Source organism: Malurus melanocephalus, unplaced genomic scaffold (assembly GCF_030028575.1).
Source record: "Malurus melanocephalus ecotype Western Australia unplaced genomic scaffold, MMel_1.1 scaffold_80, whole genome shotgun sequence".
In the NCBI taxonomy this organism is placed as follows: domain Eukaryota; kingdom Metazoa; phylum Chordata; class Aves; order Passeriformes; family Maluridae; genus Malurus; species Malurus melanocephalus.
Window position 1 is genome coordinate 1,532,225 of NW_026623312.1, and position 64,430 is coordinate 1,596,654.

The 64,430-nt window shown below is 39.3% G+C and overlaps 1 protein-coding gene across 7 annotated transcripts; it reads left to right on the top strand.

The window, feature by feature from the left end:
- Window positions 1–27,501: 27,501 nt before the first annotated feature.
- On the top strand, window positions 27,502–58,497 carry PJA2 (praja ring finger ubiquitin ligase 2). Of its 7 annotated transcripts, XM_057367520.1 has the most exons (10): window positions 35,113–36,024; window positions 36,749–36,902; window positions 38,880–39,080; window positions 42,057–43,095; window positions 48,144–48,329; window positions 49,780–49,965; window positions 52,081–52,189; window positions 56,169–56,283; window positions 56,571–56,686; window positions 57,920–58,441. In XM_057367520.1, exons 2-10 carry the CDS (start codon window positions 36,875–36,877, stop codon window positions 57,998–58,000), a joined length of 2,061 nt encoding a protein of 686 aa, XP_057223503.1. In that variant the 5' UTR covers window positions 35,113–36,024; window positions 36,749–36,874; the 3' UTR covers window positions 58,001–58,441. The 7 variants fall into 7 exon arrangements, with proteins under 7 accessions (XP_057223508.1, XP_057223507.1, XP_057223504.1 ...); XM_057367525.1 differs by lacking the exons at window positions 35,113–36,024; window positions 36,749–36,902 and adding an exon at window positions 27,502–27,543; XM_057367524.1 differs by lacking the exons at window positions 35,113–36,024; window positions 36,749–36,902 and adding an exon at window positions 27,575–27,730.
- Window positions 58,498–64,430: the final 5,933 nt, after the last annotated feature.

Here is a 64,430-nt window from a genome sequence, read left to right on the forward strand (position 1 = left end):
AATGTAATTGAAAATTCTGGGTATGCATACATTCAGGGCTTAATTTGGAAAACAGTATAGTTATTTTAAGTGACAATTCCTATTTCAAAGGTGGTTAGAGTAATAATTGCTCAATCCTGATTATTGAAAAATTCATTGTATATTTCAGAAGTTGTAAGAAGTAATGAGTGTTGGTTTAGGAGAAACAGCAAGTAACAGACAGAGCTGTGGAAATCCTTGCTGAAGGTTAGTGTGTGAACTGCTTGGAAAGCTTGCCAGTACACATCGATTACGTATAATCTGATTTTTCTGTTGTTATTTAATACACCTACTCCTACAATGTTTACTCCTTCTACTCCACAGATACCACTGATGATAATAATACAATCTGGAGAAGCACAGTTTCACTTAAGCAAATAATTTTCTGCTTTCTATCATCATGCTTCTATCATTCTGGCAATTTACCCAAAGGAATATTGTAGCTAATTGATGTCATCACAATCTGAAGGCCTATTATCTTCAAAGCTTAATTGTATGTATCATTACAGCAAAGGGCAGAAATCCTTTTTTTGAAGGGTTGACCTTCTGAGAATCTAAAGGCAGAGTGAGAGCTGACAAATAATGATAATTCCTCAAAAGTCATTCAGTGTTATTACAAATGGAAATCTATTCCATTTACTGCAATGGACTAGTAGTATACAGCCTTATTTTAAATAAGATAATTTTCATACAAACAGTGAATAATGCTGTAAATGTCTGTAAAACCTGCTCTTTGGGCTATTCCTACTGTCAATAGAATTTAACTATTGGGAACTCGAGAAAGGAGGTAATGAAAGCATTATTTTAAATTATGTTACTAGAAAAAAAAAAAAAAAAAAGGAAAGAGACTTTTCCTGCATGTATGAGGAAAGTGCAGGAGGACATAAAAAAAAAANAAAAAAAAAAGCCCAAGAGGATCAACCTTTCCATCCAGCAGTTCTCATGGGGGTTACAAGAAGGCAAGAGGGATGTAAGGACAAAGCCATGCAGGGCTATTTCAGCAGCAGCACCCCTGTGCTCAGAGACCTCTGGGGAGCTTTGTGCAGACAGAAAGTGCTGCAGAAAATGCCTTAGAGGGAGAAGGAAACTGCAAAATTAAATTGTTTCCAGTGTATTTGATTTGTGTCAGAAAAACATCAGGGCTGGGATTTTGTCAGTCTACTGTCTGGACAACACACAGAGCCTTATTCCCAACTGTGAGCAGGTTCACACAAATTTTGCCAAATGCTTTTTCTCTTTCACACTTTTGAGGAACAAACTGCTGGCCAGTTTTGGTGAGGCTGCTGAATATGACACCTTGCTTGAGGTGCTCAGAGTCCTTGACAGATTCATGGGGTGTCAGCAGACCAAGGGTTCCTTCACAGATTCTCGCAGGTCCTGCTATTACCCCTTGCAGAATGATACCCACATGAAGTTCCCAATCCTAAGCAAGAGGATGTACTTGCTGAGATCACTAATGCAGCATTTCAATGGTAATTCAATTTAAAGGAAAGCTTTTGCAGGATGTCCGCAGTATACAATTTCATTATATTACAATTAGCTTACTGTCGGCCTCTCTAATATTACTGGTATTCTGGCCATGTCAGCCTTATGTTTCAGTATCTATTTCAATTAATGTGTAGGCTTGGGCTAAAATTATCAGGAACTTTCTAGATAAATTACATGTTCCCAACAGAAGAATAGTCAATAAATCTGCTTGATAGCATAGTTCAGGGAAATGCCAGGTAGTGGAGTTTGTCTGACTTAAATTGGGAAAATACAAAAATTACCCAATTTTCACCTATACCAAGTCTATGATTTACTACTGCACTACTGCTTTTAGACACATTATAACCAGGCTATTATGCCGGTGGTTCCACACTCTCTTCATTTGTTTTGGACATTCATTCTGCTCTAAAGACACATGTCTCTCACTGGGGAGATGGAAATTCTGGGAGGGAAGAAATCCCTTTACTGCTAACACAGAGAGGTAAAAGCTGCATTCACTGCTTGACGCGGGGAAGGAGGACAGAATGCAGCTAACATGCACGAGCATCTTGGCACGTGTGGACAGCATGGGTCAGCCAGACCGCACACCCACTGGGGACCCTCCTGGAGCTGGCATGCAGGCTGTGCTAGGAAACCAAAGCAAATGCAACCTTGTCCCCTGCAGACAGTGCCTTCTGCCAGAAGCAGCTCCCAAGGAGGCCAAAAATGCCTCTTTGGAAGCCCTTGGTAAGGCTCTCTTTATTTCAGAGCATGGCCTCGGTAAGAGAAGATCTGTGTCACGGAGAGTTTACCCTGTGTGTTCACCTGTGACAGCATGTGGAGCATGATTAAAAACCAGGTTAGGAGAAAACACCTCAGGCCATGCTGCCATCCAAGTCCTCCAACTAAATATTTCACATGATGGCACGTGTCCTCTCTTGTTTACCGCTGCACAATGACACAAGCTTTCCCACCCGCCTACTCTTCTAAACACAGCAGTTTATACACAGCAATTTTTATTTTTTTTAGAAGGTATGAAATGTGTGTCTGTATTCTTTGAGGGGGAAAAGAGAACAGGATATGAAAACAGAAGAAAACAATGCAGCTCATTTCAAAACAACATGAGCACTCTGAAATGGGTTCTGAGCATTTGCCCTGGACTGGTTTGTAAAGGGCAGCAGCTGGTCTTCTCCTTAGTTCATCCAGGATCAGGAAGCAAGTTAGGATCCACTGTTTAACATCCAAACTTTTGAGCACTTTGTAGCTCATAATGCTTAAGCCCCTCCACACATACTTTTCCCACTTTAGGTGTATAAATCCTCTCCCACAGGGTTCTGCTGTCTTGGTTCACCAACCAGAGCTCCAGTGGTGTTTAATGGATCGGTGACTTTCCTCGGTCACATTGCTCACAGTGTTTTCTCTGAAATTTGTTAAGAAAGAGTGATTAATCTCTGACTTTGATCACGTGGAGCCTTGATGGCCTGGGGTAGCTAAACACATTGTCAGGGCTAGGAGGGTTTTCCTTAATGGCCCAGCAGCACAAGGCCATTAGATCAAATAAGTTCAGCTGGAAAAGCTTATGAAAAGAACAGTAATTTCTAGGCTCACACAAATAATTTGAAGAAATTTACAGCTTAGAAAGATGGAGACTTTGCTGCAGATGCAGACATTGTAATTTGAGATTAATATATTTCCCAGTGTTTCCAGGCTGTTACCATAATTAAATATTTATAAAATGCATTTAAAATGTTTGAAAATGGATGTTGAGAAACCTTGATAATTTAATATATTTGATAATGATAGTGCAGTAATTACAAATTATTTTGTTTCCACTGAAAATTATGAAGATCAAGACCAAGAATGACAAGCAATGTTGCAATATTGAAAAGGGAAAAGTACCTATGTTTTACCTATATTATTTTTCCTTCAGATCCGTTAAGACTAAACTCTAGTGCTTTGTGGGCATTAGAATGTAATTACTGAAATTTTGTACTTCTCAAGATATATTTTCTCAATGTTTCAGAAGCAAATTATAAAAGAAATACGGAAACTTATCTAAAGCAATAAAGTGAAGCTTTAATGCACTGAGTTCAAAACTACTGCTTTGTGAAAAACAAGGTCTGAAAAGCTAATCCTGGTTAAGGCTTCATTAAAGTATYCACTGTCAAAGACAGAGAAAATAACCACTTCATTGAAAAAGCACTTGAAAGAGGAGAACAAAATTATCTCTGTTATTGCACACGCACAATTATGTCATCCATGTACACAAATAAAATAATAAAGGTAAAGCAAAATATGGCTTTGGAGCAATCACTGGGATTTTGCAAAAATTCAGAGAAACAGATTAAATGTGTGTTACCAGCGGAGGTTCAGGTGCTTTTGTAAAATTAACGTTGTATATAAACACAAATCAGTGCTTAAGTGCCAGATGGTTAATGAAGACCAGCCAGGAAATGTCCATAATTCACAATAATGAGTATGGCAATGAGCCTGTATTATAAACTGAACAGCCGAGTGATACATAGTGCCTACTTGAAGTAACAAAGCATTTGGAGTGTTTGATATTACCAGAAAACGCTGAATTTCAACAAAAGAACCCCAAAAACCAGGAAAAAAACAAACTAAAAAAAAGAGAAAGAATAAGAAAGAAAATGGTGAGATACCCAAAGTTTTCCACAAATTTTATTTAAAAAAATCTACATCAGTAGCAAGCAACTACAATTGAAGTGATGGAAATTTAAGCATTRAAATTATTTCCAGCATTTTCTGTCTTCATTGGCTTTGTTGGTGGCAACACAGACTAGTACTGCTTTTTTAGGGGTTTCATTCTTGTGAAAGTGTAGTACAACCAATATCACATCTAGTACTTCTCTGTGATAATGGCTTGATATAAAAATCTGATTGCATGTGCAGTTACATACCTGCAGATCAGTTCTTAAACTGGAATAAACCATTCCCACTGYGGCCTCACTCTTAAAAAGAAAACGAGGTTGAATTATTGACCAGTTTGGGTCACAGATCATATTTCAAAGCCTTAGGAGATGGGCAGGGTGGGAGGTGATGGTAAGGTGCAGATGTGGGGTAAGAAAAGTCCTGTGGTTCTGGGGCAAAGCTGATGAGTTGTAAAGTGGTTCCACATCTTCCATTTTTGGTGGTCTCTGGTGGGAACTCTGCACTCTGCAGCTGTCAGAATCCCACAGGTCCCCATCCATAGGCATGGCTTTTGTTCTGGGACCATGCCTGAACAGCTGCTTTAATCTTTWCAGCAAATGCCTGCACCTTGACCTTTTTTTTTTTTTTTCCTTCAAGTGCTTTGTAGCCTTCTGAAACACTCATGTGATCTGACACATCTGTTTGGCTTTTCCCTCTAAGTAACCTTCAGGTAAGCAAAACTACTGAAAACTCAAAGGCTTCATCTTTCTTTCATCATTGTCTTCCAGATTTTAACAGCTGTTTTACCAGTGCTCATCTCCTCATTTTCTGGCTAGCTGTTCATGGGAGGTTACCTCTTCAAGAAGAGATTAATCACAAGGTGCTAGCATTTTTATCATTTTACATCAATATGTTAATAAACATAGGCTCAGCATAACTATATTGTTTCTAGTTCTAATGTTATTCATTTTAAAGCATTTATTCATGGAATAGCTAAAATCAGTTATGTCATTAAAAATTCTGGACAGTCTTCTATTTGAGCCACAGAAATGGGACTTAAGTATAAATTTTCAGTTGATTCATTAACTCTTTTATCAGTGATTGAAATTCTCATTTTTTCACTAGAATCCTTGCCCTACATCATCTTTATCTCTTACAGCAGTTACATTTTTTGAATTAATCAGATCACCATTTTCATACAGGTAACTTGTAAACTTTCAGGATCTATTTGGTTACCTCCTTGCCCTTGCACAGCCTCCATTCATGTGGAGCCTGCCGATTTCGCTGGTGTCTGGGCTGGTGAGAAATATGCTTGACACCATTTCACTAGGAGTCAGTTTGAAAATGAAAATGAAAGCAGACTAGTGGCACTCTGCTTCTTCCAACAGCTCTGCAATCTGCCTCCTTTTTCTCTCCTGCCTCCTCCTTCCTACCCTTCTGTCTTCTCAAACACATGCCAAAACAGTGCATTGCTAGTAGAAAGAAGCTTATGAGGTTCCTACATAACAATTCTACCCTTCCTCAAGGTGGGTGTTTCCAGAATGAGAGTTCAATATTCCCCTTGGATTCCCTTCACAGAGGCGTAACTGGCAGGGTGCAAAGACATCGTTTTCTTAGCATTATGCCTTGGATTAGATCCCTAGACAAAACCCCAACTGTCAAAGGAAAACCAGTGGATTGATGGGCTTTGTGTAACACTTTTCCTATAGCCAAACTGCACTTAGATTTCCTTCTTCCCTTTCATCATTACTATTATTATTATGTACTTAAGGAGCCCATTTTTCTGTCTGCCTCATTAATCCTTTTGTTGTACTTCATATCCTATTTCAGTCATTTCTGTACATTATTGTATGCTGTTTGTATTTGCTTGTTCTGCACAGCATGTCTTCCATTACCCAGCTTGTTTTTCTTTTGTTTCAAGCCATGTGGTTTCCCTGGACTCCTTTCTGGATGCTAGTTGCTTTGTTGTTTCTCAGCATTTTTACATGTGTCATTTTATTTTGGCATTTGACACTATTGTTCAGGTTTGGTGTATATTTTGTAAGTATTCTATCACAGTGTGTTAATAATTCTAATGCCATTATGATATTATTTACTTTTAATCTCAATGTACCAAGGTAATTTTTAATATTAGTAATAAGAATCCAAGCACAAGTTGATGAGAAGATGACATTATTGTGCAAGTGTTAGCAGATTTTGAAGATGCTTTTTCAATATCTTATATACACAAATAATTTAAGTAAGATAAATCAAATTTGATGACTATTAGATTTTTGTGTAAATGAAAGAAAAATACTAATCTTCTGTGGGAGTAATAATGACTGATTACTAGCACGATACAAACCTTGGGAGAAACCTGAGAAATGTTTAAAAATCCTGCAAGATATCGACAGCTGCCTTAAAAGGGGGTCAAATAAGAAGGATAACACATTACTGACTTAAATAACCTGAAAATAACTTCAGATAGAAATCTTTATCATAAATACCATTGGGTTGGCTTTGTTTTCTGCATTTACTGAACATCTGTCATTCTAACTTTCTCTTCTGCTTTTTCTTGTTCCACTTTTTCTTCCCCTCCCCCCTTCTTTTCCTCCTGAACAATTCTCTTTATCTCATTTAACTTCTTTTTATTGATTGCGATCAGACTTATAATAATCCATGTCTTTTGCCCCATTCTGGTTTTACTACAAGGAGAAATCTKAAACTGATAGAGTCTACAAGCAGAGGCTTCTTAGACAATGCTGGTTTAAAATTGCTGTCTTACACCTGTGGTTTTTTTCTGTGTTTATGTATGCATTTGTCCATTTACATGGAATGATAACCTGTTGCATTCTGATTCAAACATAGGAAAATATATAATTAATGGTGCTGCTAATCTTGTTACTGTGTTTGTATAATGAGCTTGGGGGTCCTTGTAGTACCTAGCACCATACAGATGTAGAACAAAGGAATTTCCTATGTTTTGAAGAATTCGTAGTGTATTAATTTGATTCAGGTAGAATATTCCATTATAAAGTTACATATGCTCAAAAGCTTATAAAGTTTATATGCTCAAGCTAATTTATAAATAAATAATGTCCATACTAATCCACTCYAGAAATATAATTTTAAAAGGGAAAATGAATGGAATTTATTATCTCTGAATGGGATTTTAGTCTCTCAATGGGATTTAGGCTTTCTTGAAATTCAAGCTTTGTGATTATAAAATTGTACTTTATTAAATGTCTCGCAGTTATGAATCTAGAATGAGTTGTCAGTATTGCTTTTCAGTGGTATTTGTATAGCCAGCTTTCTTCATTTGAGACAGCCAGGATTAGCTATTTCTTCTTTAATATTTTCCTGAATATTTTGACATACTTTGATTGAATACATATGGTTTTTCTTTACCTTCCAGCGATTTTATCTCAGACCTGTGTCTGTGAGAATAGACCAGAAAAACTACCTCATACAGACACTGTTACTTTTTGAAGAGCATTAGCTACTCTATATATAATTTAAAACATTTAAAATTAATTGTGAAGGACAGGGAAAAATTAAAAATGATTCAGAATACAGATGCTTTTTTATATGTAATATGTGAAGGAGGAAACCAGGGAAAATAGATTGTTTTCTGCCTTATCATGATTGGATAAAAAGCAAGAATAATTACCGGCTCAGTGGGTATGCTGGTACAAAGGAAGAAACACTCATCAAGCAGTTGCTTTTTCAGCCTCAGCAGATTGTGCACATAAACACGCACACACCCCTCAGTGAGTTGTGCTATCCTGTAAAATCTAATGAATTACCTTAGTCACACATTTTGTTGTATGTTGTTTTATATGACCAGCTGATGTTATTTCAGTTTTTATATTGTCTGAGACATTATAATGGCTGCAATTCAAATTAAGGATAACAAGGTAGATGTGGAAATGATGACGGCATTTTCCCAAATCTTTCCAGATTAAGCTTGTTCCCAGTATGAAATGCAATGATGACTCTATGAATCATATTTAAAAATCTATAGTCTAAAATGCAGACCAATCTGGATAAAACCTAGTGAATCAAAGCTTCGTTTCCCCCATTTGTTATTCTATTCTCTGAAATAAGAGATTATTCTTTTTTCAATTGGTCATTCCATTCAGAATAAACTTCAGAATAGACCTGGGAGTTCTGTAAACCTGGTACAGAGTAAATAAATTAATATTAAAGAGTATGTTATTTTTTTTTAAATTGCTTGATATACTTAATATTCTTTGTCAACATGCCTTGAAGTGTGTCATATACATTGCTCAAAGGATCAGGAAGAGGGACATTCAGAAAAAAAGGTTATAGAAATCCAGACTTGTACCCAAAACAGAAATTGTGAGACCAACACAAAAGATCAAATAGAGAATCAGACTTGTCAAATCAGATGGTTTATTGGCTATAGTTTGGTTCTGTCAGAAATGTTTGTTYGGAGTCATGTAAGTGTTTCACAGACTTGTAAGTCTGAATATACCAAAATATAAAATGCTGTCTCCCATATCAGCATAGCTTCTTAGCTTTTAAGTGTCTATAATTCCTGTTTAGGTGTGTGTCTTAAGAAAAGGACTGGGCACTTAAAGAGAAATTAACAATGTAGATATAAGAGCAAGGACCAGAGATGAGGAACAAGGACATTCTTTGAACCATCCCTCTTCTCACCATTTCCTCCTAGCTATATATTCAAGGGACACTGTCAGAAGAGAAGAAATGCTTACTGAAACTCATGGTTCACATTGCCTTGGTACCAAAAGCATGATTAGAAGGTGTTTGTCTAACATTTTTAGTTCCCTGTCGCTTAAACCAAGGCTTTATTCTCTTTAGAGTACTAGGTGTGATATAAAGGCTATATCACAGACTATGATATGTATAGTCTATGATATCACAGACTATATATGTACACCTTATTTTTCTGTGTTTTTTTTTATCTCCATAAAATCATTCACTTCCTGTATGATTTGAGGAACAAAATCATTTGCTCACTGTATGGTGTCACACACAGTTAATAGACTGTCCACAATTCTTTCAGTGAAATAATCAAGTGAACAGTTCCTGCTTATCTTCTCTCTGGAATAAAAAAAATTCTTTTTACCCATATCCCATGTTGCATTCTAGCAAAGGAAAATGTTGTAAATGCAAGGTCAAGTGCATATAATGCATAAAAATTTGAAATGGTCCCTTCTCACTGAAACTGCAGTGCTCCAACAGTAGTATCACCTTCTTCAAAAGAAAGCACAAGTATTCCTGCAGCAAGTGGCTKAAAGAGAAAAAGGAGTATTCAGTAGAAATCTCCTTTAATTAAGAGGACACTTTAGTGTTCCGTAGTCAACTTTAAACAGTGTTTCTGAAACCTTAGCAAGTTTGGTTTTACTTACCTCATTTCAGATACCCAAGATGTCTCATACAAAGCTTGCCATGGCACCTCTGTAACACCTCACCTCAGATTTGTTTCAACATTCACATCACCTTTTCAATGTAACAAAGTCATAAATTCAGTTTGTTTACTAACACTCAATATTTTTTTTCATTTTCAACACATTCAATTTAGTTACATATCATAAATACTTGAAAACCTACTTCACAACCTACCTATCAGCTGATGGGTCTGACTAGATGGCATAATAGAAATATCATTTGAGAGACAGTTAACTCTCAAGGTTTCAGTCCTAGAGATGGTTAGAATTGATTAGATGACAGACTGATATGATAAATACATAAATAAATGACACATAAATAAATTTTATGACACATAAATAAAATTTAAAAAGAAGTCTTCCACCTTGGGGCATCTTCCTGCAACTCTGGTGAAAGCAGTTAACATTCTACTTTAAAAAAAAAAAATTATTTTCTTATATCTTCTGGAGCCTTAAATAGTAGGTGCCCAGTTATGCACACTCTTTCTGCCAATAGCTAAAATGACAGTTCACAATGTGTTTTATAGATTCTTTTGACCAGGTTCTTGTATTTTGAGATTTGCATAATCCTCATGAAAACTAAAGGGAAATAATCCCCTTGAAACTATTTAGCAAGGCCATCCTGAGAAARAAAACTGAATTATTTAAAATTGCCCTAAATTTTTTTGAAAGATGATAACCATGTAAAGCACGATACCACCTAGCTCYTTTGTCTATTAAAGCTTTTCTAAATACGTCTTTAATTGGAAATGTGACCTATGAATCTTCCATATAATTAACCTTTACAGTATATTGGTGTCTTGGGTTGATGTTGTGCCAATCCTGTATTCCTATAGTCCATCAGCTTGTATGCCCAAAAAGGTGTCTGTGCTTTAAATATGACCCGGAAGAAGGTGTAGGGGCAGCACGGRCAGTTTAAAAGCTGGGGCTGCCGCGCAGCCATTGGCTTTTTGGTAGCTCAGCTCGGCGCTGCGGAAGGTCTGCTTGCTGCATGCAGGGGAATTAATTGTTGCCATCTAGCTAGCTCGGTTTTATTAGCTTGGGCAAACAGCTTTCTGTGGACTGCCACCCCCCCGCCTCCGCAGCTCCTGTGATTTTTCTTCTGGAGCAATTTGRCGGCCAGCAGGGAGAAGTGGCACTGCTCAGTCTTGTCCCAGACTCYGGAAAAAGCCAAGCCAGCTACAGAAAGCACACGGAGCCCTCAGTTTCATCCACTGTGAGGAGAGGACTGCTCCAGATTTTGCCACTGTTGCCTGAGTGGCTGCATGGACTTTTTTTCTTTTGTTTCTCTTTTTCCCGGGGACAGGGGCCATGCCATCTTTTCTCTGTTCCACGTGGTCGAGCGGCTGTGGGTGGAGGAGGTGGCATGCCTTCCTGGACTATTACATATTTAATAGTTACTTTTTATCTGTGTCCTGTGGACACCATGTTTTGTTAATAAACTACTTTTTTTCTTATTTTTTTTTCTCTCGACTTTCACCCGAACATCTATTTCATATTAGTGGGAAAAATTATCACATTTTTTACTTCAGAGGAAACATTTACTCTGTAACATTTACTCTGTTTTTCTCTGAAAATGTTGTCTCAAACCAARACAATTGGAAACAAGGAAAAGCTTGTATTTGTTGTAGGTTTAAAAAAACTGCTATCCTTTTTCTGAGAAATGTACCTGTTTCACATGTGCTCATGAGTTTCCTGCCATCAAATCGGTGAACACAATGCTGAGTCACAAAAATGTCACTATTCATCAGTACCTGAACCAGGATACTCCTTTTCAGCAGCAAGCTGTACACAATTCTGTTTTCATAATTTCCTTAGTGCTTACCAATAATGGAAGCACAGTTTATTTAAGAGACCTCATATGAGGTCTTGTGACTTCACAAGAGTTGTCCCCTTAAAAAGATTCACAATATTAAAAGATATAATATTCACTAAGCAGAAATGTTACCCACAAAAATATAATAAATCTGTCATTTCCCATCTTTTTTTTTTGAGGCTTAGTACAGCCTATGAGCTTGAGTGTCGTGCCACTATTCTCTGAGTACAGCAGTATTATTCAGAAGGAATTAATTCTAACTMTACCAGTAGGAGGGTATTTGCATGATGAAAGGAGTACAGATGTAAGAAAAGACTTTCTAATATTTTGAGAACCAAGAATTTATGAGACCAAATCTGTACCAAAAGACATGCAAGAACTGCTGGTGTTGTGGGAGTTTTTCAAAGACATCACGCTATCTAAAATCATGATACCATGTAGCAGAAAAGAACACCAAAAAACAGAAAAAACATAATTTAAATGCTATTTCTCTTTTCTTCTTTTTTTTTTTTTTATGAGACTATCAAATCAAATTTTTTATGTAGTGGAAAGGAATGTAAAAACACAGTTGTCCGGTTGTCTGTTCACAGCTTGTCAACACTTCTGTTTTTTTTTTTTTTTTTATAGAATATTCTTGTAAAATGGTTTTTCATTTTCCAGGATGGCCATTCTGCTTTGTTTTGCTTCTCCATTAAAATGCTTAATAACATACACTTGAACAATTTCTGTAGAAAAACTTTCGATGTTACCATGACTGGACGCAGTCCTAGTTAGGAATATTTGGTCAAGGGAGCAATGGGAGACAAAACACCCATGATGAAATTATGAACAAATTGTTAATCTCTTAGGACAGCTCTCTGCAGCTTTCTTAACTCTCCATAACTCCTTCCCATTGGTGCCTTTCAATAATTTGCAGTCTGTAAAGAACAACCTTTCGAATGGTGTCAGTGCTGGGCACCACAGCTGTTACCTGACTGCTAATCCCAGTAACAAGAGCAGTCAGACTCTGGAAGATGTGGATGGTATGGAGGGGTTTTGATAACTATGAAATAAACAGGGCACAGTTCAAAGGCATCTGTCAGCCACACTAGTTAACTTCTCCTCAACAAAAAGTCCTGCTTCCCTCTGATTAACTTGTTTTGCCCCAGTTTATCAGCTGTGAGGAGAAAACAGACCACACTGAATGCAGTAATGGAAGTCAGTGTAAGGTACATATTGCATATTATACTGAAATATAACCCTGAATAAATTATCACAAACAATTGATGGAGAAACAGAAATTAGTAGACATGGGAAAAGGAGATATGGCACACAATGCAGTTTGAAAGAAGAGGGGAAGTTAGCAAGATACAGGTGTCAGGAAACATGAGGAAGTAATGTGAATGGCTTGGACACTCTGCAAAGCAAGAATGGAAGGAAGCAGGTCAAAAAAGAAAATAGGAAGTGATAGTGCACAGACAATGTAGGGCTGGATCTCAGAGGTAAACTGCAGAAGACCTGTACACATTTCAAAAAGAAAGCGGGGTTTTGAACTGGATTTTTCTCCTGAGGAGTTATTTCAAGGTGATCTATTTCTATTTTTATTCCAAGGAATGAGATGGGCTGCTGAGTTCTGAAGGTAAGATTACAGGGGAGTCACAAGGACACCAAAAGGGAATTAAAGGCAATATAAAGATAAACAGGACACAAGATTTCAACCCAGCTRGACAGTGCACTCAAACAGATATGTGCTGACAGTGGGAACAGAAGCACAGACTGRGATCCAGAACCCTGCTGCTCTGAGAGGAGTCCTTGATTTCTGTGCCACACAATATCCTTGTCTCTAAATGGGAGAAACACAGATTTGACAGACGGACAGTCACATTCAAAGGCTTGYGGTCAATGGCTCAAARGTCCCAGGTAGAGGCCAGGGAGAAGCAGATTCCTCCAGGGCTGTTGTTTGGACCAGCACTGTTAAAGATCTTTGTCAGTGACATGGACAGCAGAGCTCTCCCAGCAGATTTGCTGATGACACCGAGCTGTGTGTGGTGGGCACTGCAGGGAGGGGATGTCACCCAGAGGGACCTCAACAGGCCTGTATAAACCTCAAGAAATTCAACAGGGCCAAGTGCAAGGTCCTGCACCTGGGTCAGGGCAATGCAAAGCACACAGAGCTGGGGAGAAGAATTGATTGAGAGCAGCCCTGCCCAGAAGGGCTTGGGGGTGCTCTGGAGGAGAGCTGGACATGAGCCAGCCACAGGCACTGCATGCCCAGAAAGCCAAGTGTGTCCTGGGCTGCATCCAAAGTCCCATGGACAGCAGGGGAGGGAGGGGATTCTGCCCTGCTCTGGTGAGACSCAGCTGCAGAGCTGYCTCCAGCTCTGGGGTCCCAGCACAGGGARCTTTTTGAGCAGGACACTAATAGAAAGACCATGATGATCACAGGGCTGGAGTACCTTTTCCATGAAGAYAGGCTGAGAGAGTTGGGACCTGTTTGGCCTGGAAAAGAGAAGGCTCTGGGGAGACCTTTAGCAGCCTTTGAGTACCTAAAAGGGCTGCAACAGAGCAGGACATGGACTATCTACAAAGGGCATACAGTGACAGAATAAGGGGGAATGGTTTTAAAAGGGAAGAGGACAGTTTTAGAATAAATCTTAGGAAAAAATTCTGTAYTGGAAGTTGGGTGATGCACTGGAAAAGGCCGCCCAGAGAAGTTGTGGATGCCCCTTCCCTGCAAGTGTTCAGGGCCAGGCTGGAAGGGTCTGGAGTCACTTGGAAGGTGTCTCTGACCACAGAAGGTGTCCCTGCCCTTGGCAGGGGTGTTGGAAGTAGATAATGTCTAAGCTCATTTCTAACCCAAAGCATTCTCTGATTCTATCAAGTGAAATACAAGCAAGCAGTCAGCAGTGTCCTCAGAATACTCCTTACTGTTTTATTGCAGCATCTTTAGAATTTTCTGGTGTTATTTCAAAAAAAATCAGCACACAAATCAGCAGCAGAAATCAAACAAAATTTGCCAGTTACCCACATTGTCTGCTAATTGCAACTAGGTGAATGACCATTAATGAGATCCCCATATTGCTTAACATCCCCTGAGTTTAACCACCTCACTCTAGCTATAAATATATTTTGAGCATTGAAACAGAATGACTGAGTTAAAAATTTTCTAATGCAATACCTAATTGTTGTGCTTCAATAACAGATAGCGATTAAATACCATGCAGCTGCTGGCTCACTCCCCCCAGCCCATCCTAGCAAGGATAATTGGAAAAAACAGGTAAACTTCATGGGCTGAGATAAGAACAATTTAGCAAATTAAACAAATATATCTGTATTTAAAAAATACCAAAAAAACGTAATGCCAAGTGAAGAGAAGGAGAAACAGAACCCAAGAGAAGCAAGAAATACACAGTGCAGTCATTCCCCACCTACTGACTGACATCCAGCCCATCCTCAAAGAGCAGCCACCTCCTCCCAGCTAGTTCCCCCCAGTTTATATTCTGGGCATACATTCTGTGTTACGGAATATCCCTTTGGCCAGTTTGGGTCAGCCCTCCTCGCCATGCTCCCAACCAGCTTCTTCTGCAAATCCTCACTGGCAGAGCTTGAGACACTGAAAAGTCCTTGACTACAGATAAGCACTATTCAGCAACAAGTAAAACATAGTGTGTTATGAATAATATTCYCACACCAAATTCAAAATCCACATCATTGTAGCATCTACTGTGAAGAAAATGGAGTCTGTCCCAGCTGACACAAATGTCAATGTGTTTACACAGCAGCCTTCACACTTCTGTATGCAGAGGTTTTCACCATGTGCTTGCATCCTGGTATGTCAAACACTTTCGAACATCCAGAAGTCAGAAGAAGTGTTAAAGTCCTACTGACAAGCAAATTATTTCTAACCCTCTCTTTTTAGAGGATTGGAACTGTGTTACTGCTTCAATGGCATTCACTCAGGTGAAGGATTTCACACGAACGTTGTTCTTCATTAAAAAAACACCAAACAGATAAAAATATTTTTTAAATAAACTCTTCACGAATCTTTCTATGAGAGCTTTCTTTCCAGAAGTCTTGGATGCAGTAGATGCTTATTTCCATCTTCCTAATTTGCAGGCTTTTCAGCATATTAACTTTTTGTCCTGTCAGCCAATTGCATACTGAGTTGACATTACAGAACGTTGCTTGTATGGATTCTAACTGTACTCCCAGCTCCCACAGCAACGGCAGCAGTGGATTATCACAAAGGCCCTAGAGATAAGAAGTGGCATCATGCACTATTGTAACTGCTTTTGCTAGCTCAGCAATGCACATATCCTCACAGTCAAACACTTTGTGTGCTTCCTCTCCATGTTGTGTTTCCTGTGCTGCAGACATGACCCCTGCAAGAGTCATGGAGTTATCCAAACACTTRGTTCTTCAACAGCAGTTCCAATTCTGATGTAAACTGCTTGTATTAGATATTACCGTGGTACGCTAAGAGCTGTAATCTGTATATGTAATCCTCTTTATGTTGTGACGTAGCACGAGTCGGCTGTTAGCTATGGTATTTGTATCCTCTCTGGACATAAAATAAAAAGGCAGCTAAATCACTGTAGTGTCATGAAATTGTAGCATATTAAGCTGCTTGTACTGTAATGCTTTGGATAATTTCCATATTCTGAAAAATGTGGATCAAATTATGTTTCCTACATCTTACTCCTGAAGAAACTGAAATGGTAAAGAAGCGTTATCAAACATGATCACCAAAAGATTTCATGTAAGGTCTGCACAGGTGCCACACCACATCTTCCACAGCTCCCCCATCTGAGCGTATGAAGTGTCCCTGGGCGTGATGTCCTGCCAAGGCGGAGCCTGGGAATGGAACTTGCTCCGTTAAAGAGTTCATTTTTCCTGTCATTGTGTTCAAATCAGCATTCCCAAAAACACAACAGGGACTTGTCCGAGGGCAAGAAAATCTTCACCGAGGCAAGAAGGAAGGGATGAGGTTTATAAAAGAGTTGGATCCTTGTTAATCTATCTATTTATTTATCTGCCTAGCTGTCAWCCCCTCATTTATCTGCCTCGTTAATTGTTTAATTAAGGCTGCCCGCCTAGCCCGCGAGCGGCGGGGACGCCCCGGGCCATCGCGGTAGCGGTGCGGCGCCACCTGGTGGCGAACGACGGCACTGCCGGGGCGTGGCGGGAGGCGCGGGGGCCCGCCCGGGCCCTGCTCCAGGGAATTCATGGAATACTGAGGGACAGCTGCTGCCCGCGCCCTCGGGGAGGCTTTCCTTTCCTTGCCTGGCAGAGAGAAACACGTCCCTGCTGCAGGCTCTCAGGAGTACTCGGCAGGCAAAAGCATCTTTGACAGCGGCTGCAGCGCGAAGTTGAGGCAGCAAAATTGCTTGTAAATTCACCTGTCACTCAGGTGCTGCCGGCTGGGAACTCAGCCAGAGCTGGCCCTCGTTTTCTCCTGTGAGCCACAGTTGGCTCAAACGATGTTTTCCAGATGTTTCCTCCTGGAGCTGAAGATGTCAAGTATTTCACAGTGGCTACAACCACCATCTCTGAGAATTCGTCTCAAGGGCAGCCCACATCCCTGCACCTCCACAGCTCAAGGACTAAAACCTAGATCTGCTACTATGCATCTTCATCTGTGCTCAAAGCCTCCCATTTCTGTCTTATTTAATAGCTGTGTGCTTTGGAACATTGTGATAGTCCGTAGGCTGCGTCAGATCCTTGGATTCATCCTTTAGCATTAGCATTCCTTCTTGTTAATGGCAGGGACAGAGCGTGTGTGGAGACTGCTGGAAATCTTGACAGASCTTGCTAACAGGCCCTTTAGACAGCAATGCAATTCACCCTCTGACCCTCTACAGATCTCTGGTCTGAGTAAGTGGTGGGATAGACTTTCAACACAATGATTGCCTGCAATTTGGACTGAAGTGCACGGGAGGCTAGCTGACCATTAATGTTAAGCTGTAGGAATATGTTGCATACTGAATACTTCAGATAAAAACCCTTCCATTTCTAAAATTTTATGCTGAGCATATGTGGCCAATTGCCAGTGGATATTATTCTCTTGCACTGTGAGAATAATCCTTTACACTGCAAGCTCTCCAGGGCTGGGACAAACATTTATGTTTCCTTTTGTCTGAAACAATAGAAAACATAAAACAGGTAATAATAGATGATAAGTATTCCCATTGAGCTATGGTGTTTGCATATTCACACTGGCTAAGGAAATGCAAGGCAGAGATGCTTGAAAATTATCTCTCTTCTTAAAATATCCATTTTTCCACAATTAATGCCTCCACAGAAATGTCTCTATTTAGGAAAAAAGAATCCATTTAGAAATTAATAATATAAGGTGACTCTTAAATATGTCCTGTGCTACAGCTGCTTGATTAGACCTGACTGGTGGCTTTTCCATGCCTACATGCACAGTATGCAGAAAATACCTAAACTTATACACTTATATACTTATAAAAGTAGAATGGTTGTTCGTAGGCTTCAGTCCTTTAAAATTGGATGAGATGTTGCTGCAGTGAAAACCTTATTTCACTGTTTATTTCCTGGATGATACGTTAAAATACTGTTACTGGGAAAATTGACACAGTTTATTTGAAAGTTTAAAGAAGCAGTAAAAAAAGGATGAAGAAAGCTGGGCATAATTTTGGACGTTGCAGCGATTGTTTTAAGTCAGATAACTCTGTTTTGTATAGTTATTAACTGGCTGAGTTTGTATAAGCAATCTGACTGTCTGGGGAAGATTATGAGCACAATAAATAAAGAAAATTCAGGCTGTTTATATCTGCCACTTTCTTTGCCAGGAAACAAATTAGCTTSAAGTGTGTAACAGAACAAACAAAACAGACTTGGCTTTCCCAGCATGATCTGTGAGGGTTGCAGAAGCCATGCATAACTTCTGGATTCTGCCAATGATCTCCTGATGTTTTACATATAAAAGATATGAACACAGCCAGCAGGTTCTGGAGGGTAGGGAAGTATGCAGCAATCAATAGTATAGAAGATTATAAACAAACATAACAAGGTGGCTTGATTTAAAATAGGTCAATATGTACATCCAATTTAATACTCTCCAGTTGTTCTACACAATGACTGTATAAAAAATCAATCACTTTTTTCCCCCCCCAAAATTTAGCAAAGTTGCCATCTGGTTTGCTAGTTACATCAATAAAGTCTTGCAGGTGCTGTTACTGAAATAGAATGAAGATAAGTAGCAAGATAATTCCTATAATAACTCCTAGGTTCTAGTTGCTGAAAAATCAAACTCTAGCAAATGCTTTATGCAATCTTATTTAATCTGAAAAGTTTCCGCTCTGAATTTTAGTTCCTCTGTTAATTATCCTGTTTGGGCCATGTGTAAATCAGTTATGCTATGAAGGGAAGAACTGATGGGTCAGGTCTCCGGAGGATGAAAGAACTGAGGCTGAACAAACATAAGAGTTATTCCACATGGACTGTGGACTGTGTGTTTTCACAGTAAAGCCTCTTCTACTCATTGCCTTTGAAAAGACTCTGAGGCAGACATACAAATAATCGGATTAATTAGGAAACCAAACTGCAGATATGACATATTTAACCATGGAATTTGAATATTTTAGCTCCCTAATAGGTAGATTGTGTCCATTTTTTGATCAGTTAGCTTTTTGATGAAGCTGTATCTGAGAACTGCCAGATCTCACCCTTTCCATGAATTAGTTTTCACTACAGCAATATTTGCCCTTCTTAGGCTTATCTTAATTAAACGGATAAAAATTTCTGTTTCCAAAACAAGTGCAGACTTTGTTTGCAACTTCAGCCAGAGCACCCCACCACATTTCTGCTGTGCAGTTTTCAGGAGGGAGGACTCTGTAGTGTTTTCCGTGCAGCGGTGTTATCAGTGTTAGGCAGCAGGCCTAGTTTCTCTAGGACGGTACGAGCTGAGGCGGCATAATTACAGGATGCATAATTATAGCAAGACAGCTAAATTCCTCCTTAGCCATTCACATGAAGACTCACTGTAGTACTACCTGCAGAGAGCAAGCTGCAAGGGTTCAGACGGTCTTGAGTCTGAGGAAGAACTGCACATCCAAAGGTATCAGAGACCAGAATCTAATAAATATAAGCCACTTTTTGGGGGAAAAGGACAGACATACCTTTCTTGAGCCTGTTTGAAAACCTTCACCACAACACTTGCAGGTAAAATCACCATACCTGCATTTATCATCTAAAAAGCTTTATTCCCCTTTGTTAAGCCAAGACCTCTTTTTCTACGTATGATTGCAGACATGTTTAAAAATTCTTAATATCACCCAGATTCAGTAAGGAAAAGTATGCTGAAAAAGTGAAAAATAGATTCACAATTCTACAAAGTGGTGTCACTGTGCTAGATGGAGCTTGTTCAGCTTCAGTAGCTGAAGATGGAAAAATGCCATTGAGAGAACTTATGAGTTCATTCATTAAAAAAAAAAATTAAAAAATCAATTCAGTGTGAACATAAATACATANAGAGAACTTATGAGTTCATTCATTAAAAAAAAAAAAAAAAAAAAAAAAAAAAAAAAAAAAAAAAAAAAAAAAATCATAAAAAAAAAAAAAAAAAAAAAAAAAAAAAGAAGAAAAGGGCAGTTTTTATGGCGTTTTGGAGTACTTCATGAGTAACCATAACATACGTGGTTTGAAGAGATGCTTACAGCAGCTATACAACACACACAGTTATTTTCCATTTTAGGATCAAGTCTTCTTCACCCATAGCACCTAGTCAATGAAAGACTGCCTTAATACATTAGTCTGCCTTCTCTCAAATCAGATGTTTCATTATTTCAACAAGGGGAAGGGAGTGGCTTGAACATTTTGTATTCAACTGTGTCAATAAAAAGGCCGAAAGGGAATTTTGGAATTTGAAAAAAAATACAGTAGTTCAAACTGTACTGTCAGTTATACAAATACAGATCTCTGGATCCCACTGCCACTGGCAGAAATGCAGTCAGAAGTAAAAATGTATCAATATCATCTATTCTTAACCTCTACTACGGCATTTAAAAGCAGAATTCTGTTCAATACTTACAAATACATCTGCCACATCAATTAGCTAAGACAAACTCCCATGATGGTTTTTGCTAAAAAACCTCAGCCGGGCTGAGGACTGGAGATCCTGAGATATGGAAATGTTTTTCATTATGACTGCTTGAGAATATCTTTTCTGAGCTCGGAATATTACTTTATCCTCTCTGAGCAGCAGGAATCCTTACACAAGCAAATTCAGAAGGCACTTGTGTTGAGCTTTTGAGGAGCTTTCCAAAATTTTGTCTTTTTGTCCTTGACTAGTGCAGGATTTATTTTTAAATTTAACCACTATCATGACAGCAATAATGACAACAACTTCTTAATTTACCCAGATCCTAACGGATTAAACTTGTTGCATAGCTCTCAGGCTTTGAAATCCCTTTCTCAAGAAACAATTGCTAGCCTTAAACTCCAAAACTGTTTCTTTTTGACAAAACATTTTATCAGAATTGCACTGGGCACAGCAAGGCTTGACTTCTCCGGGAAGGAAGGCAAGCCAGGAGCCAAGAGTGGCAGCAAGTCAGCTGGGAGCAGCGGCCTCACTGACAAAATCAGAGGGTTCAGAATTAAGGTCAAGAGCTGATGATCCCTGTCAGACACAGCTCAGTGATCCCCTGGCAAAGCCCATGGTGTAAGGCAGGCTGAGGCTGAGCCGGGAAGTTCTAAAGGGTCCAGCTCCAGGCCAGACAGGGGGTGGTCTGGGACCAGAGCAGGTGCCCAGAGCAGTTGTTGCACTGCTGTGGCACCAGCAGCAAAACCACAGCTGGAAACCACAGACCCCAAGAGAAATATGGGGCAAGTGCTTCCTTCCACCTTCCCTCACTGCACTGGTGGGACAGCCCACCTCGGGTTCTGATAGCTCTCCACCCTTCAGTTTAATTTCTTCAGATGTCCACCTGTCAAATTTGACTTTGTGCCAAAAGTAGGAGGCATAACACACATGCACAGACACGCATGCCGTACTTCAGTCAGCTCCAGAGAACAATGACATAATTACTTCAGCTACTCTGGCTTTGGCATAAAAAAAAAAATTAATTCTATTCTGAAAAGAAAAAGTTAACCATTTTGGAACAGCTGTTAGGGCTTCCAATTAAGCTGGCTCACTTACTATAAATAGCCAAAATACAGACTTTTGAAACTAGTGGCTGAAGCATTTTGCTATTTATTTATAAACTAATCCTAGAATCTCTTTTTTTTTTTTTTTTTTTTTTTTTTTTTGGCTGGCAAACCAAATCAATCACAGTGGCAGTTTTCATTTCTCTTTGTGTACTTGCAGGATGCAGTGTCACTATTTTACTGTGTTACAGTATCACAAGGACACACCTGAGACATTTGTAAGAGGGGAGCAGTCCTGCCTGGCTATAAGTTTTATTTCACCCATTTTTATTGGMTCTTTCATGCCTAGTTCTAAAGGGTGCCTAGGATGTAGCAAGTTCAAAGCAATGTCTGTAGCTGCTACAGTAGATAAAGAAGAGGTGTAAAAGTAATTACTTGTCTTTTAGCATTCTTTTGTTYAGCACAGAAAAAGTTGGCTGCTTCTGTTTAAAAATACTGTAATTTAGGGAGGAGGCACAGGGAAGGATTTCCACAACCATAAGGGASCCTTTGGCTTGTCTGTGCATAGGCCTTCTGCATCTGTTTGAGTGCTTTCCTGACAAAGAATGTTTTCCTCACTAAAGCCCTTTGAATAATATTCACAATGTGTGCTGTCTTGATGGATAAACAGGACATACAGTTGTATCTTGACTAGGAGAGGCTCAGATTTACAACTAGCACAGCATCTGTTAGTCTAGCAGCTCTTTGTGGAATTTCTTGGGGCTTTTCATGGGGGATGTTTTGTTGGGTTTTTAATACAGATCTGTTTGCTAGGATCTGTACTTTGATTCAACATATCACTGCCAAATGAATTTAATTATTCAGAAACCTTGGTATAAATTAGAATTATAAAAAGCTTTTATTTAGAAAGTACTTTTAGACATAGAGAGATTGCATCCAATAATTTTTTCAGGCTTAATAGCCTGGGTATATCCTGGTACATTATTAGGAGATACAAATGCATGTAGACTATTCTGTCTCTTTAATGAAACTTTAATTTGTTCTGGTTGCCTTGGGAATTTTTTGTTGGCTGGTATTTCATTTACTAGTCTGGATACCCTGCAGAGCTCAGGTTTTGCTAACCCAGATCAAGAGGTATTTTAGGAGGTCTGCATGACAGGAACATGCCTGAGTCTCAAACACATAATGTACAGTGACATAAATTCCCAAGTAGCATTACAGAGGACAGTCTTGGTCGATGCCCCAAGACTCTCAGTGTTTAAAAAGTTTTTGGGCGATGCCCTTCAAAACGCACTTCACCTGTTGGTCAGGCCATTGGACTGGATGATCATTTTATGACCCTTACAACTGAAAAATAGAATTCTATTCTATTCTATTCTATTCTATTCTATTCTATTCTATTCTATTCTATTCTATTCTATTCTATTCTATTCTATTCTATTCTATTCTATTCCATTCCATTCCATTCCATTCCATTCCATTCCATTCCATTCCACTCTACCCTACCCTACCCTACCCTATCCTATTCTATCCTATCCTATCCTATGTAAATGCAGTATAAAACATACAGTTATTGACCAGTTAGTAATTGCTATGAATAGCAACCACATCTAACCAGTAACACAGTAATTTAAATACTGTTATTCTTTCATACTTGGTTTAAGTATCCAGCACAAATGAGGACTGTCAGAGCAAAATTTTATATTTTATAGTTGTGTTTTAGCATCCAAGTGAATTAGCTAGATGTGACCCAGAAAAAAATCATATTTCATTTCTTACATTTTTGTTTTGATTTGGTTTTTYTTGAGGTGCAAAACAGCCTGAAACAGTAGATAGTTTGTTTAGCAGCTCAGTGGGCKGAGTCCTAGTGCCATGCAAAGTAAGTGATTTTAGGTGTAAGAAAGAGAAATAATTTTATTATGCTAATTTAGAATCTTTGTTTATGTGCAGGACTAATTAATTGATACAGAAAATACAGAAAGTAATGTTTTGTTACATAGAAATTGCCTTATTGAATAAAGAAAAAACTTAAATTTTGGTAAGTCTTTGCTATAGTGGCAGGAATAAAAGGACATTAGAGAAGTCCTCTGAAGTACAAGAGTAGGAAATAATCCAGTCATGCAGAARTCATCTTCTTAATCAAATAAAAGTATTTTGAAATCTAAAATTCTGGACATAGACTGACAATAATTCATTCCATTATTGTTGGGATGCACTTGTTATTTATACTGTTGTAAACCTAGATGTTGACATTATCTATATAATTTGCAAATTATATCTTGTATTTTGCTAGACACTTGTTCTTAATGATAGTTTTAAATAACCCTGTTTTTAAGTAATGCTTCCTTGTAAAACTACCCCATGGCTAATTTTACAATGTGTCAGCAAAATTATTATCACCAGTTTAAAACTTTCCACCTTCATTTTATTAAACTGAATGTTTCCTTGTCCTTGAGGCRCATGGGATTAAAACAATATTATCTCTGTTTTAAACGGGAACACAACATGCTTTCCTAAACCTAGAGCCACCTGAATGTTCTGGAGAGGAGATTTCATTTGCAGTTCTATGTTTGTTACTGGTATTTTTGCAGCTTCTTGTGCTGTAATTTCAGTGTTTGGGGGCTGCCTCTGAGTAACTGTACTTGAATTAATCATTTGGTAGTGTGTACATATAATAAATCTCATGCTTCAAAGAAATATTTGYTCTGCTGTGAAGTACACATAATATCTCATTTGCTCAGAAATATCCTGAAATAACCAATTGTACAATATTCCTAACATAAAACAGCAACTCCAATTGAAGCTGATGTTCACGAACACTGTAGGAATATCAAGCATCTGAAAAAAAACCAAAACAAAAAAAAMCCCCTAAAATTCTTGAAAACTACTGGACAAAATTTCTGCAGAGAAAATGAGACACATCTAAGAAGGCACATAGGCATGGCAGTTTATGGCTTACAATAGATTTTTTTACAGGAATCACCTAATTTTCATGCCTGCCTTTTAGTACTCCGTCATAGTTTTCTTTGAAATTGACTGTGAGGGAGGATGAACTTGATGAACAAAAAAATTTTCTCTCATTAGAAAGCATAATAATCTAGGGCTGGAAAAAGAAATGGCACTCTTTGATACAGTGATCATGATAGAGTATTCTGTATGCTTTTTCTGCATGCAGCATCAGTATGAGAAACAACAATTTGTCTTCCTGAGGAAAAATTGTATTGTCTGAATACTGGAAGACTTTAAAAGTTATGAAATACTGAATACTTACATGCATAGATTTTTCTATTTATGTGTTTATTTAGCTCTTTGACACAACATGAATGATTGCATGGTTGCACCAGTGATACATCAGAGGGGTCTTATGCAACCATTAAAAAAATCATTAGAAAAGACCTGTTAGACTTCACAAACTTGTGTATTTTGTTTTTACTGGTGTATAACCATCAATCAACAAAGAAAGTTTTCAGGAAGAATTCCCATATTACTGAAGATACAAAAGCAAGATGTTTGCACAGTAGTAGTATTCCTCTATTTTGACTGACATTTTCACCCAAAACTTCTTGTACTGCCATGGAGTGATGAGTTGATGCTCTATGAAGAGTATCAGAGAGAGTAATTGTAACCTTTAGTGCCTAATTTCTCCTATTCCCTTTTATGCCAGTCTGTGGGTGTAGGGGACACATCTGTTAATTTACTGCACCCCGATAATTGATAAATACGTGGAACAGAACTGTCTCTAGAACTGAGGAACAGCACACCAGCAGCCAGCCAGACACAACAATCCTTTAACCCCTGTCTTTCACGCAGTGCAGCTTGTACCTGCTCATTGCACGACTGCACAACTTGTCCAGAAGGATGTTTTGAGGGACAGTGTCAAAAGCCTTATTAAAATCCCCAAAATACAACATGCACTTTGGATGAAGCCTTCCCTTCATCTTTTGAGCAGGTGACCTTATCACAGAAGGATAAAAAATTACTTAAACAGGACTTCCCCTTTTTGAACCCATGTTGACTGTGCCTGAAGACTGCATTATTCTTTGAATGTCTTTCAGGGGTACCCAGTAAGATCTTCTTTATAATTTCCCCAGGTCCTGATGTTGGATTCACAGGTCTGTCATTCCCTGGGTTCTCCCTCACAGCGTTATGTGTAAATTGGAAAAACATTTTACAGTGAGTGGGGAGCTCCCTAGACGCCCAAGACCTTTTAGATGACCAGGAGGGGTCGTGTTACAATATTCACTGGTTCCACAAGTACCCTGAGATGAATCCCACCAGACTCCATGGATTTGTGRACATTCACCTGATACAGCTGGTCCCTTACAATTTTAACGTCCAGGAATGCAACATGACTGCTGCCACACTGGTGGTACTGACTTGGGACCAGGCAGCACAAGGCCTGTTAGTTTATTAAAGACTGAAGAAAAAAAAAATAAAAAAAAWTTAAAAAGATCATTGAATGATCCTGCTTTKTCTTCATCCCTTTATGACAGGTGACCATCTTCATCACACAGATTTTTGTAAGTTCAGAAAAAAAAAAYGGCAGCTATATACAGGAGAAAGAAAATGAAGTCAGAACTTCTGCAGAGCATAAACACAGCCATTTATAAGGTTTCCTGACTGGCAGCTGCCAGGCCAAGATATTAGAACCCTAGAAACTAGCTGCAGTGTGTCCGCTCACTTCTCTTGCTTAAACTGGAGGGACATGACATAAAATGACAGAAAAMACAGAAGAGCAAAATGGCTAAAAATGAGAACTGAACTAAGGATGTAAGGGAGGAAGGGAGGAGTTTAGACTGTTTTTGCTGTTTGGCACCACAAATATGGGATACATTAATAGAAATTGCATTTCATTAGGCCCAGTGTTAACTTGTTTTCTTCTTTGGGGATGAAGTTTGTTCTCTTTCATGGYTGTCATATTTCAATAGGTAGATAAATGATTCATTCCTAACTGTTTAGAGTCCACCCAACATGATAAAAACAGAGCAGCCAAAAAAACTTTTGCCTGTACATAGAAGCAGGTTAAGCTGCCATCATGTAATACTTASTTTTTTTGCCTACTTTTCAAGAACTGACTCTATTTATTAACAGAACAGAGTGTAAGAACACTTGTGCTGGAAAGAGTGTCAAAAAATGTAAGGTTATTCTAGCTGAAATATTCCACACAAAGTTGATATTGAGAGATTTCCCTGATGAACGACTAATATTAATTAAAATTAGTATTCAAGTGTGTGCTGGTTTAGACTGGAGTGGAGGTACTTCTCTTTACAGTGTCTCATATAAGGCTGTGTTTTGGATTTGTGCTGAACACAGAGTTCATAACACAGAGATGTTTTTGTTGTTGCTCAACAGGGATAGCACAGAGCCAAGGCCTTTTCTGCTTTTCACTTCTACGCTGGTGAGGAGGCTGGGGATGAGTGGGAGGTTGGGACGGGACACAGCTGGGACAGGTGACCCCAAACTGTCTAAAGAAATATTCCAGACCATATGGCATCACGATCAATGCATAAAGTGGGAGGAAGAAGGGGGCGGGATGTTGGGAGTGATGGCATGTGTCCTCCCAAGTCATGCTTAGTGTGACGGGGCCCTGCACTGCTGGGGATGGCTGAACACCGGGCCAGCCATGAGAAGCAGGGAATTAATTCCTTGTTTTGCTCTGCTTGTGTGCGTGGCTTTTGCTTACCCTRTTTCCCTAAACTAACTATATCCCAAGGCATGACTTTTGTGAGGGAGTGAGCGAGCGGCTGTCCGGGGCTGCTAGAGAGGCTAAACCAAGACAAACCCTACAAAGCAGCGGTTAAAAGCGGCTGAAGCCCCATCTCAGGACTTTCTCAGGACTTTGTGGTGTGTGTGTGCGCCGCACCAGGCCCGGATCACTCTGGGCGTCGCATCTGCCCCACAGCCGGCGCGGCCCCGCCCCAGAGCCCGCCCCCCGTCCAGGATTGGTCGCTGCCCTCCGCCCTGCCCCCGTCCAGGATTGGTCGCTGCCCTCCGCCCTGGCCTCTGATTGGCCGTTGCTGGCGCGGCGGCGGCGGGATTGACGGCGGTGGCGGCGGCGGGCGGGAGGCGGAGGCGGGAGCGGGCGGGGTGAGTGCGGCTCCGGCCACGGCAACGCGGGGCGCCCATAAAGGGGGCGGGCGGGAGCCGGGGGTACCGGGTAGAGCCGTCCGCACGCTCGGGGGCGGTTGTTTATGCTGTGGGGCAGCGGTCTCGCTCCTTCTTTTGCTCCTTCGCTCCGGGACGGGCCTGCGGCCGAGGGCGGGGGCCTCAGCCGGTGGGTCAAGAGGGCACCGCGGGTGGGCCATGGTGGCCCCCGAGTGCCCGTCCGTGAGGGGCCGGGGCCGCTTGTGGTGCGGGGAGCCGGCGGGGTGCGCTTAGCAACAGAGTGGACACGGGCAGGCCGTCGGAGCAAAGGGTTTGCAATTAATTTTTTTTTTTTTTTTGGTTTGGTTGGTTCGTGTTTGGTTGGGGGTTTTTGTTGTGTTTTGTATTTTTTTTTTCCCACAATACCATGGCAGTGACTCAGTACCCCGGGGAAAGGGGAGAACCCTGAGCGGGGTCTAGCTTGTGTCAGCCTCTGCCGATAGCCAACAAGCCCGGGTGTGACAGGGTCACTGCCGAAGTGGCATCGCTTGACATCGCTTCAGCAAACATGTGAAACACTCACACTTTTCTCTTTGCTAGAGAAGAGGTRGTCTGAGCCGGCAGAGCCACCCCCAAACACAGGGTCAGAAGGAACGTGCTTTGGGCCCAGAACCCAGGGGACATATTTCAGTGCTTGTTGCTGATACGCCTTTTCTTCCACACGAGTTCGTTATATTAATACATATAGTTATACTGCATGGGATGGGTTTTGACTCTGGAGGTGYGTAGCAACTCCTGCTGCACCTTTAAAAGTTCTCTTGGAAGTGCTTGTCAGTGTTGGCTGTGATGATGAGCATTCTCAGGATGCCCTGCACTGTACATGGGGTTGACTGGGTACTGCTGGTGAATTAGCATTGAGAAACCTGAGTTACATAGCATGTGAATCTCCATGGTGCACAAATACTTAGGAAGTTTACTTCAAGTTTGGAGACTGAGTACTTTAAAGGATGTGTTTGAAAGCCTAGAGATTGTGTTTAGGTCTTTTTTCTATACTGTGACATATTCAGCACTTCTTTTTTCAGTGTAGTTCTTGATTTGCATTTGTCTGTTCACATGGTTAAGCAGTTTGGAAGAATGACTTTTGATTAGATTTCTGCCACAGTATCTAGAAAAAAAAATATGTACTGTAGCAGTGAAGATTGGTGTCAGACTATTAGTGTTCTCTTTTAATGCAAAAATGAAGTATACATACTTTATGGATTGAAATTTCATTTGGGAGAAGTAGGCTTATTTAAAATTGTGTAAGCAAATGGATGTAATAAAATAAACTTATTTGTAGCTGAGTCAGACTCTCACAGAATTGATTTCCTGCTCTTTCTCACCCAGTAGAGAAAGGAAAAAGTCTGGAAAAAAGTTGTCCACAGAAGTCTTTATTTTGAAGTTGMATTAAAATGCAAGATCAGGAAACTTCTGTGAACCAGGCATGGTTTTTAATTTATTTTGCTGATACAGTGAATTGCAATGCAGTATAGGTAAGATCCAAGAGTTTTTGACAGATTGAAGCCTCATCAAAATAAGAAATGCTTGTGAATTGTTGCCTTGTTAGCTGATCCCATGAAGATGTATACTTCTGCAAAAACTGTAGCCTAGCAAATGAAAAACACTGAGAGGATGTGTAGGATGGATTTTGCAAACACTGCAATGGGTATTGCAAAAAGTTTTGCTGGTGTTGCTGCCATGTTTACACAGTAATCTCCCTGGTGGCCCACAGTACTTGGTTGAGCTGTGTTTATTTTGATTCTCAAGCTCCTAGGAAGGCTTGAATGAAACAAAAAAAAATGACTGTGCTGTACAGCAGTAGGTGCTGTTTGTGGGGCAGACAGTCCCCAGCTTGTGGTTTGCAGGATGAGTCATGTTCATTTGGCATCTGAGTTAATCGGAAGTGTGAAGGTTGTTTGAAGCTGTGACCATTAAATTTACCATTCCGTCAAGGCTTGTCCTGATAATTCTAAATAGTATTTTGAATGAAGTATGGGAAAGAAATTTGTCCTAATTAATTTATTCACTGATAGAGTAATGACCTCCCTGAATTTTAGTGGATAGGTCTGTAAGCCTTRTAGAGCCCACTGCAGTTACAATGGTTCTTCAGCAATCTTGTATCTATATGTTTGTATTTTGACAGGTTCTAAAGGGTTGCTTAGCATTTAATTCAGCTGGAAAATATATTTAAAGACTTCAGTTAATACCTTGAAATAATGCTCAAGTTACAGAAACAACCTCAGATGTGGAATAAGTGGAGATAAACCAGAGGACTGGAGAAGGACAGTGAGCTCACCTCAGCCTTCTGTTCAGAACATCTATGGACAGAGGGTACTGTGATTATCCCTAAAGGACACACTGACCTGAACCAGTGTCTGGAACTTGAGCTTCTGTGATTTTGGTGGCCTGGACTCAAACAAAACACACTGTTCATTTTATCAGGGGAATGTCCTGAAGTGCTTGTAATAGTGCTGTGCACATTTAATATGGGGGCAGTTGCTTGAATTGTCAAAGTGCAAAATACAGTAGCTCTTACAAGAACCTTGGTTGTCATGCAGGCCACACCTGGCTGTCTGTTTATGTGGAGCAGAGCTATCACTTATTTATATGGAAAATTGGGATAATTATTGATGAGCTTGTAGTAATGAGTACAATACTCTGCAGGGTTGACAGAGTGGATGGTCATTTAAATTGCTAAATGCTCGTGTCATGATGGGAARAAATATTTATAAATTCTGCTGCCAATGGCATTAATAATTCTGAGTCTTTTAAACCAGCTTTTTAAATGTGATTAATTTCAATTGTTATGTTTTTGTACACAGGTTTAGTTATCTTACATAGCATTCAGGTAACTAAATATGTTACTGTGGAAGCAGAGAGAATTCCAGCTGGCACCTACATATGTGTGTCCTTAACAATTATTAAAACAAGACCTGCAAAGTTCATGGTTGCTCAGATTCTAAAGTCCCCTGTGATGTTTATGTATTGCTGCAAGATCATCAATATCTCTCTGCTAGAAGCAAAGCAGGAAAAAGAAAATCCAAGGTGCTAACACGTTTGAGATTTAAATGATGCCACTAGTTGATACTGTAGAAAAGTATAATACAGATAAATGGTTCTGAACCTGAAGGTACATTGTAGATTATTTCTCAGGAGATTAATGATAATTGGTTATACAAAAGTGTCCTATCTTGTCAGTTTAGTGTCAGAATGYTCGAAATCATTCAAGAGAAGTTTCCATAACCCAGATGATTTCAAACCATAGAAAAATCTGCCTACTGTTTACGTGCTGCTATAGTCAACTCTATATGTTAAGTAGGTTTATTCATTATATGTTTGGTGAATCAGATATTTGTAGTTTGGTAGCTTAAAAAAGCTTGTCGTATAAGGTTCTGAGAGTATTGTCAGGAACCTGCTGCAGTAGTTTTGAGGCCTAAAAATTGGGTCTTAGGTACTGGATCTGTAATAAGTTTCCATGATTGTAATAAGATGCTTCAAGTGAAAAGTAGGGATTTTCAAAAAGAGATGACAAAAAAAATATCAAGTACTTGTACCACACCATGTAAACCTAGTGCAATTTCATATAGGATAATGAATAGTGTAACCTTTCAAAAAATTTTAAAAAGAAAAAAGTATGTAAAAGTAATAAAAATAAATTCTGATTTATCTTCTAAGTTAAAACAAGCAAATAGTGACAGGCAGTCATGTTGTAGCACCAGCGGTTTGAAGGAAAAAACCCACAGATTTTTTCCCTCCACCCAAAAGCAGRCATGTATGCCTGTGTTTCCAGTCCTGCGGGCAGAATAACTACCTGAAATTCTGGGGTGTTTAGGGAGATGACCATGGGGTTGGTAARAACAGCAAACAGTTCTCTTGTCAGTCTTTTCCTCTCTCCCAACCCTTCCTCATAGTGATTCTTCAGTGGATTTTTATTTGAGTACCTTTCTCTGGGCTGTGTTTCTGATGGATATTCTTCAGCCTCCCCACGCAGTCTGTTTGATGGATACAATGTCCCTACTGGTAGAAACATTTCCCTTTTGTCATTTCCATGTGTTTTGCATGTATCAGGGGAAACAGGGGTTTTTTTTAAGCATGGTGTTTAAAAGCTATATGCAGAATGTAATATCTGATTTACATTGTTGGTGTGGATGCAGTGGTTACTTTTCCTGTCTTCTAGTCTTCACTCTAATGCTGCTCTTTATGTTGCTTTTTGCCAAAGCAGACAGGAGCAGTGACTTGACTTCTGTGTGTTGTGGTCCTCTGTAATCCTCCACTGCCCTTCTGCGTAGCTGGATATTGCCAGTTATTTCCCCATTAGTAACTCTCTCAGTTGTTTACTTGTACCTGACAATGGTATCCCATGCTTCTCTTTTTGAGAATGACCTTACTTCTTCACAAGTATATTGGAATCACCTCAGAATCTACTCCTAAAATTTGTAAGTCTTAGAGGCCCATCTGACTTCAGGTGAGCTCTCTTGTTTGTTGGCTGGCTTTTGTTATCCTTGTATGTAAGACACAGAATTAAGTTTATGAAAGAAAAAGTTTAAAGTAGTGAGATTTCACTGTTCTTCAGGAAAAAAAAAAAGCCCCAAACCCCACAAATATCTAAAAACTTCCAAACTTAAAAAATTACTWTAAAATTGCTGTTACCATTTCTGATAGTGGGTAACATTTGATTACATGTTATAACAATTGTTATTTATGATGATAGCCAACAATACAAAAATGCATCTTTGGGTCTTCGAGTTTCCAGGGCCTGAACTTCCACCTTGGGATTCTGTTGTCATTTCTTAGTTGCTGTGTTTATCAGGTGAAAGGAAGTGATTGTTGTGGTTTCTTAAAGTTTGTTGGGGTCATCTGCACTGATAAAAATAGAACTGTACCTTATTGGCTTAAAGCATAGAAAAGTCTTGGCATTTTGTTGATTATTGGCTTCTATTTGAACCTGTCTTTCAGGTCCGGAGAGATGCTTCCTCCTCTGGGAAGTGTATGATCAGAACTTAATCTAAACTGCCATAAAAAGAGAGGGCAGATATGGGGGTGGGGGTGGTGTGACTGAATTTCTAGGTATCTTCTAACTAGCAGTAGGTAAAAATTGCCACTTATGTGCCCTTGGTTTAGTTCGCCCATTTAGAATGCAAAAACTTGTGCTGTTGGGGAAGTAAAGAGATAAGTAAGTTTGCCTGATGATTAGCAGCACATAATAGTGTTCTGTATTAACAGAACAGATTGCTACAGGGATTACTGGCAAAGTTAGTTTTTTTATAATGCTGGCTTTCCAAGGGAGGATGGGACTTGCTCTTTCTTGGTTACGTACATGGCATATGCATTGTGCTTGTTTTTAAAAGCTTTTAGTACTGCAGTTACTTAATCTTCCCTCTTGAGATTTAATGTGTAATTTCTGCTGAAGCTATTAGTTAGGGTAAAAGCTGGAGAACTGATTATTGCAGTGGTAAGGCAGAGCTGTCAGTTTATCAGATCAGATCAAGAAGAGGATTGAGCTAAAGTCAGAAAGGGAAAAAGAAAACACATTCAAACTATTTACAGTTTTGCATCAGAAAGTAAACAGGACTGGGCTAAAATCAGAGCAGGTCAGTGCAAAAAACCTGGAAATAATGCAGGASTTGTGTATAGCATTGAAGCAGATACACCCTCAGAAAACTATGTGAAATCAGTGGTGGCATGCTCAGTTCGACTGCCTCAGCTGTGCTAATCCAACTGCCTGCTGAGCTTCTTAAAAATSAAGACAGGCTTAGATCCTCAAAGAAGGAGATCTGGCAGAGCTCACTAAGTTCATGCAGRCTGCTTTACAGCTTGACAGCCAACCATTGCAGCCACACCTGAYGCTGCAACAGAACAAGCCAGTCTAACCTGGGTCCTTGGCTGAAGTGACCAAGTGACCAACATTCTGTGCTCTCATGTTGGTCAGAAGAGCCTGGGTGAGACTGGGAGCTGTGCAGGATCTTCAATTCTAAGAGGATGTCTAAGGACAGAAGGGAGCTATCTCCAATGGTGGTTTGTAGCAACTCACCCATTCATGTATTCCTGTGTGTGGAAGGTGATGACTGGTCTCCACTTATTAAGGGARTTCTGGACTTAAAGAAATTTTGTGTCTCTGCTTTGATTTATAACTTCCTTGTGAATTGATCTAGTGTATTTCTTTCAGAGCAACCTCTGATACTTTCACACATACAATTTCATTCACTGTTGTTTGCATAGTGGCAGCACTTGCTCCATTTCAAGTCTGGCAAAACCTTTCATAGTTTGGATAGAATTGTGAATTGTCTATGATGATTATGGGTGGTCATTAGTTCAGATTTGGAGTGTGCAGATAATGTCCAATCCATTTTCTTTTAGCCTGAATGTGAACTAATGCTTTGGTAAATGCAGAAATGTAACTATTTGTAAAATTAATAGAAACATGTATAATATTAATAGACTGTAATATTTCAGAATTTCAGTTTTGCATTTATGGCACAAATTGCATACAAAACTGCAAGGTTTTTGGGGAAATGCAAAACAAACCGTTTAGTGTTTAAATGGAAAGAAGCTGCTCTTAGCTTGCTGGTGTTCATCCCCCTCTTTTGGAAAGAGACTCAGATCAGTATCAGAAAATTTTAWTATGACCATAGCTTTTTGGAGTCTTTTGTTTTAAAATGTAATCTGAGAGGTAAAAAAGCCAAACACACAACTAAACAATTTTATTTTAATTTAAAATTAAATTGGTAGTAGGCCAACCTGACAGCTTATTGGACCACAGACTACTTCCAGCCTCAGGCAAGAGAAAGAAGTATACTGAGTAAAAACATTGACTTTGTGGAATCTGTAACTCAAAGAAGAATTCAGAATGACCTGGAAGGCTGATGAAAAGGAAATGCCTGGAAAATAAATCCCTGAGTCATATTGCATTTGTCAGTGTACTTGTAGCTGAGCTGATATGTTTATGGAAATAATCACTCTGTGTTCTGAAATATCCTAGTGAGCAGCCTAAAGCCACTTCTAAACCAGAGAATTTAAAGAAGGAGCTTTTGTTTGAATGGATAGGATTCATAAGGAAGAGGTTTGATTTTTGCTTATTATCCAGGTACTGTTTTCAGTTGGGACTGAGCTAAATTTCTTCATGGGAATTTGCATAGGACTGCGTTCTATATATTTTGCTGAAAACAGTGTTGATAACACAGGGATGTTTTTATTGTTGCCAAGCAGGGCACCCACTGAGCCAAGGCKATTTCTGCCCCTCCCCACATCAGTGTGCAGGCTGGGGGTGCACAAGGAGTGSAGAGGGACAGCGCCAGGACAGCTGACCTCTACTCTGCATTCCAGACCATGTAGCATCATCCTCAGCTAACAGGGAGAAGGAGGCTGGCCAGGCAGCTGTGTCTTTGAAACTGTCTGAGCATTGATGGTGATCAATGAGGGGTTTTTTTGCATTATTCTTTGTCCTTGCTTTTATTTCTTTGCATTTTTTTTTTTTTTTTTTTTTTTTTTTCTTTCCTTAAAAAGGCCTGGATAATACAGTTTAAAAGACAATGCGAATACTTTTACCTGCAACATTTATTTTAGTTTTGGTGTGATTTCATTATGATTCAGAAATAGACAAGGGAGAGAGTGTAAAGAATATGAGTTCATTTTAAATATTGCCCATTTGACAGCCAAATGAATTCGTATACTTCTGGGAATAAATGCAGATTTATTTTTTTAAGATGGTAACCTAGAAAACAGTTGTCATGTCAGTATTACTTGCATTCCCTTTTCAAACCTTGAATGTGATACCCTGTTGTTGCCTTGTAGAAGAAAATGTTTTCTGTAATTCATATATGTAAGAGGAAAAAAGTGAATGAATAGGATAAAGGATTTATTTTTATATCTATGTCAAATGTTGAGAGTGCATCCAGAATATGCATTAATTTTTTCTCACAAATGCTAAGAAAATCTGAGGAAGAAAAAAGGTATTAGTTATTAGAAGACTGAAATAGTACTTCTTAAAGAAACATTTGGGGCTAACTTCACATCCTTAAAATAAAGAAAGCTAGTTAAATACTTCTAGTAGCAGAARATGGTGACAACCCTTCCCTCTTTGGGATGAAAATCACTTGGAATTGTTTCCCCCCACCTCGCCAACTTCTTGCCCACTCTTCTTCCATGCCCCCCAGCCACATTTTCCTCAAATTTTTCTGCTCCTGTGTAATAGGCCTACATGCCCCGTAAAGGCCCTCTCCTGTTCTTGTTGTCCCAYTTTAGGTACTGGAAGGTGCTGTAAGGTCTCCCTGGAGCCTTTTCTGTTCCAGGCAGAACAGCTCTCTTAAGCTGTCCTCACAGGAAAGGTGCTCCAGCCTCACATCACCTTGGTGACTCTCAGATGTGCACTCCTTGACCCAAGAAAGCTGCTGCTCTTGTTCCTCACRCAGTATGTGAGGGAGTTGAGGAGACAGGAGAGAACAAAAGGTAATGAAGGGAGAGGAGGGTGAAGGGAGGTGACTGGGCTTCAGTGGGTGAGGACTGGATCCTGCCAGCATGTGTCCAAGCAGGAAACTCCAGTTGTCCTACATCTGGCTCTGGAAATTGGTTTGACTTTTTTTTTTTTAATGTAGTGTTGTGGTCAACAGTCAAGTTACAGTGCTAGGTTGTGAACACATGTGCATGCATCAACTCTAATCATGAACACTTACCTCTGGAAAAACTGGGGATTTTAAATGTTTTTTAAGTTCCTGTAGAATGGGTCAAGTTGGTTAGGCAAGTCAGATGGATTTGGTCAAGGTTCAGAGGCTTTCTGTGCTACAGCCTGTAATTTACTGTCTCTAGGGAGTGGCGTCCGTAGTGCAGTACTGGCAACAACAGAGGAAGCACACCTCGCAGTGATTAAGGCAGAGCCTGGGAAAGGCTGGACCTACCTGTTTGTGAACTGTGCCTTTTAGGAGACAGTCTGTCCCACTTTTTTAAACCAGTTCTGGTAATCCAAAATGCTTTCCTGCTCATGATCCTTTTGAGCAATTCAGGTGGCTGTAATAATTGTAATAATGTTTCAGAAATATAGAAGTGTGTAAAAACATCTTCAGCCAGAGAAGTGAATAACTAGCTTGTTTGCCCTACCTTAGTTTTTTGTTCACTAGTGTGTATTTCTCGAAGACTGGTCAGTTTTGTTGGTGGATGTTGGGTGTGTTTTGAACAGGTTTGCTAAACTGAGCTGCTGAAGCAATGCCTACATTTAAACCTGGAAGAAATACCTGAGAGAGGATATTGTGTGTCTCAGCTTCCTTGCCTGGAGGGTTTCTCGTAAATTGGTCTCTGCATTCATATGCCTAAATGCTGTTCATTTCAGGCATGTACGTAAATACATACATGCCTCCTTCTCTTATTTTGAGATATTTTGTATCTAGATAGAAGTTAACCTCTCCTGAAAACCAACTGTGACATCCAAACTTCCAGTGAGTGGTGAAAGCTTTCACTGTGTCGATCCAATAAATCTTCCCCAGGACAGAAAAATAATAACTGCCTGCTGYATCTTCTAAGAACTGTTGAATATGTGATGAGATATTCTGTATGCAAGAGCATTATATGAAGCAAAAAATATAGTGCATTAAACAGATTTTGCATGTTGTGAACACCATGTTTTTTTAAAAATAAAACACTTGCATTCAGAGAGCTTGACACTCTTGAGTGGGCATCTGTTTTTGAACAATACTGATGTTTTAGAGAACAAAATGAAATGAAGAGTTAGGCAATTTTGTTCTATTTTTACCTTGTTTGTTTCAGCTATTTGTTTGAGGATGGATTTCTGCATTGCTGCTCTGATTGACTAATCTAACTGCTGAATTTTGTCTGCAGGTTTGGATGTGGCCAGTTCCCTCTGGCAGTCTGCTTACCAACCCTCTTGTAATCAAGGGAAACTTGAGAATTGTCAGATCCTGGCTGAATAAAAATAACTTGTTGGTTGACTTAATAAGGATAATAACTGCTGGCTGACTAGATAAGAAAATGAACTGTCAGTCCTGTTTTTTTTCTTGCACTAGTTGCTGAGATTTTATTTTTTTTCTTCCACAGATCCTAGAGTTTTGACCTTTCTAAACATTGTAGGATTGGTATAGTTAATAACAAACATTTTAGCTTCTGGTTTTTAATGTAGTATGAGCAGGTCTGGGCAAATGCCCAAAAATATTAACAGGGAAAATCATATATAATCAAACTATGTAGAACTTCATAGATAAGTGAGGAAGAAAAGCCTCAGATACCTGCTAATTTTTTTCTACAATGTCTTTCATATGTCTCTGCTCATAGATACTCTCTTTTTAAGGGTAATGAAGGGATTAGTTTGCACAGCCAGGAAATAAGAAAGCTTTCATATTTTTCTGAAGTTCATAATACTCTATGTTAATGGTTGCAGACTTTATCTTACTTGTCTTTAATGTTAACTTTTTAATTTGGTGCGTTTCAAGAACAGAAACTTTTTAATTCCATATCTAGTAAAAATTAAAAGTGACTTAGAGGGACACAAGGAAGTCTCTGTATATCTGAAATAGTGAACTTTTAATTGCATTTGTACAAATAAGAGCCTTTGGGCATGAACTCTTGTGTTAGATTATTAATGCTGATAGTATTGATGATTTAAAATCTCTCCTTATTACAATATTGGCAGCGTTTCTCCACTGTTTCTCAACTTCCTTTGTACTCCTTATCCCATATTTTCTTAGTAAAAGACGTAAGTTTCATTAATATGAAAAGCTGCTGTAATAAGAAGTAGTAAGTGGGCAATGCTTTGTATGGCCATGCCTGAATCAACTACCTCTAGCAGTAAGAATAAAGCCTTCTCCCTGGGACTTTTGTTTTAAAAGGTGTGATTTGATTAATTATACTTTTCCAGTCACAAAGATAAGCTATCTAGGGCTGCCTGAATTGTGCTGTATTACCTGAAGGATTTTCCATTATAGTGCTGCAGATCTTTTCTGCAAGCTGATATATGTGTTGTGTGAGATTTGTGATCKGTGTGAAAAAAACCAAAAAGCTATGACGTCTGGACTTGATTTTTTTTTTTATTAGGTCTGGTATTTACTAAAAGCATCTTAAGATGGGGGCACAATCATTGTTTGCCAATATTATTTAGTATAGATGAAAACTCAAGTTAGATGCTTTCATAACATAACATTACATTTTCTTATATTTATATTGTTAATGAAGCTCAAGATTTTAGAGAAATAGAAAATTCCTTGCAAAAGAAGTATGTCAAAGTATTATGGAAGTGGGAAACTATAAAGATATATTGTTTAATGAGTGTCTCTGTCTTTTTCCTTCAAAATCTTATGTAGCAATGGGCCAAGGAGTTGGAAAAACTGCCTGGCCCAAACCCACAGCAGGCTATCAGACTGTTACTGGGGGAAGATGTGGAAGAAGACATTCCTATGTTGGGTTTAGACCATTTTTGAGTAATCAAGACAGAGATGGACATCAACAGAATGAAGACTGCAAGCAATTAGAGTTGGAAGATGTTCAGAAAAAAAATTCTTCATGTATGTACTTACCTTTGTGTATGTGCCATGTAGGTGCAAACTGGGATGCTTGGGGTGGAGGAGGAAAGCACATTGAGAAATGTGAAGGGAAGAAACTAGCCACTTAAGTAACATGTCAAGTACGTTTCCCATGTCTTTATTTTGCCTTTATACTAATTTTCATTCAAAGTGCCTGGGGAGAAAGGACTTGGGTGTATTGCTCAGCAGTGGCTAAATATGAGCCATCAGCGTGCCCAGGTTGCCAAGGGCACCTGGCCTATGCCAGCAATAGTGGGGCAGCAGGAGTAGGGTGGTAACTGGCCCCCTGTGCTGGGCCTTGGTGAAGCCACACCTCGAGTACTCTGAACCCCTCAATTTAGGAAGGACATTGAGGAGCTGGAGCATGTYCATAGAATGGAATGGAGCTGGGAAAGGGTCTGGAGCACAAGACTGATGAGGAGCAGCYGAGGGAACACATCGGGTGTTCAACTGGAGAAAAGGAGGCTCTGCGGGGACCTTCTTGTTCTGTACAGCTACCAGAGTGGAGATTGGTGTGAGGGGGCATGCATGTTTGTGCCAAATAACAAGTGACAGAACAATAGGAAATGGCCTCAGATTACACCAKGGGAGGTTAAAATTGATTTTAGGGAAGATATCTCCAACAGAGGGCTGTCAATCATTGGAACACACTGCCCAGAAAAGTGGTGGAGTCACCAGTTACTGGAGGTCCTGAGAAGATGTGTATATATGGTGCTTAGGGAGCATGGTCCAATGGTGGATTTGGCAGTGCAATGCTATCTTAGAGGTCTTCACCAACCTAAGTGATTCTAGGGCTCTATAAGGTAGTTTTTCCCCCCCCTCCTTCCTTAATAGACTATTTTGAAATTGCTTTCTTATTTTAATTTACTTTTCTTTTTACATGATAATGGCATAGTGCTGTTTTAGCTTTGTATTCAATTGTTCTTGTCATCTGTTATGTGATGTAGATCATCTTGAGGTGGTTTTAATTTTTTTTTATTTTTATTATTGTCCATGCTTCATGCATTTTCTATGCTTTCATCTAGTTAAAAGTTTATGTTGTGTAAGGCAATTTTGATGTTTGTGGAGGTCTTCCTACTGTCTCTATAATGCTATCACATTTCTTGTTTTAGTTGCACAGACAGCAGCATATAGTTATTTTAGGGGTCATTAGATATATGCAGTTTAAGGGTGTTTTATCTTCTTCGTCTTAATATAACTCTTTTGTGTGTAAATTAGTCTAATAACAAAATGCCTTTCCTTTATATTTGTGTATGTATCACAACTGTTCACATTTATTCTACAGAAACCTTTTGGATTGATTTACTTTCTTTAGCTCCACTAGGCTACATTTTTCCCCAGCTGATACTCTATTTGGGTGGGTAGATATTGCCAAAAATGCTGTGTATTTCTTGAGTCARGAGGAACTCACAAGGATCCACAAGTCCGGCTCGCACTACAGGTGTGAGAGCATTGTCCAAACACTTCTTGAACTCTGTCAGGCTGGTGCTGTGACCACTGCCCTGGGGAGGTTGTTCCAGTGCCCAAACACCCTCTGGGGGAAGAAAGTTTTCCTGATAACCAACSTAAACCTCTCCTGACACAACTTCAGGCCATTCCCTCAGGTTCTGTCACTGGTCACCACAGAGAAGAGATCAGTGTCTGGCCCTCCTCTTCCCTTCAGAAGGATGTTGAAGAAYCCACTGAGATCTCYCCTCAGTCTCCTCCAGGCTGAATAGACCAAGTCACCTCAGCCACTCCTCATGTGGCTGTTGATTCTTCTTTATCTTCACAGTCCTCCTATCTTTATATCTTAAATTGTGGCACCCGAAACTGCCCATCACTTGAGGTGAGGCTGCCCCAGTGCAGAGCAGAGCGGGACAGTCCCCTCCCTTGCCTGGCTGGCAATGTTGGGCCTGATGCTCCCCAGGACAGGGATGTCCGTCCTGGCTGCCAGGGCACTGCTGACTCAGATCTAGATTGCCACCGATCAGGACCTTCAGCCATCAGGTCCATTCACATGGTGCTGCTCTCCAGCATCTCATATGCAACTATGTTTGAGCAAGAAGAGTGGGCTGGATGATCTCCAGAGGGTCCTGCCAGCCAGCCTTGGCTGTTAGCAATTTTGTGGAGGAGCTTCAAGATTCTAATTAAATACGGTATTATTTCCTGGAAGCCAGACTCCTAGTGCTGAGGGGCATAGCTCTCTTAAGATTCCAGTGCCAGGAATTCACCAACCTAGTAATGGAGTAACGATTTATATGAGATTTTGTACAAAATAGACTGGACTCTTGGTTTGGTTGGGAGTTTAAAAGTTACTTGAACAAAGGATTGATTTTGTAGCAGCAGGAGTATACATGTTTTTATATTCTTTAACTCTTGCTGCTAGATTTGGTTTATTGTCCCTTTTTGCAAGACGTTTTCAAATGTAATATAACTAAAATGCATTTGTGATGAAATAACTATTAACTGTAGTACCACATTCAACTCTGCTATTTTCTTCTTAGGAGGAGTTCCACTCAAAGGTGCATGTACAAAATGCAGTTCTCTTAGTATGTAATTTATAGTAGCAATAAGTGGCTTTATTTGAGTGTGACAGAAGGCACAATTTAGCCAGTTAATGAATGGATAGTCCAATATGGAGAAAAATAGTTCTTTCAGTTTTCCTGTTACCTTATAATTCCCTTTTATATAAACAGTGTAGAAATTCTGCTTATGTACATTTTCCTTTAATATCTTTTTTTATCTTTAATACCTCTCACATCCGTAGCTGGAATTGTATAATTTAGACTATTTCTATAGGCTTAGTTTGTATAAATGGGAAAGTAAATATATTATTGAAGAATGACTGCATCTGTGATGAATGTTTCTATCAATTTGCACTGTAGTCCTAGTAAATTATCCCTTTATTTAAATGAGAAGTTGTTGTAGATGAGAATATTTCTGGTTTTGATTATTCCAGTGCATTCTTTCTTGCAGCTTTCACTGAAAGTTCCAGTACATTGGTTCGAGTTTCTCCCGATTTATTAGATGAGCCTTTGTCAAAAGATGTTGGCAATAGAGAGCCTGTTTGCCAAAGTGCATCACGCCAAACTTCTGAAGTGAACACATCACCATTTTCTGTATTCTGTTATGGTCCAGAAGGCAACCAAATCTCACGGGACTTTATGAATCCTTATGAAAATTCTGAGGACCTTGCAGGATACACATATGGAGGGCATAATGGTTTGAATGGTAAGAACGGAATTGCTTTTGTAAACATTGACTCCTATGAGCTGGATAGCAGTGATGGAGAAGAAGAGGATGCTCAAGAGAAATATTCTTGGATAAGAGAAGCAGCAGGTCTAATTCAGGGAAGACTAGATAACATACTTTCTCAGTGTGAAAAAGAGGTGGACTCTCTTCCAGACTTAAAGACTCAACTGTCTTCTTTTAGCCACAGCACTTGTAGGGAAAGTTGTGAAGAAGCAGGACCAATGCCTTTAGCATGTCTAAACAATAGGACACTTAAATCTRCAGATGAAGCTATACCAAAAATTAGCCTGAGTGGTGCCAGTTATGAAACACAGCAGATAAAACATGTAGTGGATGTTGGAATTGGAACCCCCGTACCAACTGCTGACATATTAAATGTCAGTGATGGAGAGACTGACCAAGAACATTCATCTGAGCTAGTAGTGAGACCTAAAATTAGGAAACAAAATACTGCAAAACAGCTGGAGAGAGAAAATCATCTCCCTAGTGATGATGAAGAGCTCAGTGATTCCTGGAGGAAAATTGGAATTGCTGATGTCCAGCAATGCCATCCTGAGTGTCCCTTGAGAGATGGYAAAGAAGAGATGAGTTCTGGTGTGTTCTTTCTCTCAAGAATGCACAGTGTTGAAAAARACACAGAAATAGACCTAAGAAGAAATGCAGTAGCTCAAGAACAAAACAATGTTCTAAGGGACAGTGCTTTTTGGAATGACTTTGAAGACCACAACAGACATTATTTAATGAGCCCCAAAGATGAAGACAGGTAAAATTTCATTTTTATAGCTGTTTTAGTATCAAATCTTTCATGTAATAATGTGTGAAACTGAACAATATATTAACAAATGAGGCATAAAAACTTGAGGCATTTCAGAATGTGATCAGATAAAAAGATGCCAACTTCTCCTTTCAGTTCTCCTTCACTCTTCTGGTAATGTAAAAAGCCTTTCCTTTATGTCTGTAGTCAGAGCATCTTATCACTGAGAACTATTACTTGTTTATTTTTGTTTCATTTTTACTGAGCAGATGGAGGGTAAAGACTGAAAGCCTTGTTCAGCCTGGCTTTTAGCAAGTTATGGGTCTTTGAAAGTTCCCTTCTAGGCTTATTCTTTGCAATTTGGTTTTTTGCTACTATATTTAGTCAATATTCTGCATGCAGCCTATTTATGCTCTTGTCTCTTGCCTTTTGAAAGAAATTATTCTTTCTTGAAATATCTCAAGAATAACTTGATAGGATTGTTTATAATCCCTTTTTAAATGAAAATGCTTCAGAGTAATAGGTATTTCCAAAGTAACTTAATTATTACAATTTCAGATTTATAAATTAGTGCAACCTTGACACCAGGAGTAGTATTCAATCTCCTCCTGTTTGAGCACTTCACCCAAAAGACAGACTAATTTGGATAAGCCTTATGTTGATTACTTTTTATTTATAAAATGGTTGAGAACTTTTCACTGTGAATTGGAATTATGTAACTGAGCTATTTGAGAGTGAAAACATTTCTAACCTTCTGATCATTTATGAAGATGCAATAATGTTTGTGATAATTCTTTTTCCCTATTTTYCTTCCAGTTTGCTTTCATCTTGTTGATCTGTTCACACAGCATTCTTTACAAGAGATATCTTCTGGACACTGATGTGGCTCTTTTGTGCATGTGCTTGCCTTTCATAAGCTAACCTGCTTAATAGCTTGTGTTTCCTGTGTTTTTGTTGCAAGAAAAGCATGAACATTAATCTGCAATTAATCTCTTATCCTTAAAATATTGCAGAATTGCAACTATGAAAGAACAAAATGCATTTTAAAATGGGATAGTAGACATAGTTCCTTTTCTTCATGGTRTAGGTGTAGAGTCCTGCATTTGGGGATAACTCCCAGTATCAGCACAGGCTGGTGTCTGACRCACTGGAGAGCAGCTCTGCTGGGAAGAACCTGGGGGTGCGGGCTGCTGGTGGGTGACAAGCTGATTATGAACGGGACATGTGTCCTTGGTGCCAGGTGACACAGTGGGATCCTGGCGTGCATCAGGAAGAGTGTGGTCAGCAGGGCAGGGAGGCGATCCTGCCCCCCTAGTGAGGCACATCTGGGGTATTGTATTCATTTTGGGTCTCCACAGTTGAAGAAAGACAAGGAGCGACTGGAGAGAGTCCACAGARATGGTGAGGGATCTGGGTCATCTCTSTTATGAGGAGAGGTGGCAGCTGGGCCTGGTTAGGCTGGGGAAGAGAAGACTGWGAGGGGATCTCATCAATACAAATAAATATTTCCAAGGTGGGTGCCAGGAGGATGTTGCCAGACTCTCTTCAGTGGTGCTCAGTGACAGGACYGGGAGCAATGGCTGTAAACTAAAACATAGGAAGTTCTACCACAACAAGAAGAACTTTAGGTTGAGGGTGACAGAGCAGTGGAACAGGTAGCCCAGGAAAGTCATAGTCTCCCTCTCTGAAGACATTCCAAACCCCCTTGGCTAGTTCTGTGTCACCTGCTCCAAGCTGGACTGCAGCRTGGCAGGGGAATTGGACTGGATAATCTCCAACCCTGACAGTTCTGTGATTCTTAATGAAGATAAAAGCAAATGAGTCCTTTGCTTCCTTGTAAGGTTTACTTCTCAAAAATTTTTGTTAGTGAATAATCTTGTCCACTTTTAAAATGCTGCTGCTAGAAGATTAAAATGCTATGAAGGAAGTAGAATGTATTCTACAATTATAGCATTGGCTTTCATGATGCCTTGATGCATTATTGTACCATGACAAAAAGAAACATGGATTGATTATTTGAAATGTTCTTGATGATGACAGTAATGGAACCACTAAACAGGAATCATGTGTGTTCAACTTAGAACCTCCATAATTAAGTTTCATAAACTTATGTTTATGAAGTAAATTATCAGTGATTAGTCTGTACAAAATTGTCAATGATTATTGCATACAAAGAAGTAATATGTTCACTCTTGAAAGGTAAAGTTTTATATTTAAAGGTCTAAACCTTATTTCATGTTTATGCAGAAATGTATAAAAAGGGGATTTGACAAATGTGTCAAACTACACCCTTCAGCTCAGTTTTAGCTTATTAACAGCCCAGGGAGAAATTCACATCTGCAGTGTGGGCCTCCACTTCACGTTTTTGGTTCAGRGAGGTGCACAGCTATTGTGGTGCCAGAATGAAGAAGTTGCGTGGGAAGGAGAAAATCTTGCATATTTGTTAGAACCACATACGTTTTAAGTTGTAAGGGTGTTGGAAGGTCCCAGGTTAGGGAAGGAGGGGTGAATATCGTATATATCCATTAGCTCCCTCCGTTTAGTTTTGAACTGTATGGCTGGTATAGGTTAGGAGGGGATACAGCCAGAGGAGAGACTGTGGAAAATCCACATGCAGATTTTAAGTTCATGTGCTATGCTTTTGGCAAGTGACATATCTGTAACTCTCTTAACCATTAAAGTATGTTTTGTACCTCTGCAGAGTTGAGCACAGTTAAATCCTGAGTTCTGAAATATTTTATGTTTTTCAGTTGTTTAGTATTAGTGACTTGAGGCATATCTTTTTCTGGTTTGAATTAGTGTTTGTGTATAAACCTGTACTATTTATAAGTGTGTTGGAAGTCTTTCCTGGATTGTAAAATAAAGACAACTAAAACAAGAGATTTGAGTATTTCAGCTAGTCTTAGAGTATCTATGATACAATTTTGTAATATATATTAAAAAACTTGGTTAAACAACATAAAAATCAAACAACACTCCAAACCAAACAAAGCTCCCAACCCAAAACCAGACAAAGAGCCAAACAGGACAAAAAGTTCAGAAATGTCAGTATTCAGCTTCAGCTAGCATAATAYGAGATGCATTAGACTACATATCAGAATTTCTTAATAGATATGAGTTTTGTTTTAAAGTAATCAATTGAATAGCTGAAAATTACTGACCATTCTCATTTCCAGTGGTTTTTTTTAGTCATCAAAATTGATAGAAAAATATATTCCTGCCTCAAATTGAAATGTGTATGTATAATCTGCTTCTTAAACTTATTTATTCCTGTAAAACTTGCAGTGTATATACAATGTGCTTTTTCAAAAGCACTTAAAACATTCAGTTTGATGAATTTTATTGGCAGATATTTGTAGTAACAGRTTAAGGGAGAAACTGGGTGAGCTTGTAGGCATGGAGGTAATGATACACCTAAACATACTGGATTTAGCAGATTTGAAAACCATGCTGTGGATGTTGTGGATTGCTTTATAAAATGAGCTCTATAAATTAAGCATGTGGGCTGTTTGCATATTTGCTTTCTCTATCTTTTGAAGTGACATAGCTAGTTGACTGTTTTGAATTTCAGTAAGTGTCAACTGTCACTTTRATGATTGGACTTGCTAAGTGCCATTATCAATGGTAGCAATAGTTCATCCTTCCTAAGATTGCACTAKCACTGTTATTTTGTTTAAGCTGCCCAAAGCTTATTTCCTGCCGTTKTCTATGTGGTGGCTGTGCTAATTTTGAAAAACTCACTGCCATTCATCTTGTTTGGGCTAGTGATTCAAATACTTCACAGTATCTTTTCTATGCTAAAAAAGATCATTCTATATGGCTTATATGTTCTGAGAGCTTTTACTTTGAATTTGCTTGGCTGAGTGGTAAGGCTGACATTAATTATTATTTGTTAATCAAGCAGTGACACTGATACTGTTTTTGTAACCTGGTAGAAAGATGTGTATAGTGTGTCTGGTTTCTATTCTTGAGTTGTTTCATGTATTCTGCATCTGTGGCAAGGGAAGGACAAAACATTTTTGCAAAGTAGGATGGGCAGAATTCTTGAGTTCTTTCTTACAGACTGATTTTTTTTTTTAATCAAGTTGTTATGATCCAATTATTAAAGGTTCTTAGAAATACCTCTGCCTCAATTACCTTGTGCAAAAATACCTCGTGCAAACGAGACTATATGCCAGTCAACAATATTGGTTTTATTTGATAGCAAAGCAAATGTGAGAGGAGAGAAAGAAGTAGGAAAAGAGACGGGGGTGGGGGGGACGACAATGAGTGACAGGGACAGAATAAAAGAGTATCACCACTCCATGGATCTCACTGGTGTTTCGATGGTCCTCTGCAGCTGGTGTTGCTGGTAGTGAAGCTCTCCCGAAAAGCACAAAATCCCCTGGGTTAATATAGGTAGCAATGTCTAGGCATGGCCGGTCGTGCTCCCCGGATTAAGGCGGGGAGGAACMATGAACGGGGCAGCCGCTTGCCGCACACTCTGGATCAGTTGCATCCTGTGATGCAAAGACTCACCGGGGAGTCTTTGATGTATAATGAGAGCCCCTCAACTGCTTATCCGTTGGAGGTGGTCTGTGGGGTTCGGGGGGAGATTCCACAGTGAGGCCCGTTTGTGTGACTTCCTCCCTTCCTCTGTCTCCCAGAAAGGGGGAGAAAAGTGTGTGGAGATCTGGTTTTGTGGCCTCCCTGACCCCAAATCTGGCCATGGAGGAATCTCTGCTGCTTTTGTGTGGATGCATTCTTTTCCTTCATCCAGAGATGACTGAATAACATGTTTCCTGGCAGTCCTCAAAGTCCCAATCAGGTATCCTCAGGGAAGCTTACTGTTTCTTGATCAGTGTTTGAGGCATGAATTATTTCAGTCTCTGACACAGGTCTGTGAACAGTTGATTTGTAATGCATCTATAAAGAGCACAAGATTAATTTCTCATAGAAAAAATGTTGCCTATATTGAGAGCAATGTTGATAGAAAAGTAGGAACTGGCAGAGTCTGTGTTTTCTTTCCCCTAAAGCAATGTTTAAATTCGTATTCTGTTACTTTGTTTAAATTGCAGCTCAGAGTGCAGTGATGGAGAATGGTCTGCAGCTGTGCCTTCCTATTTTGCTGCTATGGAAAAAGAGCAGTCCTCAAGTGACGAAAGCTGGGAGACTGTCCCAGGCAGGGAGGAACATGACTCTGAGGTGCCGAGGAGCAGCAGCGGTGTGAAAGAGGAGAACACCGAACTCTGTTTCCAAGAAGGGTGTGGCTTTATTTGATTAGTGCTGTCTTCCTATAGCTTCTGGCGTCAGCAGTAGTCGGGTGTTCACATGATACTACATAGAATAACATCTATTCTAAATACACTTACAATGCTATCAACAATAATTTTCCTATATCACAATAATCTGAGTCGTTGTATGCATTTCAAATCAGGGAAAATAGGGCATTTCATGCAAACCTATCTAATGAAAAATACAGAAACAATGAGAGTGCATTGACATGTAGTGTCAATATGGTTAATAGACTTAATATATTGACTTTAAAAAGCCAGTTAGACAAGTTCATTGTTAAGATGTATGTTATGTAAACGCCTTCTGTTACTGCTTAGTACTCCTTGAAAATAACTTGTTATCTCTCTGCTTTATTGCTTCTCCTATTCCACTGCTGCTCCTTATTTTCTGCAGCCCTATCAGTGATTAAAGTAAACTTGAATTACTTGCTTGCTCTAGTTCATATAACTTACTTTACTTTTCTAGTCATTCAATGCTTTATAAACTGCAGCTGTGTTTGCTATAAGGCAGAATTTGTAGTTATTCATAGCTGAGAAGAGTGTGTTTGGCTTTTTTCTAAGCATCTAATATTGGCTCTGGTTTGGCTCTTTATAAAACAAAAGCCACACCTAAGTGTTCTTCCAGCTTCTTCCACTCTTAGGTTCACAACACTGTTGTCAAGCAGACCAATTTGTTATTAATGCTTTTTTAGTGTTTTACAAATTCTTGGGACTTGGAGAACTGGTGTGACTTTATGAAAACTTTGTGAAAACTCATCTCTTTCAGAACAACAATGGAGCTGTGTGCTCTTTAACTTCCTTTGATACGAACAGCCTAAAATGTATGCATTTTTAACATAATTCCTGTTTATTTTCCCTCTTATAAAGAAAGTGGGACTCACAGTCTTGTAGTTCTCAACATCCAGGTGACTTGTGTTCCTCTAGAGTATTCAGGAATGAGAGTAGTCTTTCTCTTACAAAACAGTTCCTCTTGCAAGTAGCAGTTCWTTGCGTTGCATTCAGGCCAAGCTTTGTCATGGAGGCTGCTCCAGGGTGTCAAGACAGTCTTTCTCCTTAATGCCTTTAGAAACCTTGTAGATAAGTAAGAAAATGTTTAGTACCAAATTTATTAACCCTGGCAGGAATGCTGGCTGTATTACAAAAAATGCAAAGCAGACTGCTTACTGTGATCAGTTTGCATGCTGGCTGGGAGCATTAGACAAATAACTTTGCCATAGAATCATGGGTGTTGCTAGATTCTSAGTCTAGAGCTGATACTGCTGGGAATTTCTTGAATTTTTATGGCAAATGTTAAGTTACTAATCTGTGACTCTGCAGTGTGGGAAACTTACCTGTCTATTCTTTATGTTTAGCCTTTGTTGCTTATGTGTGTGTAAATTCTTAGCTTTTTGATTTTAGCTTTTCATTTATTTATATAAAGGGGTCAGACATTATTGGAGGAAGGCGAAATTTCTTGGTTACCATACCGAGAAGAAGTAGAAAGTAGCAGTGATGAGGAAAATGATCCAATTAGTGATTTTGTGCATCTTGGATTCTTCTTGTTGGATGGAAATAACAACCTTGAGGATGACTCCAGTGTGAGTGAAGACCTGGATGTGGAGTGGAGGTATGCATTTGATAGTTGTCTGCTTTAATTTCAGGGGTTTTGTACTTACTATTCTATTTTTTTTGTAAGGTGTCAAAAGTATTCATGGCTATCAGTATGCAGTTGCTTCAAGGACTGATAATCTCTGTTTTAAGGTGCAAGGTACTTTAAGTGCTATGTGTCTTCTAGTGAGAGAAAAGGGAATAGATTGGATAAGTCAGACTGATTTGAGACAATTTCGGTGTTCTAAATATGCAAGGTATGGGTGTATTTTTTCATTTAATTCCCAAGTGGAAGTGTAGCAAAAGTAAGGCATTGTAAATGTATTTAGCATTCAAGTCAATCCTGTTTTATAATTGGTCTTTTCATCCTTTGAACCTTGTCTAAATTAGCCACTATAAACCTATTTTATTTCTCTTTGAAATGCTGTGCACTTACCTAATATCATAATTTTGAATGTTCCACTCAATTTTCTGTTGTTAGATTACTGAAGGATATTGCAGTAAATTCATTAGAAAAATGCTGCGAATACCAGGAATGAAGTGATTGGAGCCAGATTCAGAATAGTATAATGTATGGTAGTACATTACAAACACATGGTAATGTGTTTGTTTTAGAATGAGATAGACAGAAGACTTTCCAGTGAGAAACATAACATTTGCTCTCTTCTGGTTATTAGGATATAAACTAAGAGGCAGAAATACCAATCTTGGTATTTTCTCCTTGTGAAGTTGTATTGTGGAAAAGGGTAAAAGGGACCGATGCTTGAGAGTCCAAACTAGAAGTAAGGCATGTGTTCTTAYACTGTCAGGCAATAAGCTGTCAATGGAATTGTGTAATAGGGACAGAGACTGTGTTTCAAGTGTTGGAGGTAAGCCTTGGTAAGCTTCCTAGTTACTATAAACAGGACAAAGATGCTGATGGTCTGTTAAGTTTTGTCTGCTGAGCATATGCAGACCTGTAAATGATTTCACTTGTGACCATTTTAAGATTYTGAATTTCTAAAATGGAACTCAAATGAGCTTCGAAGCCCATGAACTGTGATACATGATGTAACCAAAATCTGATTGTTACAGATAGCAACCTTAAATAGCAAACTTTTAAAACAAGCTTAATAGCATACATTTGAAACATGTTAGCCAAACTGTATGCCCTTCCACAGTAAAAAATTCTATCAATATGTTTGGAAGTACATATTTTGTGGACTGTAGTACCATTGTACTGGGACCAGGGGTAGGGGGCTGCAGAGCCAGCTCTGAGAGACTGGGACTGCCCCATATGGGCCACAGCTGTTGCAGCTGGCTCCAGTGGACCCACCACAGGGTGAGACCTCTGGGAAAGTGTTTAAGGATAAAAAATGCTGGAGACAGCAGTGTATAAGAGAGAAATGAGGATGATGTGAGAGAAACAACTCTGCGGATATCAAGGTCAGAAAAAAAGGGGGTGGAGGTGCTCTAGGTGCTGGAGAAGAGATTCACCTGCAGCCCCTGGAGAAGACCATGATGGAACAGGTAGGGATGTGTTTATGGAGAAGCCATGCTGGAGCAGTTAATGAAGGACTGCAGCTTGTGGGAAAGACCCATGCAGGAGCAAGGAAATAATGTGAGGAGGAAGTAATTGCAGAGAAGATCTACGGTAGATTGATCACAACCTTTATTCGTTGTCCCTCTGCCCTGCTTGGGATAAGAAGAACATAGAGGAGTCAAGGAGGAAGGTCTAAGATCNAAAAAAAAAAAAAAAAAAAAAAAAGGGCTGAGGGAAAAGCGGTTTCGATTTTGTCTTTCTCACCATCAGATGCCATTTTTATTGGTAGTAAATTCATAGAATCATAGAGCAGCTTATCTTGAAGCTCAAAAGGCCATCTGATTCAGTCTTTTGATTAAATTAAGGTTTTTCCTAAACTGAGTCTCTTTTGCCTGTGGTGGTGATTGATGACTTAGCTCTCTGTCTTTATCTTGACCCATCAGCTATTAGTCTTATTTACATGTCCAATTCAGGCAGGGGAGTGAGAGATCAGCTGGTGGGGTATCTGGCAGTTATTAACAGGTGATGTGCAATAATTTGATATACCCAGACTTTGTATTGTAATGATTTATTTTCTAAATAGGATGGTGTTTCTTAATTCATGTTTTTCAGATTACTTGATGAGTTTGGTGATGGCCTAGGACTTGCTCAAGCCATTCCTCACATGGAATCTCAATTTCTCACATTCATGGCGCTAGAGGGACGGTTAGAAGCTGTGGAGGTATTAAAATACTTTTGATGGTCTTTTATCAGGTGATCTTGTGACATAAATGTTTATAATTGAATCCTTTTTTGACAGAATCTGAACATCTGGAGAATAAGGGAAAAAATACTTTCCTGTGTTACCTTGAACCTTGAGGTCTGCAAACAGGAAAATAAATCTTATTAGAAGTTCTTTTAAAGGTTGTTCTACAAAACGTTATTGATCAGTACCTACTCCTTCTAGAATATATATTTATTTCTTCATAAGGGAAAAAAGAAGTTACTGATTTCTACCACTATAAAAATATACCAATTGCCAAATTCTCTACATAAAAAAAAGCTTATGCTTGAATCTGTGAATTGCCTGTGAATTGTCCCAGCTTTCTTTTTTTTTTTTTTGCAATAGTTGGATTTATCAAATTTTAATTTATTAGTAGAAGACTTTTCCGTGTTTGACTGTCTTGACTCCATCTATTTTAAATTTTTAAAAAAGTTTAACCCCCCCCACCCAAAAACAAACAAAAAACCCCAATCAGAAAAACAAGTCACCCAAAAGAAAAAATGCCTTTTATTTTTACCTTGTTCTAATCCCATTTAACCTGTCTAATTTTCAATAGACCAAAGCATTTATTATCAAGAACCAGCATGGTTATGATCTTTGTYTTTTGTATGTTACTTAGGTTGGTCAAGGTCAGAATAAATATAGAGCTAGCTGTAATCCAGTTTGATGCAATGCGACAATTCTTGCACTACCAGAAAYCTCCTGTGCTGAGTATTTGTCAAAATAAGAGTTAAATGATGTGCAAACGTATAATATGGTGCTCTAACAGCTGAACTGAATGTTTTGTGGATGAATGTTTTGTGGATGACATAAGTTTGGGGCAGCAAGGGGCAGTTTGATGTAAGCACCTACTTTAAAGTGGTGAAGAGGGCAGCCTGTATGTCATAGTGTGCTTGCAGACAAGATACCAAAGGCACTTTGAAATGTTCTCTAAAGTTGGCAAACATTAAAGCAATCATTGGTAGTGGGGCTTTTTTTTCCATGGATATGTGCAAAATCAATGTTTTTCTGAATAAGCTTCAAGGGTGTTTTCTAAGACAGTGGAAAGGCTGTTCCCTTAAGTTAGCAGTCATGCAATCTCCAGCTATTGTACATCCCCCAATATATATGGCAGGTCATCATTCATGGTTAAGTATCACAGGGTCTTTTGCAGCTGTGTAGAATCTTGTTAGCATTATCATTTGGAGACACTTCAAAACTGCTTTTTAACACAGTGAAGGTCTGTTGATATCCTTATTGTAATAGCAGTATTTTGAAGCTGTATAGAGAAAATTCTTGTCTCTTTCATAGCTGCTGGTGCTCACTACATCAAAAAAGCCCAGAACTGCAGAAACAGTTAACCTCCTCCTTTGCACCAAAGCAAGAGGATCTGTGYAGAGAGGGGAAACTAATCCCCTTTTTTTTCCATCTGCACATTAACACTTGAAGAGGAGACTAGGCTTATTTTCACTCTTTAGTTTTTCTTCATCATTCCTGTGTAACCACATTTGTGTAATTACTCTGTCAGAATAAACCTGTGCAGTCTTGTCAGGGTGACCTGTAAAATTAATCCTAGGTGATTATGTGAACGGGTGTCTGAGGAGGTGCTGTAATTACGTTTGTGTCACCAGGAACAGTGTCACTGAGCACCATTAGCAAGCAGGGAGATGACTGCAGAGGTACCTGTGGTACAGGACACTGTGAATGTGGGAAAGTCAATTCTCTTATGCACCATTTGTGTTTGAAAGAAGCACTTACGGGTGTGAAACTTCATGGTGGGCATAGAAGTCTGGCATATTTGAATTAGCAGAAAGTGATAACAGAATAATAGAAGGAACAGTTGTATTGTGCAATAAAGCATACAAAATTCTAGTATCTTAATTGTAGGGGAGGGAGTGGGAGAGATCTGTCCCAAATAGTTGTGGCATTTGGAGGGGAGAAGTAATGAAAATAATAGATACTTGGTTTGAAAAGCTATAGTATGTCTGGCTCTGTATTCCTAAAAGTTAATAAAATGTATGTGTGATTTTTTGGGGTTTTTTTCTTCCATCTGTTATAAAGCGACAATGTAGCTGGGAGTGTCTGGTTTACTTCATTAGGAGTACAGAACAGCCTGGTTGCCTCTATTGCATAAGTGACTTCATTTATAAGTATTTCCTGTGCCAATTCACAGATGTGAGGAGCTCAAACTCCTGTAGGCTGTAGCACTCTTGATTGTAACAGAACAATGTCCAGCATTTTGTTTACAGTACATGGAGACGTAAGCAGTCACACAAATAAAAAGAGAAAAGAAGTACAGGTATTTTGAAGGTACATCTTATAAAAGTTGTTAAACAGACACTGCTTTGAGTTTGAAAATGTGACTTTAAGCATCAGAGTCACTGAGGCTTTGTGTCTATGATGTTTCTATTGCGTGAGTTTCAAAGGCAAGCAAGCAATACAATATTTTCTGTTAGAGAATACTCATGTTGGATATAAACAGAGAAGTTTGACACATAAGTAATATTGAATCCTTCTATGTGCATGGGATCTTACCATGTTTTTCCAGGTGTAGTAGTTAATCTAATTAAGCATAGTATTTTTACCTAAAATTTATTCTCAGACCATTGCAGTTGTAGCAAAAACCAATTACAAATACTAAAATCATCTTGATGTTGGTAAGGTAGTATTGTGTGCTGTACCAGAATTTGATGGGTTTTGGCTGTTAAATTGGAGCAGTGTACCTGTTAACCAGGGGGACTTGCACACTGCACTAGGAATAACCCCAGGGTGTTCCCTTAAACTGACAGATTTCTAGATGAGAATACATGTGGCAGTTGGAGCTGTAAATATTTTTTTAGCTCATGCTGATCTCTACCACAAAGGTCTGACAGTAGGKGTAAACCTGCTAGTTAAGATCTGTGGTAGCATGGTTGCTTACACTGCCTTGTTACTGTGATCCAAGTGCAGACGTTTTCAGGTTGAAGCTCAAGTTTAGGGGAAGTTTAAGAGAAAAGACTTCTGAAGAGGTTTCTGTGTAATGCAATGTTTCTCTAGTATATGGAGCTTTTTAGTTAAGTGTATTCCCAACATTACAAAAATGTCAAGCTGTCTTTTACTTCTTCCTAAGAGAGTTTTGTGGCCATTAGAGTAATTAACTTTCAAAATTATAAGAGCAGTAAGTACTTAAGGGATGTGATTAATTCATTCAGTGTGTGAACCCAGTGCTTCAGTGTTCTTGGTCCTTCAATTTCAGTGTGTTTGCTGTTCAAACAGATATAGCTAGTACATTTCTTAGCAAATATAACCAAATATTCTGAGTTCTGTGATTTTATTTTTTTTTCTACTGCATACCTTCCAATGTCTTACATGGTTTAATGTATGATGTACACCACAAATATACTTGCTGTAGCCTTGAAGTCTTAAAGATTTTGTATGGTGAGAAACTTACTTTAAAACAAAGTTATTTCATAGCATTTTGCCTGTCTAAGGTAAAAAACTTCTATGTGGATCTTGGGTTTTTTATTTCTGGAAGTTTACATTGTAAGTGTAGCCAGGGTACTTAATATTTTTTGTTTGTGCCTGAGTAATTCAATAGTTGAAGCCAGGAAACACATTAATGAGCCATTTATTTTTAGAAGCAAAATGCAAGGTCATTTTTATATTGGCAAGCTTCATTACATTTTCAACATACTTTCTTTTCTGTAACTTTATAAAATTAATAAATGTTTATTCTAGATTAATTTTTGACTCTGTCCTCATACTCCTAAGAAAGCTCAAAAAACAAGGCATTACTGTTTTGACCTTAAGTTTCATCAATACAAAAAATTTAAATGATGTAGTGATTAGTCTGATAGACATATCTTCTATTTCAAAAAGTAATTCTGCTAGAATTGGATTCCTTTTCTTGCTTGTTTGTTTTTGAATGAAATGTAATATCTTTAAGTTAGAGAACTTGGTCTCTGCTTGCCCCTTTCAGACTGCTCTGGCACAGTTGGAGTCTCTTACATTTGATGTTGAACAGACTCATCCCCCAGCTACGAAAGAAACCATAGATTGTCTACCACAGATGTTTGTCACAGGTGACCACAATGGTATGGAAAAATAATGAAAAAGTAATTTCCATGAAGTTTCTAAGGAATAAGTTCAATTATGCAATACCATAGGTGGAATATTTAAACATATTTACTGCATAATGCTGTTTTAAGATCCTTTTAATCTAAGTACAGTTTTGATCTGTTCGGAAAAACTGATCTTTACTGGAGTTACTATGACTATTTTGTAACCATTAGTGATACTGTTGATAATATATGTATTTTAATTTGAGCTCATCGTAGAGGGAAAACAAGGTAATAATGCTTTTTCTTCATCATGGGTTTAGGTCAAGAGCAGTGTTGTACTATCTGCTGCAGTGAGTATGTGGAAGGAGAGATCATAACAGAGCTACCCTGTCGTCATTTGTTTCACAAACCTTGTGTAACGCTTTGGTTACAGCGAGTAAGTACTACAGGACTGGTGGAGRATTTTTGGGGGCTTTTGTGTATTTTGTGTATTCCTCTGGGAAGAAAAACTTTTAACTCTTTGGAAGAGTGGGATGACATACCAAGAAATAACTGGCTGTTAAGTTTATGCCTTATGGAACCAAATTCTAGTGCAAATGAGGAAAGAAATTTATATTTGTACTCACTTGAAGGGCAATTTCTTTTAGAGGGAGTATTTCTGTAAGGGAAAGTATGTTTTGATTTTAGTAAGGATGAAAGACATGGTTGAGTTATAACTTGTTTTGGAACAAGAACAGCTTTCTTTACTATATTCCTACTTTGAAATAAAGAAGATGAATTAATCTTCTCTGAGAAGAGCAAAGGGTCTGGTCTTCTGTCTTACTACAATGTCAGGCCCATTTATGATGACAGCTAAGGCTGGCAGGAGAAATACTGAAATGCTTGTAGATTAATTTTTTTAAAAACTACCTTTGGTAATTCTTTACTGTATTAGATTTCATTAGATTGTCATAATCTGTAGTCTGTTTCCTTCCAAACATCTTTGAAAGGCTTGAAACATATGAAGCTAGATTAAAAAAATTGTAAATAATGAACTGGTATGTTTTTTACTTTGCACTTGCACTCTCCTTTATGTGCTGTGCAAACCTGGATTTGGTAGGTCTCAGTGAGCCTAAGGTATAGCACATCATTTCCTCAAGAGTATAAGAGAAAGATTAATTGATAGCACTATGGGAGTCATATCAGAACACCTCTAACATGGAGGATTGATTGATTTAGTTGGTAGGTGTATAATTTTTGCCTTCATAATGTTGATTACCATATTCCTGTTTCTTGTTTTACACATCTTGCCTTTTCTTCTATTGTACAGTAAACTCTTCAGCTCTTGCTGAAAAGTAGGACAAGATACTTCCTCTTAGGTTTGGGCTGTATCTAGCTTTTTTTTGATCCTTGCCTCAGAAAAAGAAAATCCCACCTGTGAACTTAATGCTTTGAAGAAGAACTTGGGAAGAACCTGATGCACTTGAGGTGTAGCTGGTCTAAAAGAAAAACAAGTYTATCTTCTGAGTTTGTGTTAGCTGTCTGTCAGCTCCAGGTAGCTATGCAGTCAAATTTGAGTTTGAGGTTGTGAAGACACTAAATACGTTTTAAATAATAAGTTTTAGCTTTGCACTAGAATTGAATGCAAACTGTGCAAATGACCTGATCTTTTTTTTTTCCCTTCTTGTAGTCGGGAACATGCCCTGTTTGTCGTCATGTGCTTGCATCTGTGCTTCCTGAAGCAGCTGGTGACACTATTTTCTTTATTTGATTGATGGTTCAGTACCTTCTGTTGACATTACTACAGGACTTTCAAACTAGGGTTTGAAATAAAATCTGCCACCAAAATAAAAATGTAAATTCTGCTTGTTTTGATTATAATAGGAAAACAATTCTGTATAAAATATTAATATGTAGTCATGGATTGGCTTGGGTTGGAAGGGACACTAAAGGTCACCTGGCTCCAAACCCCCCTGCAGGGGCAGGGACACCTTCTTCTAGACCAGGTTATCCTGTCACTACATGGCATTATGAATAGTCCCTCTCCATCCTTGTGGGGTCCCTTCAGGGACTGGAAGGCCACCTCAAAGCCTTCTCTTTTCCAGGCTGAGCAATCCCAATTCTCTGTGCTGTTCCCCATAGCAGAGGTGCTCCATCCCTCAGGTGACCTTGGTGGCTCCTCTKKACTCTCTCAACAGCYCCCTGTCCTCCCTGTGCTGGGACCCCAGAGCTGGAGGCAGCTCTGCAGCTGGGTCTCACCAGAGCAGGGCAGAATCCCCTCCCTCCCCTGCTGTCCATGGGGCTGTGGGTGCAGCCCAGGACACACTTGGCTTTCTGGGCTGGCAGYGCCCRTGGCTGGCTCATGTCCAGCTCTCATCCAGAGCACCCCCAAGCTCTTGTGGGCAGGGCTGCTCTCCATCTATCCATCCCCAACCTGGGCTGGCACCGGGGATTGCCCTGACCCAGGAGCAGCACCAGCACCTGGCTTTGTTAAACCTCCTGAGATTCCCAGGGGTCACTTGTTGAGCTTGTCCAGGTCCCCCTGGATGGCATCCTGTCTTTCAAGAATGTCAACTGCACCCTCAGCTTGGTGTCATCTGAGWACATCCTGAGGGGCAGCTTGATCCTTTCATCTGTGCCATTTATCAAGACATTAAACAGTACTGGTCCCTGTAGGGAGCCTCAAGGGCCACCACTTTTCACTGCTGTCCATCGGTACTCTGAGCTGTTGGCCACCACCCTCTGGACATGGCAATCCAATCACTTTCTGCCAATCTAACAGTTCACTCATCAAATCTGTTTCCAGTTTAGAGAGAAGGATGTTGTGGAGGATGCTGTCAAAGGCTTTTCAGAACTACACATAAAGGGCACCTGTCACCCTTCTTTTATTCACTGATGTAGTCACTCTATCCTAGAATGCCACCATGTTGGAAAGAATGAGAAAGCAAATGTGAAAAGTAAGCTTGTTTCCATTCAAGGTTCATGTTATCTATGCCTGGATTAATACAGTAGAAGCATTCAGATTCTGCAGGTGTTGGTAAGTTAATTTGGTTTGACCATTCGACAAAGAGGAATCAGTTTTTTCCTAACTAGCCATATCAACAGTAATTAACGTAACTTTCCTCAAGTAAAGGGGAAGTTCTCAGGGTTTTGGATAGGGTTACATGGTAGGCTGTTATGAGGCAGTCGCAACTCTGTAGACACCTTTGTGGCAGCTTCTGGTTTCCCCTTCGTCCCTTATTCTGTGCTTGATTGAACACTAAGGAAAACAAACTTTTATACATATATAAAGCTGCAAAATGCAATTATTCTCCATCTCTTAAAAATAACTACCTACAAGCCACATAAACTGCTTATATAAGCTGTGAAAAGTGTTTGGATCAGCATGTTTGGGACCTTACACATCACCTAGTTCTACCGCCCCTGCCATGGGAGATAGGCTGTTCCAAGCCCCATCCAGCCTGGCCTTGAACTCATCTAGGGATGAAACAGCCAGAGCATATCTGGACAGCCTGTTCCAGTGCCTTGCCACTCTCACTGTAAACAATTAATTTCTAATATCTGGTCTAAAACTTCTCTCAGTTTAAAACCCTAATCCTTCCTCTTATCACTGGACTCTCTGGTAAAAAGTTTCTCTTCTACTATTCTGTAGCACCTCCAGAGGGCTGCTCTAAGCCCTCCCTGGAGCCTYCTGAAGGCTGAATAACCCCAGGTCTCTCAGCTTGTCCTCACAGGGGAGGTTCCACTCCCTGGATGACTTTGCAGCCCTCCTTGGGGTCTGCTTGAGCGTGTCCATGTCYTTCTTATGCTGAGAACTCCAGAGCTGGGCACAGCACTCCAGGTGGGGGGAGAATGCTCCATGGGTGTAGAGCACAGAGCCAAAATCCTCTCCCTTGAACTGCTGCCCACAATCTTTTAATACAGCCCAGGACACATTTGACTTTTTGGGCTGCCAGTGCATGTTGCTGGGYTATATCAACCTTTCCATCATCCAGCATCCCAAGTACTTCTCAGTACTGCTCTCAATCCATTCTCTGCCCAGCTCTGTGTGCTTTTCATTGCCATGACCCAGGTGCAGGACCTTGCACTTGGCCCTGTTGAATTTCTTGRGGTTTATACAGGCCTGTTGAGGTCCCTCTGGGTGACATCCCCTCCCTGCAGTGCCCACCACACACAGCTCGGTGTCATCAGCAAATCTGCTGGGAGAGCTCTGCTGTCCATGTCACTGACAAAGATCTTTAACAGTGCTGGTCCAAACAACAGCCCTGGAGGAATCTGCTTCTCCCTGGCCTCTACCTGGGACYTTTGAGCCATTGACCRCAAGCCTTTGAATGTGACTGTCCGTCTGTCAAATCTGTGTTTCTCCCATTTAGAGACAAGGATATTGTGTGGCACAGAAATCAAGGACTCCTCTCAGAGCAGCAGGGTTCTGGATCTCAGTCTGTGCTTCTGTTCCCACTGTCAGCACATATCTGTTTGAGTGCACTGTCTAGCTGGGTTGAAATCTTGTGTCCTGTTTATATTGCCTTTAATTCCCTTTTGATGTCCTTGTRACTCCTCTGTAATCTTACCTTCAGAACTCAGCAGCACATCTCATTCCTTGGACTAACAATAGATCACCTTGAAATAACTCCTCAGGAGAAAAATCCAGTTCAAAACCCCGCTTTCTTTTTGAAATGTGTACAGGTCTTCTGCAGTTTACCTTTGAGACCCAGCCCTACATTGTCTGTGCACTATCACTTCCTATTTTCTTTTTTGACCTGCTTCCTTCCATTCTTGCTTTGCAGAGTGTCCAAGCTTTGCAAGCTTGGACAAGAGTTGCTTCCTCATGTTTCCTCATGTCCAAGAGTTGCTTCCTCATGTTTCCTGCCACCTGTATCTTGCTAACTTCCCCTCTTCTTTCAAACTGCATTATGTGCCATAGGGTCCTTACCCTATTTGTTGCCAGACCCATACCCCTCAACATTGGAAATTACTCCAGGGCCTGATTGCTGTAGCCCAGGCTGCCTCCCGTCTTGGTCTCTCTCATAAATTGTTCTGTACTAATGAGAAACAAGTCAAGAAATGCTCCTCTCTATTTACCTGGACTGCTTGCAGTTGGCTGTGCCATTTTCCCAGCAAACATCCTGAAGTGTGGCTGAAATCTTCTGTTGAGATTGTGCCCTGCAAACGTGATGCTTCCTGTAGATGAAGAAAGAACTCTTCACCAACCTCCTCTCCTTGATCAGGTAATGTACAGTAGACACCAACCACAAGGTTTCTGTTGTTGGCTCAATCTCTAATTGCCGTCCACAACTCTTGACTTGCACACTGCTGTTCTTCAAAGACATCTTTGTGCAATCAATCTAATTTTTGGCATAGAGGGAAATTCCCCCAACTGTCTTTTTTTGCCTGTCCCTTTTGAATAGTTTGTAGCCATCAATCACAGCACTCCAGCTGAGTGAATCATCCCAGCAAGTGTCCATGGTAGCAATCTAGTCATGGTCATGTCTCATCTTCTGCAAAGAGATTGGTACCAGCTGGATTCTCTTCTGGATTTTTAATCTCTGGCATGATTTCACTGCGAGATCACAAATATATGAACCTTTCAAGGCTGTTACGCCAACAGCATTCAACTACCTTTGTGTTTGCTTTAATCAGTTAATCCGTTTTTCTGTTGGATCTGATAAGCCTTTGGAATCCGAAGTAGCTTAAATTACTTCCTCATTTTATTTCTTTTATTTCTTTATTTTAATTCCTCATACTTATTTCCTCATTATGTTTCTTTTTTCTGTTTTCCAGTTCATCAGGTGTCTCTGGTCTTGGTTTGGAGTGGAAGTCTTCAGTTGAAACTTGCTATGGGCAGTTTTCCATCTGCCTGAGTTCACCAGCTGTGATCTTCAGAGCTGTGCACCCTGGTTCCACTTGCAGTTTGGCACTTAGTGCACTGTTAGCTCTGGTGCTTCTTTGACAGCCTCAGAGCCTCAGGATGTAGTGCTGCTTTGTCCCTAGCATTTCTCTTCAATTTTCATACTCTACGTCTAAAATAAAACTGCCACTGGCTTTGTGTGTGGTGTCATTGCCCCTCAGAATATGTTTCTGGTGGATCAGTGTTCTGACTCACCTTTCCAGGCTTCAATTTGCTGATCATCAGATTGACTTTTTACATTGTGGGAAATTATAAGCTCAATATCTGATATCAGGGACTCAATCATTATCACATACTAAAAAAAATAAAAAGAAATGAGAAAACAAAACAAACCTCACACCCCCCAAAAAACCTTTCCAACCTAGTAACTACAGTATGCAAAAAGCTAACAATCTTCACTTTTGAACAAATAGTCCAGTTCTGCACCAAGCACACTGAAAGTATTTTCTTTCTGTTGCTTCTAATATTATATATATGTTCTCCTAAATTTAATTGAAAGGTATATGAGCAATGCTTGTAGGGGTAGCATTTAGGGTCAGATGTTAAATCTATAACTATTTCCAAGGTGCTACCTTCTTGTTGTATTTTTAAAGATATAGGGAGTTCCACAGTCTTCAGATTGTTTAAAGAACTGCAAGGTTATATTGCACAAAAACTGAGTGTTGCAACAACATAATTGTTCTGAACATGAAGAAGAATGTTTTGGGGTTTTTTTCCCTCTAGGGATAGTTTATCCCCTCTAGGGATAGTTTACCCTATTTCAAATTAAAATAGTGGTAATGAAATCCTGTCTCACGGGAGAAGGTAACTAGCTTTATAATTTGTTGACATGATGATACAATTTGATATTTGTGCCCTATTTTTGTAAAGCATATAATTTTTCTAACTGTGGGGGATTTGTTTTTTTTTGGTGGCTCTAACAAGGCCTGCTGAGTGATTCTTAGAACTCTTCCTTTTGTAACTGGAAGTTACAAAATTCCCATCCTCTGGTTGGGAATTACTGCTTTACAGTTTGAATCCTGAAAACTTTATTAATACTGTAGTGATGCTGCTTGGCTTTCTGCATGAATACTTCTGTATATTCTCACGAAATTCCATTTGTTCTTATTTGAACAGAATAAGAATGAAAACAGGGCTTGCTGGGGCTCACAGAATTTGTTCAATACAGGGCTTCCTTGGTTTTTAGTTGTTAAAGATCAAGAAAATTTATTTTTACTGTAACCTTCCAGTAAGATACAGATACAGATAAATTTTGTTCCACTGAATAAACTATACTACTATTATTGATAGGATCGTTCTTGTTCAGAAAGCCAAGGTAAAGATCAAACAAAATCACGTTTCCTCTTTGATTGCCTAGGTGCTCTTTTACCTTGAAAATATTTTATTTTCTTTCCAGTTGCTTTTTGTGGAAGCAGATGTAATGAGGTTTTGTGGGACACTGATGGTATACAGAGAGAGACATCCTTACAACTGGGGCTTGATTATGGAGTAGGGTTCAATTAGTGATTTGTAGAACAGCTGGCAAAGACTAGTGGATAAGACCTCTTGTCTTGCATTGAAAGTGGGCTGACAGTCATCTCTGTGTAGCCTTTGGATGTACAGGCCTGGTATCAGAGGTTTAAACCAGGCTTCAGGAGCCTTGAAGTGCCCCTGACTTTTGCTGTCATGTCATTGAAATCCAGTGCCAACTAACCCAAAGAAAGTCTGGTACTAGTCAGAGCCACGGGAGTACAAGCCTTCTTCATCAGCTCATGCCACATTTCTCACATACAGTATAAAAAATAATTGGAAATAAAAGTTCTCTTCCCCGGGTTTGAAGCAAACTCTGTCAGATGACCTTGGGTGGAGAGAGAGGAGGACATTTTACTGAGAATATGATGTATTTGTCATGGATGTAATTCACTCCCATTTCCAGGTATATTATCTTTCTCTTTGAACTAGCAATAGCATCATTCCTGAAAAGGCCTATTGTGTTTAAGTGAATTTAAGACTACTGCCATAAGGGACATATTTTAAAGCAATAACATTAKGGTTGTTTATTTCATAAAACGAATGTATGCAGCTGTAGGAATCCTGTTCCACATTTTCTTTTTAATAGGACAATCTCTCCGTGGTGATGCACTAATGTGAGCACATCTGAATTGATACTGTGAATGCAGTAGGTATTCTGTTCTGGAAAATGCCCAAGATGGGAAAAGAAAAACAACTCTGGCTCAGTAATTTCAGTTTTATCTGCATATGTTTACAATCCGTGCTCTTTCCCCTGTTTTTTTTTTTTTTTTTTTTTTTTTTT